General features: G+C 56.3%; 6 protein-coding genes and 1 long non-coding RNA gene across 18 annotated transcripts; 5 read left to right on the forward strand and 2 right to left on the reverse strand.

The window, feature by feature from the left end:
- Positions 1-14,966: 14,966 nt before the first annotated feature.
- ALOX12 (arachidonate 12-lipoxygenase, 12S type) lies at positions 14,967-26,842 on the forward strand. 8 transcript variants are annotated; one of them, XM_044248924.1, is made up of 15 exons: positions 15,142-15,203; positions 15,394-15,563; positions 15,664-15,865; positions 16,791-16,872; positions 16,975-17,097; positions 17,209-17,312; positions 17,563-17,723; positions 18,569-18,712; positions 19,500-19,709; positions 22,022-22,108; positions 22,316-22,485; positions 22,970-23,091; positions 25,232-25,332; positions 25,433-25,624; positions 25,746-26,842. In XM_044248924.1, exons 2-15 carry the CDS (start codon positions 15,444-15,446, stop codon positions 25,923-25,925), a joined length of 1,998 nt encoding a protein of 665 aa, XP_044104859.1. In that variant the 5' UTR covers positions 15,142-15,203; positions 15,394-15,443; the 3' UTR covers positions 25,926-26,842. The 8 variants fall into 8 exon arrangements, with proteins under 8 accessions (XP_044104863.1, XP_044104864.1, XP_044104865.1 ...); XM_044248927.1 differs by lacking the exon at positions 15,394-15,563 and having other exon boundaries at positions 14,969-15,203; positions 25,571-25,624; XM_044248926.1 differs by lacking the exon at positions 15,394-15,563 and having other exon boundaries at positions 14,969-15,203; positions 23,006-23,091.
- Positions 20,439-27,508, reverse strand: LOC122906680. Its single transcript, XR_006384587.1, has 4 exons — positions 27,106-27,508; positions 25,557-25,637; positions 25,121-25,387; positions 20,439-21,288 (listed from the first exon to the last, which is right to left on the reverse strand). It is a non-coding gene; the product is annotated as an uncharacterized LOC122906680 (long non-coding RNA).
- A 417-nt stretch (positions 27,509-27,925) lies between these two features.
- RNASEK (ribonuclease K) lies at positions 27,926-29,545 on the forward strand. The gene is made up of 3 exons (XM_044250576.1): positions 27,926-28,128; positions 28,755-28,831; positions 29,211-29,545. The coding sequence occupies exons 1-3, from the start codon at positions 28,051-28,053 to the stop codon at positions 29,350-29,352; spliced, it is 297 nt and encodes a 98-aa protein (XP_044106511.1). The 5' UTR covers positions 27,926-28,050; the 3' UTR covers positions 29,353-29,545.
- A 246-nt stretch (positions 29,546-29,791) lies between these two features.
- On the forward strand, positions 29,792-32,497 carry C5H17orf49 (chromosome 5 C17orf49 homolog). 4 transcript variants are annotated; one of them, XM_044248932.1, is made up of 6 exons: positions 29,795-29,907; positions 30,110-30,204; positions 30,701-30,802; positions 31,468-31,658; positions 31,870-31,974; positions 32,227-32,497. In XM_044248932.1, exons 1-6 carry the CDS (start codon positions 29,887-29,889, stop codon positions 32,289-32,291), a joined length of 579 nt encoding a protein of 192 aa, XP_044104867.1. In that variant the 5' UTR covers positions 29,795-29,886; the 3' UTR covers positions 32,292-32,497. The 4 variants fall into 4 exon arrangements, with proteins under 4 accessions (XP_044104870.1, XP_044104867.1, XP_044104869.1 ...); XM_044248933.1 differs by having other exon boundaries at positions 29,798-29,907; positions 32,231-32,497; XM_044248935.1 differs by lacking the exon at positions 31,870-31,974 and having other exon boundaries at positions 29,792-29,907.
- Positions 32,498-38,162: 5,665 nt separating this feature from the next.
- Positions 38,163-42,146, forward strand: BCL6B (BCL6B transcription repressor). The gene is made up of 9 exons (XM_044250578.1): positions 38,163-38,248; positions 38,725-38,915; positions 39,158-39,379; positions 39,490-39,837; positions 40,074-40,198; positions 40,967-41,131; positions 41,214-41,344; positions 41,462-41,599; positions 41,941-42,146. Exons 1-9 carry the CDS (start codon positions 38,246-38,248, stop codon positions 42,055-42,057), a joined length of 1,440 nt encoding a protein of 479 aa, XP_044106513.1. The 5' UTR covers positions 38,163-38,245; the 3' UTR covers positions 42,058-42,146.
- Positions 42,147-45,325: 3,179 nt separating this feature from the next.
- On the forward strand, positions 45,326-49,767 carry SLC16A13 (solute carrier family 16 member 13). Its single transcript, XM_044248936.1, has 4 exons — positions 45,326-46,895; positions 47,039-47,182; positions 47,798-48,535; positions 49,275-49,767. The coding sequence occupies exons 1-4, from the start codon at positions 46,697-46,699 to the stop codon at positions 49,469-49,471; spliced, it is 1,278 nt and encodes a 425-aa protein (XP_044104871.1). The 5' UTR covers positions 45,326-46,696; the 3' UTR covers positions 49,472-49,767.
- Positions 49,768-50,325: 558 nt separating this feature from the next.
- SLC16A11 (solute carrier family 16 member 11) lies at positions 50,326-52,473 on the reverse strand. Of its 2 annotated transcripts, XM_044250580.1 has the most exons (4): positions 52,266-52,473; positions 51,869-52,012; positions 50,919-51,686; positions 50,526-50,833 (listed from the first exon to the last, which is right to left on the reverse strand). In XM_044250580.1, exons 1-4 carry the CDS (start codon positions 52,465-52,467, stop codon positions 50,604-50,606), a joined length of 1,344 nt encoding a protein of 447 aa, XP_044106515.1. In that variant the 5' UTR covers positions 52,468-52,473; the 3' UTR covers positions 50,526-50,603. The 2 variants fall into 2 exon arrangements, with proteins under 2 accessions (XP_044106514.1, XP_044106515.1); XM_044250579.1 differs by having other exon boundaries at positions 50,326-51,686; positions 52,266-52,467.
- Between the last annotated feature and the right edge of the window lie 13,703 nt (positions 52,474-66,176).

Here is a 66,176-nt window from a genome sequence, read left to right on the forward strand (position 1 = left end):
TTTTAAAATTTAAAGTTTATTTTAAGAAAAGAAACAATTCTTGGGGTGCCTGGGTGGCTCAGTGGGTTAAGTCTCTGCCTTTGGCTCAGGTCATGATCCCAGGGTCCTGGGATCGAGCCCTGAATCAGGCTCTCTGCTCAGCAGGGAACCTGCTTCCTCCCCCGCCCCACCTGCCTCTCTGCCTACTTGTGATCTCTGTCTGTCAAATAAATGAATAAAATCTTTTTAAAAACAAAATAAAATAAATTTAAAAAGAAACAATTCCTTTGTGGGTTTTTTTTTAAAGATTTTATTTATTTTAGAGAGAGAGTTGGGAGAGAGGCAGAGGGAGAGGGTCTCAGGCAGACTGTGCACTGAGCAGAGCCTGATGTGGGGATGGGTCCCACATCCCTGACCTGACCTGACCAGTTCCCTGACCTGAGCTGAAACCAAGAGTCAGGTGCTTAACTGAATGTGCCACCCAGGCACCCCAAGAAATGATTCCTTTGTAAAATAAACCACTGAGTTGTCTTTTCATTGTTTGTTTTTTTTATGTTGGTGACACTGTGGCCTGAGCAGGAGTTATGACATTTCTGGAACACACATCAGTGGAACCTTAATAATGTCACTGACTTCACATGCCACTTTTCGATGCTAGGTGGAAACCACAACTACTCACAGATGGACGCTTTCAAGTGGATTTGTGGGAGGGAGATTTGGAAAACTGTACCCAAAATACACCCCCAAAAACATACTGGTTAGCAACTGCCACTGCTCACAAAAACACCTCCAGATGCCAGGAACAATGGAAAAGGCAACAAATGTTACTACAGAATTAACATAAAGGAGTTGGCCAGTGGACAGGTGCTCTCTTCCTAGAGACGTCTTTATCTGTGCAAAAATACAAACCGAATGGGAGAAGCCAGATCAAGGTGACCTACTTTATTTTTTTAAAGATTTTATTTATTTATTTGACAGACAGATATCACAAGTAGGCAGAGAGGCAGGCAGGGAGAGAGGAGGAAGCAGGCGCCCCACTGAGCAGAGAGTCCGATGTGGGGCTCGATCCCAGGACCCCGAGATCACAACCAGGGCGAAAGGCAGACACTTAGCCATCTGAGCCACCAAGGCGCCCCAAGGTGATCTACTTTAAATGACCTCCTCTAGGAGAGCAGATGGACACCCTTCCCAAGCTTGGGGGGGCAGGCAGCAGGACAAAACCTGACCCCCCAAAAAACAATTATTCGGGGGGAAAAAAACAACAACACAGGATTTCTCCTTCTGAATACATAAGGGAAAAAAAGTGAAAATTTAAGGCCAATCACTGGGCAAACAGTTTTCTCAAGCCCAAATGCACTGTCTTTTAAATGCCCCAACTCATCCAGAGAGGTTCTAGAAACATAAAAAAGCCAGCAGATGCCAAATTCCTGCCCCTGAGAGAAGTTCCCAAGCAACGAAGAGAAGAGAACCATCAGAAAAAGGACGACAGGAAGAGAGCAAGAAGTTCACTTCACGTCCAAACTCACACAGGCCCCCAGGCCGTCTGGGGAGAGTGCTGCTCAAAGGCTGCACATGGTTTTAAGTCCGATTTCTCGGACCCAGGACCCCTGTGCAGAAATTGACCCCTTGCATTATTCAGGATTCTTTGTTCACATGTAACAGAAAGTCAATTCAAAGTGGCTTTAAAAAAAGAAAAGAGATTTATTGGTTCCCATAATTTAGAAAGTCAGAAGTAGTCTGATCTCAGATGTGGGTGGATCAAAGGGTTCAAACAATATCATGAGGACTCAGTCTTTCTCGTCCGTGACCCAGCTCTGCTTTCCTCCACGTCAGCTTTCTTCTCTACAAGTCTCCCTCCGAGTGGAAGGCACTGTGGTCGGCTGGCCTGGAGTCTACAAGCTCTGTGGAAACATGAAGGCGTCATTCCTCCTATTTCCATCCAAATCTCAGAAGCCTCAATGGCTCCGAGGAGCCCATCCTGGGCCATGTGTCCCCATCTTGGCCAATCCCAGTCCCAGAGCACGGGACTATCACTGACTGGTGTTCAGTGACTCGGTTACCAGTAGACAAGGAGCCAAACCACTGGACACCCTGGGATCTGCCAGCCATCCACATTCCAGGAAAGGCAATAAGAGTCCAAAAACAAAACAAAAACAAGCAAACACACAAATCTCTGGCAGACAAGCGGGTTTCTGGATTTGTTCTCCTCAAGAAGAGAGTAACAAGCACTGACACGTTAAACTTCGTAAGCTTCTTTGAGGAGTCTGGAGTTATGGGTTCATATGTGGAAAAAGCATGCAGATGAACGTGTGGTCCAGGGTCTGGGAGGAACATCATCAAGGTGAGCACTATGGAACTGTTAACTAACATCGCAGAAGCGTCTAGAGAAGGAAGAAATAGCATACCCTAACAGATAGGGTGGAGGTGAAAAATAGTTTGATCCAAATATTTAAAGAAATGTATGTCAATTTTGTAACAAACTGGTGAAGCAGGATATATTAGTTGAACTGCCTTTGCTTCTTTGATTCATAGTTTGAGAATCATAAGACGGTTTCGAAATATCTTTTCAGTCCCCAGTACAAGGGGAGTTGGTTAGGAGGAAATATCACTGGCGATGACAAATTGGCAGGCTCAAAGAAATGGGGGTCTACCTGCTACACCAAATTCTAACCAGGGACACGACAGGAAATATATTATAGATAAATGAAAACCTATGCTCCAAAATTGGAGTGAATGGCTGGTGGGGAAGAGAGGGACAACTTGCTAAAACACGGAAGTCATGCTAGCCTGAGAGGGAAAAGCAGCCTAGAACATCAACAAGAATACAGAGAGAGCGTATAGTCCTTTCCCCGGGGAAGGAAACAAGACCGGTGCCCTAAAGTGTGGGAGGCACGTGGAAGCCGCCGTAGGGAAAATGGAGCAGTCACGCTCTGCACCTTGCCAGCAGCACATCCATCCACTTCAGCTTCCAGTGGAAACAAATACGGAGTGCCACCCTGACAGCAACACCAGCCCCTCCCCCAAGCTGGTCTGTGAAAACCAAGACAGCACGCAATGGAGCAGATGCCATCAACTGTGAAGAGGACTGCACAGAGAAAGAATTAGCAGGCAGATGAGAAGCTTCTAGCCTCAGAAGATACACACTCGAAAACCGGGAGAACTCGCTGAACTCTACCTCTGAAACTAATAATACCTTAAATGTCAATGAATTGACTTTAAAGAAAATAAAAATTATTTTTTAAAATTGGAAGAACTTAAACCCAATGAAATACAATTGATAAAGTGTCAGATTGGAACTTCAAGATAAGTGTAAATGGTATCTTCAGAGAAATACGGGTGGGTGGTGCAGTCACAAAGCAGGAACTGAAAACTACTAAATGGAGCAAGTTGCAGAGCTGGAAATTTAAAAATGTCATTGAGATTGCAAGTCAGTGGCAGAACGGACAGAGCTGAAGAATGGCTTTGTGAGTTGGAAGACTCAGTCAAGGAATTCTCTTAAAGTACAAAACACAGTAATATCACTTTTATTACAAAGTAAAGAAGAAATATTAAGGAACATGGAGAATAAATCCAGAAGTTCTAACATCCACCCAAAAGTTCAAGGAGTGGTGAGAAAAAAATGGAAGAGTGGCACTATTTTTTTAAAAAAAATGTTTTTGTAAGTAATCATGAAGGACAGGAGCTCTTCCCCCCTCTTTGCTCTCATTCCTTTCTCCACTAAAATGCTAGTTAAGGGACATTTTTAAAAGCATAATTATGGGATGCCTGGGTGACTCAGTTGGTTAAGCGGCCACCTTCGGCTCGGATCATGATCCCAGGGTCCTGGGATCAAGACCTGCATCGGGTTCTTTGCTTGGCGGGGAGCCTGATTCTCTCTCTCCCTTTGCTGCTGCTCTGCCTGCTTGCTCTCTCTCTCTCTCTCTCTGTCAAATAAATAAATAAAATCTTTTAAAATAAATAAATAAAAGCATAACTACAAAAGGAACAGGAGATTGCTGGTTTGCCAACTGTATGCAGAGGGGGCAGGGAGAGACGGAAAAAAGAGGCTGTTTACCCTAGATTGGTAGGTGGCAGTTTTAATAAGCAAGGGAACTTACTTACTGAGGCTTGTCTTGGGTGGCACCAAGATGAGCAGATCTCCACACCCGGCTGCCAAATCTTAAAAGTTTGTGAAGAAGCCATAAGTGGATACAGTCCCGTATACTCCCCAGAGGGTGTCAACAATACATTACTCTCTGTGTCCCTGAAAATGGCTCCCACCACAGGAGTGCTCGGGAGAATATTCATTCCAGGGGAGGTGGGAGGAGTCTCTGATTGCCTGAGTCCAGCTCTTGGGGGCACTGTGATCACATTCTCTCGATCACTTCTCCCAACAGAGATGATGCAAGGGTAGATAAGAGACGACATCTATGGCTTGGAAGCTGAAAGCACATGGACAGGTGGTAACCAGGTTGGCAGAATAGAGAAAGTTGAAAGTCAAATGCCTACCGGGTGAGGGTGAGCCCATCAGCACCGATCCCCCAGGAAGGCTCAGGAACTGGAATACCAAGGAACCTTGCCGTTATGAGTGTAGGTGAGCCTGAGCACAGCCAAAATGCCTGAAAATCTGCATGGGAAACAAGCAAATGGCCTCCATAGTCCTTCATCAGCCCCCTTGGGCAATTCTCTCTCCTTCTCCCCAAAAGAAGACTAGAAGTTTACCCTCTTATAGGACAACAGGACTCTGGACTCGGGACACCAGGTGGGTGTGCCCTACTGAAAACAGAAAATCTAAGAGAAAGCCAACATGCCAAACGGTGAGTTCCCCATCCTCTTTCTCCAAATGCTGCCAAGACTGCTGATGGCCAGGCTTCCACACCCCAAACAGGAAACTGGAACGCTGCTCTTTGGAGGAGCCAAGCATCCAACTAGTAAATGCCTAAAGATAATGATGCTGAGGTCCCACTCCAATGGCCAGGTCTCTGCTCCTTCCCTTGAAAGCCCCACAGTGGGCACACTGACTTTCTTAGTGGCTCAGACTTAAATGTGAAGAGAAAGCCAAGGATCACCAGACATTTAAAAAGAGAAAGGGACCCAAAAAACAGGAATAGTGCAGGAATAGAAGGGTTTTTTTTTTCCAACTATAATTACCGTGTTCAGAAATATTACTGACTTAGCATCCTTGAAACAAGAGGAGGGTGGGTTCTCTTAAAGTTTTATTTAAATTCCACTTAGTTAACATACAGTGTAATGCTAGTTCCAACTGCACAATATGATGATTCAGCACTTCTACACACCCCCCAGTGCTCATCACAAGTGCACTCCTTATTCTCCATCACCTATTTCACCCATCCCTCCCCCACCGCCCCCCGGTAACCGTCAGTTTATTCTCTACAGTTAAGAGTCTATTTCTTGGGGCTCCTGGGGGGCTCAGTTGTTAACCATCTGCTTTCAGCTCAGGTCATGATCCCAGGGTCCTGAGATTGAGTCCCACATCAGGCTCCCTGCTTGGCAGGAAGCCTGTTTCTCTCTCTCTCACTCCCCTTGCTTGTGTTCCCTCTCTCGCTGTGTTTCTCTGTGTCAAATAAATAAATAACATCTTTTTTTAAAAAGTCTGTTTCTTGGTTTGTCTCTCTTTCTTTCTTTTTCCCTTTGCTCCTTTGTTTTGTTTCTTCAGTTCTGCTATGAGTGGAATAAAGCGGCATTTGTCTTTCTCTGACTGACTGAATTAGCATAATACTCTCTAGCTTCATCCAGGTCTCTGTGAGATTTCATTGTTCTTAACGACTGAGTAATACTCTACTGTAGCTGTATCCTGCATCTTCTTTACCCACTCACCAGCTGCTGGGCACTTGGGCTGTTTCCGTAATGCGGCTATTGTAAGTAACACTGCCATAAGCATCAGGGAGCGTGTAGCCCTCAGAACCAGTATTTTGTACATTTGGGTAAACGCCCAGTAGTGTGATTGCTGGATCCTGAGGTAGCTCTGTTTCTAACTTTTTGAGGAGCCTCCACACTGTTTCCCACAGTCGCCGCGCCAGTGTGCACTCCCACCAACAGCGCACAAAGGTTCCTTTCTCTCCACAGCCCTGCTAACACCTGTTCTTCCTTGTGCTGTTGATCTCTTCTGTTCTGACAGGCGTGAGGTAACACGCATTGTGGTTTTTTTTTAAAGATTTTATTTATTTATTTGACAGAGAGAGATCACAAGTAGGAAGAGAGGCAGGCAGAGAGAGAGAGGAGGAAGCAGGCTCCCTGCTGAGCAGAGAGCCCGATGCGGGACTCGATCCCAGGACCCTGAGATCATGACCTGAGCCGAAGGCAGCGGCTTAACCCACTGAGCCACCCAGGTGCCTCCGCATTGTGGTTTTGATGTGCATCTCCTTCATGACGAGGGATGGTGAGCATTTCCTCATGTGTCTGTTGGCCCTCTGGATACCTCCTTTGGGAAAACGTCTTGTCATGTCTTCCGCCCATTTTCTAACTGGATTATCCATTTTTCGGTGTTGAGTTTTATACGTTCTTTATATACTTTGGATACTACCCTTTATCAGATGTGTCATTTATCAATATCTTCTCCCACTGCAGAGGTTGCCTCTTAATTGTGTTGTTTCCTTTGCTGTGCAGAAGATTTCATTCCCCAATGGTTTATTTTTGCTTTTGTTTCCCTCGCCTCAAGAGACACGTCTAGAAAGAAGTTGCTACAGCTGATTTCAAAAAATTACTGACTGTGTTCTCTTCTAGGAGTTTCATGGTTTCAGGTGTCACATTTGGTTTCAGGTGTCACATTTCTTTAATCCATGTTGAATATATTTTTAATGTATGGTGTAAGAAAGTAATCCGGTTTCATTCTTCTGCACGTTGCTGTCATGTTTGCCCAACATCATGTGTTGAAGAGACGGGCTTTTTCCCATTGGATATTCTTTCCTGCTTTGTCCAAGATTAGCTGATCATAGAGCTGTGGGTCCATTTCTGGGCTTTTTCTTTCTGCTCCATGGATCTGTGTGTGTATTTTTGTGCCAGGGCTGTACTGCTTTGACGACTACAGCTCTGTAGTAGAGCTTGAAGTCAGAACCATGATGCCACCAGTTTTGCTTTTCTTTCTCAAGGTTGCTTTGCCTAAGGGGTTTCTGGAGTTCCACACAAACTTTAGGATTGTTTTTCCTAGCTCTGCGAAAAATACTGACAGTATTTTGATAGGGGTTGCACTGAATCTGTAGATCGCTTTGCGTAGTACGGACATTTTAGCACTATTTGTTCTTCTAATCCATGAGCATGGGGTGTCTTTCCATGAAATTTCTTTCATCAGTGTTTAATGGTTTTCAGAGAATAAGTGTTTCACCTCTTTGGCTGGATTTATTTCTAGGTATCCCTGGTTTTGGTGGAGCAAAGTGCTTTTTAAAAGTAACAAAGAACAAGACAGAAAAGATTCAATAGGAAAAGCATTTTTAGTTTAATAGAAAAAGTGGAGATGAAGTTGAGGAGATCTCCAGGAGAGCCGTAAAAAAGAGCTAGAAATTAGAAAAGGCAATATGTGAACTATTTCCTTTTTCTTTTCTTTTTTCTTTTTTTTAAGATTTTATTTATTTATTTGTCAGAGAGATGGACAGAGCACAGGCAGGCAGAGTGACAGGTAGAGGCAGAGGGAGAAACAGGCTCCCTGTGGAGCAAGGAGTCCAATGTGGGACTCGATCCCAGGACCCTGAGATCATGACCTGAGCCAAAGGCAGTTGCTTAACAGACTGAGCTACCCAGGCACCCCTTCTTTTCTTTTTTTTAAGTAGGCACCACACCCACCCAGTGTGGAGCCCAATAGACGGACTATTAATTGGATGTTTAAGTCACTGTATTTGGAGATTTCTTTGTTATGGAAATTAGCCTATACTTACACTAACAAAAATACCTTCCAAAATCTAAGGAAGTTCATTTCCCATCCTGGTCTTGTCCTAGGCAAATTACCAAGCAAGTGTGAGTTGAATAAAGACATTTTCAAATACGCAAGATCTCAAAAAAATGTACCTCGTGAGCCCTCCTTCTCAGATTGCCCCTGATGCCAGATTCCGTGTGCACTGGCCGCCCAGTAAATAAATGTGTAAGGACTGTCTCACTAACCACGATTCTATATGTCACTGAGAAACCACCCTATCCAACACGGGCCCATGAATTCCAGAAAACATTTTTAATCAAATCATCTATACAGATAGTAGGCCTGCAGAAAAGTATTTCCTTGAGACCCTGCACCCTCCAGAGGCAGCCCTAATGGAGACTTTTAGAACATTGAGGTTGTAAGTAATCTTTGGGGAGGGATTCATGACAGGGATCAGGGCAGAAGGCGACTGAAGGGGTGAAGAGAATGGGTGCTGAGGCTGTCAATCATGCCATGACTGCTTCGGGCTGTTCCACCTGTTCGTTACATGTGTGGCTTTGAGGACATCCCTTCCCCAACTGAGCCTTACTTAGTACCTTCATTTACAAAAGAGGAGCAATGACATCGACTTCTCAGAGTCTTGTGGGACTGATTAAATGCATTCCTTTTCTTTTCTTTTAGTTTTTAAAGATTTTATTTATTTATAAGTAGGCAGAGAGAGAGAGAGAGGAGGAAGCAGACTCCCTGCCAAGCAGAGAGCCCGACTAGGGGCTCCATCCCCGGGATCATGACCCAAGCCGAAGGTAGAGGCTTTAACCCACTGAGTCAACCAGGCGCCCCTAGATGCATTCCTTTTCTTATGTTCTTCAAACACACACACACACACACACACACACACATACACACACACACCCTGATTGTAGCCAATTGTCTGGGGCCAGGAAGGGCAGGGCATGAATCTTAAGAGGGTCGGTCTCTGCACTCTTCAGTTTACAGACACTCATGGTAAAGACATCGATACCTGAGAATTCCATCTGGTGAGGTCATTTAGGTACGTGGAGAAAGTAGCAGATGGCCTGTTAGTTAGAAAACACCTTGAAGACACATTTTGGTTTCAGAAAGCCAGGAGGCAGAGCAGAGTCTGAAGAGGAGGTGAGACTATGAGAAATAAGTGTTTTACACAGTAAGAAAAATGGGGATTTTTCCCCAAGCACGCCATTGCGGAGGAGAGGGTGGAAGTGGGGAGAGGAGGTAAGAGAGCCTGTGAATAAACAGAAATAAGATCAAGTAAGAAAATTCCAGATTTTGTGGATTGGGTATGGGGATGCCAAGGATCAGGTCAAAGAGAAGTTTCTAGCGGAAGGAATGACTGCAAAAAGGGTTAAGAATTTAGATGGCTGATACGAAGCCTTACAGGTGATCCTGGCTTTATTTTAAATTTTGATATCATGTTCATCCCATATTTTTTCTTTGCATTCCTTTTGATCTTTTAAAATACTGTATCAAGAGGCACCTCAGTGGCTCAGTGGATTACACCTTTGCCTTCGGCTCAGGTCATGATCACAGGGTCCTGGGATTGAGCCCCGAATCGGGCTCTCTGCTCAGCAGGGAGCCTGCTTCACCCCCCCCGCCCCCGCCTCTCTGCCTACTGTGATCTCTCTCTCTGTGTCAAATAAGTAAATAAAATCTTTTTAAAAATAAAATAAAATAAAATACTGTGTCAAAATATACTATATCTTGATTACTGAGTTTTGGGAGGCCCCTGAAATGTTGTGCCCAAGGTGAGAGTCTCACTTGCCTCACTCTGGTCCCTGCCCTGGCTGTTACCTTTCGAACCTTCACTACCAGTCTTTTACATGGAAGGAACACCTGAAAGCCCAGGGACAGAGACCATCACGCAAGACATGAAAACTTTCTGGGAATCAGTGAGTAAGAAATTTGAATTATGTAGGATTACACGATAAACGTTAGAACCAAGAGAAAGGCAAGCAGTGGCTGGGATCCCAGAAAAGGAGTGGGATTTTCGTATCCCCCACGGCAGACCCCACACTCATTTGTCCTCTACCCTTTGTTTCTCTGAGACGGAGCGGAGGGTGCAACACACATGGGGGTGACCCTCCAGAGACGTCCTGAAAAGATCAGCCAGGAATCGGAGGTTGGTGTTCTAAGAAACTGGTGTTCTAAGAAAGTTGCAGTTAGGGGTGGAGAGAAGGCCCAGGATTAACTTCTCAACCTCTTTACAGAAATGCGGAGAAGAGCCAGCTTTGGACCAAGTAAATCCAAGCAGTTTAAGAGATGCCAGTCTCGTGAAAGTGGGCCCAGGAGACCTACCTTGACCCCATGTTTGCTTAAAATGCAAGTTGACAACATGTGAGAATGGGACCCGGTGCCCACGCCTGATTTTTACCACTGATGCAGGGGTGGGAAGAGCGAGGGAGGGGCTCATGTCAGCCTGTGACAGAGCCTCGGGATCCCTGTTCCAACGATTAACAATCTGGATGATTGAAACCTTTTCTCTTCCTTGTGTCTAGCAACCAAGCAGTGAGCACTGCTGAGGAAATCACAGCCCTGAGTCACGTTTCTCTACCTTCTCCATTACCACCCCCTTACAAAACCCAGAAAACATTGGTTTCTTCATTGCTCTCTGTCCCTACCGCTTGAAATGTTCATACTTTCACGTATCTGTTCACCCGTGTGGTCCTTTGGAGGGCCACAAACCACCATTAACATCTGAGACGTCACGTGGGTCCACGCCCGTGTCCTCTGTGCCTTGCCCGGATTTTATCTGCCCTCTCTGGGTCTTCCAGAGCAACGGTCAGATGAGCCACCATTGAACTCCAGAGGCTTCTATGAGCAACATGTCTTAAGCGAAAACTGCAAGCTGTAGGAAGTGTGGACAGTAGGGCAGAGATTTTCTGAACAACCCAAACCAAGCACCCCTCGAAGCATATTCATGATCGCAGATGATTTTCGAATGCACAGAAACCTGAGCAGACCCTTGGGGCTCACCGTGGGCATCCCTGCTGGGATTGGGGTAGTGAAATCAGTGGGAAAGGAGGCAGCTAAAGGGTAAAAATCTGCCAGCTTTTTTCCTCTCTGAATGGACACGGCTCCCTGAGAGGAAACCATCTTTGACTCTTCTCTGAGCCTAGAGCGTCCCTCTCTCTGGCCCCTTCTGAGGTCCCCCAAAGGCTTGTCCTTCCTGGCCACACCCTCCCCGTCTCCCATGCCACTCCAATCTCCCTTGGTCTGCAGAATGGGTAGGTGAGGAGGAGGGGGTGAATTTGCCTAAAGGGCCCAAGACACTACCTGAAAGAAAAGAGACTGAGATTCAGAATTTCTTTTACACGGTTCAATAGTACTCAAGTCCTCTGTGGAAGCCTGAGAAGGTTCTACCACAGATCCCCCAACAGGAAGGAACACAAGGGGTCCCAAAAGTGGCCACTCAAACGACCAGGCTCAATGCCAAGGCCTGACAGTTTCAGAGGCTAAAGCTGGACACGGCCTTGGCTCAGTCCCCTCACACCAGAGTCACTCTTGGGAATGGTGCCCAAGCCCGTGTGAACTAAGAGCTTGGAAAGCCTGAGCGTCTATCACTATCGGTGGCCTATGCGGGGATGCCTGCACCCGTTAGACGGTACAGGACAGAGTTTCTGCAGCTATAGCCCCGAATAAGGACAGAAGCGAGCGATGACACTGAGACAGAAGTGCCAGGCGTCTTACAAGGAGCGAGTCCTCAAGGGACTGACTGGAAAACGGGGAATCGTTTCTCCCCCACAGTCAGGTCCTATATCTGCACAGCCTAACGTGACATGGTTTATAACGTGACATGTCCGCATGTCCCAGTCACCCTCGAGGAACAAAGAGACATGTCTAGAGCCCTGTGCCGAGTACGAGCTCAGACACTGCTGTGCCAGGCGCAGTGGGGTTACCCTCTCGGGGGGCTGCAGCTGGGACCACACTGGCACACGAGAAAGGAAGGAGATGAAATCATTCCTCGGTTTAGAAAAACACTTGCACAAGCCTTTCTGGCCATAAAACCTCAGGGCCACCCCCCCACCCCCAGGCCCTGGCGGTGACCTAGTGAGGGAAGCTTTGATCAGGAAGTTGGCTGCCCTGCGAGGAGAGGTCACGGGAACGTGGGAGCCGCCTGGCTGGTGGCGTGGGGAATGGGGTCTGGGAGTCTGGAAGAGGGGGCGAGCTCAGCCTCGGGGTGCTCATGGGGCCGATGAGGCCTTCCTTCCCGCCGACGGCGAGGCAAGATCCAGCGTTTGGCCCTTCCAGCAGCATGCGGAACAGAATGGTCACATAAGGGAAAAAAAAATTAAGTAAGAGGTTTAATTCTCTGTATTGAAAACAAGAGACTGCTCCCCAGTGCCCTTGTCTGAGGACATTTACGTTACAAAACATGTCATTTGGGGCAGTTCAGCGCCTGCCTTGGGCTCAGGTTCCGCATTGGGCTCCCTGCTCGGCGGGGAGCCTGCTTCTCCTCTCCTCCTGCCCCTGCTCGTGTTCCCTCTCTCACAGTGTCTCTGTCAAATAAATAAAATATTTTTTAAAAAAGAAAACGTGCCATTTTACGCTCTTTCTCTGTCTCTTTGAAATGTGTGTGAATCTTTTTAGAAGCTAAACAAGCTTCTTGCCTGCTTTATGATCCAGGAATGTCTTTCCCAAGGGCCTGGGATCTACCTCTTTGAAATGTTCACATCAAAGGAGATAGTGCCCCTCTCTCCTACTTCTGTGGGAGCCCAGGAGCCTAACCCAGGGGGGCTCCATGCTCCAAGCTGCAAAACCGCCTGCCGTCATAAAGATACAAGAACTCTGGGGCGCCTGGGTGGCTCAGTGGGTTAATCCTCTGCCTTCACCTCAGGTCATGATCTCAGGGTTCTTGGATCGAGCCCCGAATCAGGCTCTCTGCTCAGCGGGGAGCCTGCTTCCCCCTCTCCCTCTGCCTGCCTCTCTGCCTACTTGTGATCTCTGTCTGTCAAATAAGTAAATAAAATCTTTAAAAAAAGATAAAGAACTCTGTGCTTCTCACAATCGAGCCTAGCAATCACACGGACGGTCATCCATTACCAGGTGATGGCAGGATGAACGGTGCAAAAGGTGCCATCAAGCCTCTGCCTTGAGGGCTGGTTCCTGGCTATCTTGAGGAGGTGGAATGGGCTGCACCTGCCTGTCCAGAGGGAAGGGGTAAGGTGTCTTTCTGTCTTTGTGGTCTCATCGTGGGTTACTTGGGAGGCACATCCCATACTGGTTTAATGCTTCTTCAGAAAGAAAACTGGTTTTCTCCGCTACCTTTGTTGGAGAGGTTTTTCGGGGCCAGGAATTGTATTCCCCCAACATAACTCAAGTGCTTAAAAAGGAAAAAGAAAAGAAGTGGGGAAAAGGTTCTAGAGGAGTATGACCCCTAGTGGGAGTCTAGGGTCTCTGGAGGGACCTGGAGAAACTGCGTGGTGGTAGGGCAGAGGAATTTCTAGAAGGGACGCAGACATTCAAGTGGAAATTGTTTCCCATGAGTAAATAACAGCATAATCACAGATAAAACACACTGGCTTCAGCTAAGTGTTTTAAACATACTAACTCACTTCGCATATGCACTAACTAGAATGATTCTCGATTATTCCTTCCCCCTCTGCCATGTGATCCTGCTGTGCGCTAGACAGGGCAGAAAAGGTGTCACAAAACAGTGGGGAAGCAGGTTCAGGGGTGGACTGATTTGGCAAAATCAAACAGCCTCTCGTATAGGCAAAAGCAACCTTTTGGGGTCTGTGTGGGAAAGGTCAGACACAGCTACTACATAGGGGGCAATGTGAGCCATTTTACTGGGTGAGCCCCCCAAACTGCGAGAACTGGCAGACACCCAGTTCTGAGCGCAGACGATGTAGGGAGGGGTCAGCCTGGAAGTAAGAAAGGGAATGGCAGCCTGGTAAGGACCAGACACTTCTGTGAGGTTGGGAGGCTGTCCTGTGGGCCGAGAAGCCCTCTTATCCCCAGTAACCACCATGCCATATCATTTTGAGGGTCAGGCTCAAGAAAGAAGCTTTAACTTGCCCTGCCCTAGCATCGCCAGGCATAACCTGGGAACCAAATGTTTCTAAGGGACCTGGAGCAGGGCCTAGACAGGGACCTGCCAGAGGCTTCCTCAGATTCCTGGGCAGGGGTGAGCGTGACAAAGCCTGAGTCTGGAATCGGCCTCCCAGAGCTTACAAAGTCCCTAACCAGCACTGGCCCCCAGTTTCCTGTCCTTAGAGCCCCGCAGGAAATATCTGGGGGGGGTGGGGATAAGGACAAGGAGGCTGATGAAAGAAGTGGGATTTAAGGCCCAGTGAAAGCCGTTTACATATAATTTTTCAGGAGAAAACAATTTGGGTAGGGGAAGAACTCATCAGGATCAGTGAGACAAATTAATCTCAAACCGCAGGGCACGGAGCTGCATTCACCTGGCAAGGACAAAGGTCATGGGAATCACCCTTGTATGCTGGGTTCCTACCTGACTCCATGCGGCAGGCACACTAACACATGAGTCCCTAATATTTTCTGCACCCACTGAACGTAGGACAAAAGGAGCTTTGACTGCCCTGTCAGGCCTCTCTGTTTCTGGTGTATCTAGGATGTGCGAAACTGGGCTGTGGGACAGAGGGGAGCAAGTCCCTGAGCTGCTACTTTTTCAGGCTCTAGGGAGCCCCTGGTCGTTTCCTGCAGGAATGGGCTCCAGTGAGGTAGAAATCAGGGACCAGAGGTCTTGAGGGAAGGGGAGGGGGATGCGGGTGGGTCTGCGGGAGCCCAGCACGGCCTTCCAGGGCAGCCTTCCCCAGGTGCCAGCCCAGAGAAGGGGAGACTTCCTCCCACTTTGGAAGACCCACTCACCCTCTCTTCCTCCCGCCTCCGTAGAGGCCAGGATCCTCCGCCTCACTCCCAATAACCCCGGGGCCACCGCGACCGGCGACCCCCGCCCCTGAGGTCGGGCGGGGCGCCTCCATCCTCTTGGCCCCGCCCAGGCCCAGACCCCTTTATCTTCCGGCAGCGACGCCCCACCCGGAGCCAGGCCCTGCCCCGCAGCCCTGCCGCCGCCGCAGGTTCGGGCTAGTCCCGGGCGGGGACAGGGCGTGAGGAGGGCGGGCATGCAGAGCATCTTTAAAGGCCCACGACTCCCCGGAGGCGCCTCGACACCGCCGGCGGCCCCGGGCGATCCCCACCAGGGCGCAGGACCGGGCTCCGCGCCCGAACTGCCGGGGGCGCCATGGGCCGCTACCGCATCCGCGTGGCCACCGGGGCCTGGCTCTTCTCCGGGTCTCACAACCGCGTGCAGCTGTGGCTGGTCGGGACGCGCGGGGAGGCGGAGCTGCAGCTGCGGCTGCGGCCGGCGCGGGGCCAGGTCAGCGGACGGGGAAGGGGCCCGCCGACCTTGGCCCGGCCTGGGACCGCGGCGGTGGGGCGGCGGGGTCGCGGGGGGCGGGGGGCGGACGAAGGACAGCCAGAGCGCGCCTGGGAGGACTTGCCGGGGCAGGGAGAGGATCCGGAGCCAGGGCCCGGGCTGGACTCGAGTCCCTCCTCCCTTCCGCCAGGGTCCTCGCAGCCTCCACGGCTTCCCCAAGTGACCCCAGGGCCAAGGTCGATGCGGGAGGAGCGGTCTGGTGAGAGGCTGCTCAGAGAGCGCTGCGCGGGGACAGCTCAGGGACGGACGGAGGTCGGGGACGTCGGACCCTGGGGCGCAGGTGTCTGGAGCAGGGAACAGGTGTTGTCTCTAGAGGCCTTGGGCAGCGGAGGCTCACGCACACCAAAACGGCCTCTCCGGGGCCCCTGGTGCTCAGTGTCCTGGGCTGTGGTCCCCACAGGAGGAGGAGTTTGATCGCGACATCCCCAAGGACTTGGGGCCCCTACAGTTTGTGAAGTTGTGCAAACACCACTCCCTGGTGGACGACGCGTGGTTCTGCGACCTCATCACGGTTCAGGGCCCGGGAACCTGCGAAGAGGCCGCCTTCCCCTGCTACCGCTGGGTGCAGGGCCAGGGTGTGCTGAGCCTGCCGGAGGGCACCGGTGAGGGCTTGGGGGGCAGACGGGCAGAAACACCAAGTGAAGTGGCCATCCGAGCTGGGCACAGTGGGTGCTGGGCACAGGAGGTTGGGACAAGACAGGGGTCAGGGAAACGTCACTCAGTACGGAAGTTACAGCCAGGATGAAGGGCTTCCAGGGAGGCTGGAAGGGAAGGTCGTGATCTGGAGACACCCTCTTCCAAGAAGGGGACGGGCCTGGGGTCGGAGCAGTAACGGAAAACAGAAGAGCAGAGTGGAAAGGAGATCCGTGTGTGGCCAGACTAATGGGGGTGTGTGTGGCTGGAATGGAATGGCGGCAGGTGCAGAAGGAGACAGGGACCCCTGGGCAGGTGGAGCTAAGGCAAGAAGATAAACGCTCTGAGCCATGAACCCAGAGCAGGTGTGGTTGGGGAAGCATGAAAGGAGACTGTGAGGGACAGGGAGCACCGCGACAGCAGGGCAGGGACCATAGGAATTTGTTAGTGTTGGAAACAGGAGATGAATCAGGAGACACACGAGGGCAAGGGCAGTAAGGATGGAAACGTGGAAGATACAGCTTTGACACAGGCAGGGACTGGCCCAGAGAGCAGGAGCAAGTCAACAAAGTCTGTGGTGGGAAGTCTAAGGAGAGTGACCCTGGGAAAGACAGCCGGCACAGCTGCTACACAGCAGCCTTCAAGGACAGTGGAAGGTGTGACAGGTGAGGCTGGAAACATGAAATCGAGCCAGGCAGTACGTGGTAGAAACAGGTGTGGTCCCATGGTGATTAAGACGTTCTCAGCCTGATGAAGGGTATGAATCCAACCATAGGTATAGATGATTAGGATCCGGTAGGGATAGACAAATCGAGGAAGAAAGGAGACATGCAGGGGAGAGCACAGGTCCACACAGAACCGTGCGGTCAATCATCTTAATGCCCGACCCCCCAGCACGCCTGCCAGGAGACAATGCCCTGGACGTGTTCCAGAATCATCGAGAGAAAGAACTGAAGGAAAGACAAAAGCTGTACTGGTGAGCACTGGCCCGTGAGCACCCCAAAGGTCCCCTCTTCCCTGGCCCTGCCCCCGTCACTGACCAACACACCCTCCCTGAAGCTTGGGCCCCATCTCCTAGCTGGGACACCTGGAAGGAGGGGCTACCCCTGACGATAGCGGCCGGGTGTCAAGACGATCTGCCTCCGAACATGAGATTCCACGAGGACAAGAGGCTAGACTTCGAGTGGGCGCTGAAGGCGGGGTGAGGAAAAGCCTGGGGCTCAGAGAGGAAGGGCCAGGAGACCCAGGAACGGGGGCGACGAGGGAGGGGCCGAGAGCTCGGCGATGGGTTCACGTCCCCATGCTTGTTTAGGGCGCTGGAGATGGTCCTCAAACGTGTTTACACCCTCCTGAGCCCCTGGAACCGCCTGGAGGATTTTGATCAGATCTTCTGGGGCCAGAAGAGTGCCCTGGCTGGTCAGTGGTTCCCCAAGATGATCCCTATAGACCCTGAGGGCCCCTTTGGATGACCCAACCGCCACACCCCAGAGTCCCCCATGATCCCTTCCCTTAGGAGACCTGAACATCTCACAGAGGCCTCCAGAATGAAAACCCAGGGGCTGGAGACTGGGTGGTGGTGTGCTGGGACCACTGGGGTAGGGCCTGGGGGAGAGGGACCTCTGGGCTGTGATAAGCACCTCCTCCTCCCCCCAACCTGACCCCACAGAGAAGGTTCACCAGTGCTGGCGGGATGATGAGCTTTTCGGCTACCAGTTTCTCAATGGGGCCAACCCCATGCTGCTGAGACGCTCCGCCTCCCTGCCCTCCCGGCTGGTGCTGCCCCCGGGGCTGGAGGCACTGGGGGCCCAGCTGGAGAGGGAACTCCAGGTACTGCCTCCCATCCTGCTGGTTCCCCTGGCCTTGCGAAGTGCTGAACGGGGTGGGGGGGGCACCAAAGATGAGTCAGGGGGAGGGAGACTGTGGGCACCCACCCTGCCTGGGTGCAGAGTCCCATGCTGGAAAAACCTACAGGTGACAAAGCGTGCAGGGGAAACTCTGAGGTGCCCCCAGGGTGGAGGGCAACGGTGTGGGTTCCCAGGGCACAGGTGGAGCCAGCGATGGTAACAGGGACAAGGGCATTCGCTGGCTGCTGTCCAGACTCCCGACCCAGCCACTCGGGCAGGCAGGGGAAGGTGAAGGAGGCGCTGCCGGAGGTGGAGAGCGGGGAGGTCTCTTGGAAGAGTGCTGGGTTCAGAGGAGAGGAGCCGGGTGTGAGCGTGCGCGAGCATGCGTGGGTGTGTGCTGGATTCCGCGACAGCAGACACTGGGGACCCTGGGGGTGGCCGGCAGCAGAGCAGAAGTTTGGACACGTGGGGAAAGAGCTCAGTTTGCTGAGCCAGGGGGTCGCTGGGGGCAAACACAGGGAGCAGCCACGGAGGGGTGATGGAGAGGGGGCTGGCCAGCGTGGCCGAAGGATGGCTTCCAGCACCCACACCGCGGACAGCACTGTGCACAGGCCGGGTCCTGACCCCGGGGCTGCTCCCGCACACGGGTCACTGTCCGTTCGCATCTATAAACGGAGAGGCACTGGCCTAGATGCTCCAGTCCCGCCAACAGGACACTGGTACCGACACGGGATGGCGGCCAGAAGCTACATCAACGTGTCCCCCTTGGTCCTGGCCCTGGAGGTGTGATTTCCACTCGAACCACGGGCACCTTCCTCCTCTCCCCAGAACGGTTCCCTGTTTGAGGCCGACTTCATCCTGCTGGATGGAATTCCAGCCAACGTGATCCGGGGTGAGAAGCAGTACGTGGCCGCCCCTCTTGTCCTGCTGAAGATGGAACCCGACGGGAAGCTGCTGCCCGTGGCCATCCAGGTGAGGCGCCCTGGGCGTGCCCCACCCCGCACCGCTCTCTGTTGGCCCCAACCTCTGCTCCTGGGGATGCAACCCCCACTCCTTGGCTCCCAAACGCTTCTCCTCACACAGTGAGACCTGTCTCCTGTCACTCCATTTGCCTGCAGTCTGCTTTCCCCTGACTCACCCAACTGGAAGTTCTTGTTCTGCTCAAGAGTCACAATGGCCTTTTGGATTCTCACCCTGGACCCGCTGGTTCTCAGACTTTAGAGGGCATCGCAGTCACTGGCGGGCCCATTAGCGTATGCGGCTGGGGCCAACCGCCCACAGCCGGACTTCCTGATTCCGTAGGTCTGGGCTGGGGACGGAGTGTGTGTATTTCTAACAAGCCTCTGAGTGATGCTGGTTTGGGAACATACTTTGAGAAACACCCTAATCCCCCTGGAGCCTTTCTGACTCCAAACACTCACCACTGGACGAACACCCTTTCTCCCGCGGTTCTCAACAGCTACAAGTACTGTCTGCTGTCTCACCTGTCCGGCTTCCCTTTCCCACTGGCCAGCCCCCCGCAGCATCTCCTCCCTGCAGCCCCCGCTTTGACGCTCCCGCCTTCACCCCCTCCATTCAGGCACTGGTGTGGCGACACCGCCAGCGAGAGGCAGGGCAGAAGATGGCCTCAGCCCTTCCCCTGGATTGTAACCCCTGGGGAGCAACCGTCTTCCTCACTCCCCCGCCATTCCCACTGACCCCCACCCACCCACCAAAGAAAAACAAAGTCTCCATAACAGGCTTGATTTCCTGTTTACAGATCCAGCCCCCCAGCCCCAGATCCCCGACCCCGCCGCTGTTCCTGCCCTCAGATCCCCCACTCGCCTGGCTCCTGGCAAAGACCTGGGTCCGAAATTCCGACTTCCAGCTCCACCAGCTCCAGTACCACCTCCTCAACACTCACCTGGTGGCCGAGGTCATCGCTGTGGCCACCATGAGGCACCTCCCGGGGCTGCACCCTGTCTTCAAGGTACGTGCTATGCTCTACCCTCTGTATCCCAGTTCAGACCCCAGGAACAGGAAACAGCCCGAGAGCCAACGACAGGGCGACCACAAAAATGTTTGTCAGTTTGTGAGAGCAAGAGGGGAGACGAGCTGGAAGACCGCCTACCCCCCAAATCCCCTTTCAGTTGCATCATTTAGGGTTCCTTGAGGACATCTTACTGAAGGAGCCCCCTGAAATTCTCAGAGAGCTGCCGACCTAGCAATGGGCCTATATTCTAACAGGGGTGTTGTTAGGAAAACAGCAACCTTGTTTCTGCCTTACGAGCCTCTCTGTGCAGCCAGGACATGTGACGCCCATGAGACCATCCAGAGACCGGTATCTGGAACTAAAAATTACAAGAGACAGCCCACAGACACCAGAGAACTGATGGGAGAATGTTCTACCCCAGCTAAGGAGTTTGCTAAGTAGGAACAGGTCAGAAGACACCCCAGGAGGCAGGTGGAAAAAGACACACGTTGGAAAGATGGTGATCTGGAAGAAAAGTAAAAAGAAACCAAGGACTTGGCTGGGGGTGGGGAGCCACAGTGTGCCGGGCACCAGACCGGAGAAAGAAAGGCCAGAGGACCGTGCTGTGGCAGCATCCAACAACCCACAAGCTGGGGGTGTGGTAAAAACCTAGAAATATTGAAATCTGATAAAAGAGTGAGCTCAGTATCCATTGCTAAGCAGAAGGCAACAAAATAAGACTCACAGTTGCGTAAAAATGTCCTCAACATCTTGCACAGGGACACGGCTAAGAAGGGACAAATCCAGTGGTAATTGCCAGAAACAACCCACCCGGGAGGAGAGCCAGTCTGGAAGCTTCCATTTTAGGTGCCAGGAGCGGAAATGTTGGCAAGATATGCACACAAGTTCCAGCCGCGGGGTTTCAGCTGGGGGCTTCCCGGCACTCCCGCCCCCAAGCCTGGCCACCGGTAGCCGTGGCCCCTCTGAGTCTAGAGTAGCACAGATCAGACGGATTTATGGCTCTCAGGGTGCTCCTGCGTCACAATCTTCTGGTCTTCAGGAACAGGTCAGGCTTCTATTCGGGCTCACGCTCCCCCATCACGAAGTCAGCCCTGTCCCCACCTATGTCAGCCTTGTCCCAGGGCAGACGGCTGGGCTGTGGTCAGTCCCACGGGAGAGCAAAGTCTGCTTGCTCACAAAGATTCCGTGCGCGGGCTGGCTCTGGCCTCAGATGCTGGGGTGCGCATCCAGAATCCTGACCTCCTGAATCCAGAATCCTGAGCACCACGGCAGGGTTGTGAAAGGACAGAAGGACAGAACACAGCCTCATGACACTGGCTAAAAGCTACGAAAGTCCTTCGTTCTTGCAAGGACCACTCCTGTCATTAGGGGCTGCTTGTCCTCAGGTAGCCGCTCTGCTCCCGTGGACTCTGGACTTTCTAGGACACTCGGCATCTCTCAGGAACTTTCTGGAAAGTTTCGGGCCAGTGCAAACTGCCTTCACATCTTGATCCTGGAGGCCCCGCTTGGGTCGTTCGCTGAGCGCAGCACCCACAGGTCTGACAGACAGCAGCACCGCTTGACGGCCGCACATACGCTGGGTGCAAATAAGACAAGGCAGTCGGGGGTCAAAGGCATTCCTGCAAGGACCAGACAGCCTTCTTCCGTAGCTAGCACGAGTGTTTGCTAAAGCTATACAACAGAGGGATCTGACCGCCCAGCTCGGGGTGGCGCGGGTCTGATGTCAGGCCCCCTGCGGGGTCAGCAGGAGGCTCAGTGCCCCCCACCCCGTAAGTGGCTCATGGCACCCACCCCGAAAAGGGGCCTCGCACTGCAGCCCCTGACAGGGAAGCAGCCAGAAGACAGCTTCAGCTGTGAGGACATGAAGGACAGAAACATAAAGTCCATCACGGGGGCTGGTTCTTGACACCAGCAGTCAAGGTGGGAACCGAGACAAATGGCAATGACTCTAGCACCAGGGGCTCCATGGGGGCCCGACGGCTGGAGCGCTGCAGCCCCCGAGATGGGAGGCCCTGTCATCACCCGCAGTCCACAGGATGGGAACTGACACAGATCAACACTCAGAGGGCCCGTGACCCTGAATGAGCACAGAAGCAAGTGCTTTAGTACAGCGTGATGGGCAGCAGGGGGCAGGGAGAGCAGGAGAGGGAGCGATGGGAGTGAGGGGAGCAGCAGAAAACCAGACCCACGGGGCAGGCAGGGCAGCGAGGAGAGCCTCCAGCAGGGAGAGGCCACGAGGCTGGGCCCCATGCCCCATGAGGCAGGACCCCGCGTGGCCTCCATAACCACCCCCACCCCCTCCACCCCAGCTCCTGATCCCGCACATCCGCTATACCTTGGAGATCAACACCCGGGCCAGATCCCAGCTCATCTCAGAAGGAGGGATATTTGATAAGGTGAGGAGGTAACAGGGCCTTGCGGGGGTGGGGCCACTTGTCACCCAGCTCTCTGTGACCTCCTGCCACTTTCAGGATCCCAGACCAACCCTGGGGAGTGTCCCTTCCCCCCCATGTCCGTCAATGAGCAACCCCACCTCGGAGCCCCTTGCTTGGCTCCGTCCTGTCGCTCAGGGCCTCCCCTCTCTGCCCTCTCTGCCGTCGCAGGCGGTGAGCACGGGTGGCGGGGGCCATGTGCACTTGCTGCGTCGGGCCATGGCTCAGCTGACCTACTGCTCCCTCTGTCCCCCCGACGACCTGGCTGACCGGGGCCTGCTGGGAATCCCAAGTGCCCTCTACGCCCATGACGCTTTACGGCTCTGGGGGATCATCGCCCGGTGGGTGACGGTGGGAGCGGGGCCAGGGAGGGGGAGAGCGGGGCTCCCACCTGACGTCAGCATGGGCCCAAACCCCACATGGAAGCAAGAAGGGCCCGACAGGAGGGGCAGGAATTCAGTCCTGGGCCGAGAAGGAAGAGTCAGGAGGCAGCAGGGAGGGTCTGAAGCCGGGGAGACTAAGACAGGAAGTACGGGGAGGGGAAGCCGCTGGTGGCTAAACCACAGGGTCCCAGGGCCTGGCTGGGGTCAGGGGAGTTTGTCAGGAAGAACACCTTTCAGCCATGCGGCCAAAATTCATAAAACAAGGCCTTAAAATGTTTCCTTCCTTTCTAAACCCATGTTTAGAAAGAGCTAAGGGATGTCCCCAAAGATGAGTCTAGTAAAATCTGTCCCCGGACACAGCAGGAGTCACCTGGGCCCAGGCCACAGGAAAGCAATAGAGGCTCTTCTCGCGGGAAGCTCACCTCCCTTCTCCCCCGGGCAGATACGTGGAAGGCATCGTCCGCCTCTTCTACCACAGGGACGACATTGTGAGAGGGGACCCGGAGCTGCAGGCCTGGTGTCGGGAAATCACCGAGGTGGGGCTGTGCCAGGCCCAGGACCGAGGTAGGACCCTTCCCCAGGGACTGGGGCCCTTGGGCCGCTCTGCCCCTCTGGGTTCAGGACCCCAACCCTGCATCCCACCTCCCTTCCAGCCATGTGCATAGCATCTCAATCCCATTCCCACCTGCTAAGACTCAAGCCACTTCTAGACACCCAGGGGCTGTCCTCCTCAGAGACCCTGGCCATCACCCTCTACTGCCATCCCCAAGCCCCAGGCGCATCGTGGGGCCCAAGCATGGGGCCCCATAAGACCAGAACCGCAGCCAGGGCGGGATCTTCCCAGGCCCTGCTGGGACCCCTGTTCTCCTCCTGGTTGTCTGTTTTCTCACGTGAGGACAGATACATGGGAAGAGCTCCCAGCAAGGCCCATGATGTCCCACGCTGCTTTCCCTCCCTGCCTCTCCCACCCGCCACTGTCCAGCACACACACATGTCCAGGGTGCACAGCGCATGTCCCACACTGCCCTAGTCCCATCCCGTCCCATCCCAACTTAGTACTATACAGGTTGGTGCCAACTGGGACCCCGCGCATGGCCCCTTGGGGCCACATTTCTGGGGCCAGTCCAGTTCCCCCTCCTCTCGGGTAGGATCCGGCTAGACCTAGGGCACCCCTACCTGCATTTTAACCTTTGGGGAAGGAACAGCCTTTCTCGAGTTCTTGCTAGGTTCATCTCCCCCTGTCTAACACACATGGGCCTACAGGGGCTGCTTTAGATCATTCTTGGGGTACATGCCAGCACCTCTGGCTCTCCGGGACAACTCCAGATGTTTACTGGGGAGAGCCAGGCCCCAGGGATGCGGCCAATGATAAACCAACACCTGCATTCACCCTTCCGGGCCCAAACTTTGTCTTGGACACCTCAGAACTGTCTCTCAGATCCCCCAGGCCCCCAGAAGACCCTTCCCCCTCTCTCCCCGCTCAGCTTCTCCCCAACCACTCTCTACGTTGGGAAAACAAAAATAAATATTCACATGTCAGCTTTAATCTCCACCAACTGCCTCTCATCCTCTCTTCCTCCACTCACCTCGGTTCTCATCACGCACTTTGCCTAATTTTCCCAGCAGCCTTTTTAGAGGAAATGTGCTAAAATTACAAACAGCTTGAGAGTAGCAGTCAGGAACCCGAGTTCAAGGTCAACCTCTGCCTTTTCCGGACCATGTGATCCTGACAAGTAGTTCTCTCTCTCTGGTCTTTGATTTTTTTTTTAACTGATAGAAAGGGAGTGATTATATTTGTTCCACTTAACTCATAGGCTTAGTGGCTCTAAGTCACCAACTCCACTGTAGAATCAGTGGCCTGAGATAACCTTTGTGGAAAGCCTCTCTTGGCTGTGACACTATAAATACATGACTTCTTCTGTTCCTCCCTTTATAACTCGGGCATTTACAATCCTCTATTGGGAAACAGGAGGAAACGTCCCTAAATTCCTAACCACTTTTTGAGGCAGAAGATATTCAACCACTCAGTGCTTTTTAGCCCCCGATAATAACAATTCCATAATAATTCCATAATAACAATAATCGTTATTTACCGAGCCTTTGTCACGTACAAGGTAATTTCAATATGTTATCACCCACATTTTATAAGCGAAAAAATGGAAATTCAGAGAGATTAAGTAATCAGCCTAAGACACCCAGATTATATTGCTTGAACCTGAAGTGAAACTCAGGTCTAATGCCAATGTATTTGAATAATTGAGTGAATAGACACCCATCAAAGCCAAAATACAGTGGACCCTCAAACAGTGTGGGGTGGGGTGGGGGGATTAGGGGCGCTGACCCTCCCCCGCACACGCCAAGCAGTCAAAAATCTGCCTATAACTTTCGACTCCCAAAAAACTTAACTACTAAGAGTCTACTGTTGACTGGAAGCCTTCCCAATGATGTAAAGAGTCTATTTACCCCGTCCTGTGTGCCGTATGCATTGTACGCTATATTCTGACAGTAAAGCGAACTAGAAAAGAAAAAACGTGAAGAAAACCATACAAAGGAGCAAATACATGTCTGTACCCACTATAAAAAAAATACATACCTAAATCGATCCACGCAGTTTGAGCGCGACTGGTGTAGACACCCCCAAGACGATCACCTGCATTTCTCTCCTCTCGCACTGGAGCCCCTCAATCCTGTTCCTCTCTGGCAGGTTTCCCCGTCTCCTTCCAGTCCCAGAAGCAACTCTGCCATTTCCTTACCATGTGTGTCTTCACATGCACTGCTCAGCACGGGGCCATCAACCAGGGCCAGGTATGAGAGCCGAAAGCCCAGGTCCCTGAAGGCAGGCGTCTGGACCTTGGGATTCCTAAGGGAGAGACAGGGGTTCAAAGCATAAGTCTCAGGATCCTAGGGTTGCAGTTTCTTCCCCCAGCTGGACTGGTATGCCTGGGTCCCTAACGCCCCATGCACAATGCGGATGCCCCCGCCCACCTCCAAGGAAGAAATAACGATGGCCACGGTGATGGCTTCACTACCTGATATCCGACAGGCCTGTCTTCAAATGACCATCACGTGGCATCTGGGTCGCCGCCAGCCAGACATGGTAAGAGGGGGCTCTGGGGAAAGGGAAATGACGGTTGGAAGGGAAACATCGGAACAGGGGCTAGGCCCTCCGTGCTTCTGCCTCTGGACTAGAAACTGATGCATCCTTTGTCCTTTCCTAGGTGCCTCTGGGGCATCACAAAGAAAAGTATTTCTCAAGTCCCAAGGCCAAGGCGGTATTAAACCAATTCCAAACAGATTTGGAAAACCTAGAAAGAGAGATCACGGCCCGGAATACGCGACTTGACCTGCCGTATGACTACCTGAAACCCAGCCGCATAGAGAACAGCGTCACTATCTGAGGCCTGTGGCATCCCCACCTCCAAGACTTCAGATCAGCTCCAGGACTAATGTTTCCAGTTTGAACGTCATGGTTTCCAGAGTCTCTGCAGCTAAAGCTCTATTTTCTCCCCCAACCAAATCCCCAACGTCGGTATCCGCCCCCCGCCCAGGGAGGGCAGCAAACCTTTAACATAAAGGCCAGATGATAAATATTTTAGGATTTGTGAGGCTGCATCATCTCTGTCCTAACTACTTAGCTTTCCCGACAGAGCACAGAAGCAGCCGCCAGATGATGTGGAAGTTAAGGAGCGTGACCGTGTTCCCATAAAAAATTACTTATGAACAGTGAAATATGTCACAAAATTCTCTTCTTCCTTTGCTTGGGTCCACCATTTAAATATGCAAAGAGGATCTGTGCTTTGCCAGATGGACAGGCACAGGCTGTGGGTTGGATCTGACCTTCAGGGGCCATCCTCGCACCGGGTAACCCCGCATTAGCCTGAGGCACTGACCCTACTTGCCAAACAGCCAGAGGATGCTCTGAGGGCGGATGGGGAAGATTTCCTGCATAATCAACTACCTCAACTAATTCTCCTTTCCCAGGAGCTAGATCCCCTACACCGGCGGCCAACCTAAAACTTCATGACTCTGTGCTTTGGCAACGTTCCCTCCACCCTGTTCCCCCTCTTCACGCACCTACCCCAAAAGTCCTCCAGTAAGAATGGTGTTCCTGGGGAGAACAAAAACCTGCCATCCCTGGATGGCTCCCTCCCCTCCCCCGGCAGCCTCGAGCTAAGGAGACCTGAGATTCCTGTCCCAGGGCCCCTCTCCCAGCCCCTGCAATAGTATTCCTGAGTCTCTATGTGTTTCCCTGGGTCCGAGTTTTCTGTCACAAGCTGTTTAAGAACAATAAGCATAAAATAAACAGGAAAAAATATTACAGAGTCATGTCCATTGCTGACCAGTGTGTCTTTGTGTGGTTCTGGGGTCTTGGGATCCAAATGACCCCTCTCGATTATGCTGCAATCGCTGTCCTCACTAGAACATGTACAGACAGCTCAGTGCAAAACTGCATTCTTTCAACACCCGATTTCCCTAAATGACCATCACAAAGCTGCCTCTCACCGCTAAAGCATACAAACATTTTCCCCCCAGAGGGTGACCTATTCATGTTTTTAAAAACTGTGTACCCTCCCTTACCCAAGGGAGGATATCCAAGGGAGGATAGGGTCGGTCTCCTTGGTGTACACGGGGAGGCAAAGAACACCGTTGCGTCCTCACTCCTCTGTCCAACACGACCGGCAGGACCGCTCTCCCTCACCACTGGTTCTCTGGCTCTGCTCCCCACCCCCCCGCACTCTTCTGAGCGCCCGCATTCTTCTGGACTCGGCCTCCAAGACCATGCAGCATTCTGTGCTCGGGAACAAAATGGCACTTCATGGGCACCCCCGGGGCGAGGGACCCGCAGCCACTTGAAGACGTCCTGACCACAGCGGGCCTCGGGAAGGGGCTCCTAAATCCTGTTCCGTGTCGGAACAGCTCTGCGCCAAGGCAGGGTGAGAAGATAGGAGACAGGGGAGTTCTTTCTCGCTGTCAGTCTCCGCGTCTCACTTACCACGACCCAGCACCCGAAACTAAGGCATCTGCGGGCAAACCCCGCGAGCTGCAAGCCTCTGCACCCAGCAGCCCATCGCCAGGGTAACCAGGCCGCCGAGCCCCTCCCTCCCCACGCCCGGCGCCTGCGGGCTCCTCGTCACGTGACTTGCCTGGATGGTCACGTGGCGCGCCGGGTCCTCCCATTCCAGCCTGAAAGGGGGGGACCAGAAACGGAGGGCGTTGCTACTGCAACACTGCGCCCCGGCTACAAGGGTTCTAAGGGGCTTCTGAGGGGCTGCTTCGGCCTCACACACCGCCTTTCCCTGCCGGAGATCAGGGAGGGCCCGGAGGCGCCCCGCGATCCCCCCGCGGCCCCCCCGGCGCGATGGTTGGGGCCTGAGGCCACGCCCCCTTGGCGGCGCTCCGGGCTGCCAGTCCTCCGCGGCGCGAGCCTCCGGGTCCAGCTCGCTCTTCTTGGGCGCGTCCGGGCCGTCCTCTCGCCGCCTTCCCGCTCCGCCCGCAGCTAGACGATCCCCGACCCCCTTCTTCATGGCGTCGCTTCTGTGCTGTGGGCCCAAGCTGGCCGCCTGCGGCATCGTCCTCAGCGCCTGGGGGGTGATCATGTTGGTGAGGGACCGCCCGGCGACGGCCGGACAGGGCCCGAGGGGCCCCGGTGTTGGAGGGCTGGAAGGCTGGGGGACTCCGGGCCTTAGAAGGCAGCAGGCAGGCCGGAGGGGGTGGTCGATGCGCCGCTGGAGAAGAAGACAGCTGAGATAGAGAAATGGGGAACTCGAGCGGGGCGGGGGTGGGGGGAGCCCTCGAGGTAAGAGGGAGAGGAGCTGGGCCCTTGAGAGATGCCTGCGCTGAGCGGAGGGCAGCGGGAATGGGGAGCGCTGCTTCCCGAAATGGGCAGCCGCGGCCTTGTTTCCCCGGGATGACCCACCCCGCTCTGGGAAGAAATAGTACGTGATTTCCACAACCCCTTTCTCCCTGTCCCATGATAACGCCGCCTGTGGAGAAGAGGACAGTCTGGCTTGCTCACTGTTCTGCCCTTGCACTGCCCCAGTCGTCTCTCCCGGCTCCCACCCAGTCCTGGTGACGGAGTCTGAGCCCCGTAACGGCCACCCCAGTCCCAGCGCGTTCCGGTGGCTCCCAGACCCGGGCGTTGTGGCAACATTAGAAGTGGGAGGGGCTTGGAGAGCGACCAGGTTGGGGGCTGGGGTTCAGGGAACCCGTTCGCTGCCTTTTTGCAGATCATGCTCGGAATCTTTTTCAATGTCCATTCGGCCGTGCTGATCGAGGACGTCCCTTTCACCGAGAAAGATTTTGAGTAAGTAGTCAGGTGGCAGAGGCGAGCCGGGGGCAGGGGGAGATGGCCGAGGCCCCGAGTCGTAGGCAGGAGCTGCTGGTGGCGGGGTGCCTGGGCCCCGAGGCTGGAGAACTGAGTGCGCCGAGCTTTTCCTCTTAGCGCGCTCGGAGTCAGCCCCCGCGGCCCTCCGCAGCCCAGGTGCGGCTGCTTCGGTATTTTACTCGACATCCCTAGGCCACAGTCCCCCTCTTGCCGGGGGCACGCGATCCTGGAACTCGCCCCGGAGGGTTGGAGGAAGCTTGAGTAACGCGAGTAAAAGCGCTTAGGCGGAGCCCGGCGCCCGGGAAAGGCCGGCCGCCACGAATACTGTTGACCCTTGTGTACCCCATGCCCGCCGCAGGAAGGACCCCCAGAAGATATATGACCTGTACGAGCGAGTCAGCTACAACTGCTTCATCGCCGCGGGCCTCTACCTCCTGCTCGGAGGCTTCTCTTTCTGCCAAGTCCGGCTCAACAAGCGCAAGGAGTACATGGTGCGCTAGCGCTTCCCCGGCCCCCCGTTCGCCCCCATCTATTTAAAGACTCTCTCCAGGGGCTCGTGCCCCCGCCTCCGCCCCCATGCCGGCGCCCCCGGCGGGACTGAAGCCCTCACTGGCCGGCGTCCGGGCCCCGCGCGGGGAGGCTGGGGTCGGCCGTCCCCGGTCCCTCCACAATAAAGCGGAACTGTCCTGCTGAGCTGTGTGTCTGTGCTTGGGGCCGGGGCGGGCGCGGCGCGGGCACCGGGGCGGGCGGGGGCGGGAGGGGAGCCGCGCGCCGCGAGCCGACCCGCCGGCGGAAGTGGAGAGAGGCCGGGCCGGAAGTGAGGCGGCGTCCGGCCCTCGGGCCTCGCTCGGCGGGCGCCGCCGGAGCCACCGCGGCGGGCGAGGCGGGGAGCGGCCGCCTGGGAGCCAATCGGCCGCGGGGAGGGGCGGGACTTCCTGCGCGGGGGGCCCCAGCGGCTCGGTCGCTCGGCTCCGTGGTCCCCGGCTCGGCGGCGGCGGCGGCGTCGTCTCCTCCGTGGGGAGGCGCGCGGGGCCATGACGTCAGCGTCCACCAAGGTTCGGCCTCGCTCGCGGACAGCGCTCCCTGGCGGCCGCGGGCGGGCGGCCCCATCCCCCTGCCGGCGGCGCCGGCTCTTCCGCCCGGGGCGGGGGGCGGGGGGCGGGGGCCAGGCGGGAGCCGCGCTGGGGTGGGGCCAGGGGCTCCGGGCGGGACGGCGCGGGGTGTGCGCGGCCCCCCGTGACGCCGCCCCGCCCCCAGGTCGGAGAGATCTTCTCGGCGGCGGGCGCCGCCTTCACGAAGCTCGGGGAGCTGACGATGCAGCTGCATCCCGTGGCCGACTCATCCCCCGCGGGGTACGTGAGCCGGGCGGGCGCGCCGACTCGGCCACCGGCGCGGACGCTCTGGGTAGGGACAGGTGGCGGAGTGCCCTGCGCCGGGCGCCGCGCTGAGCGGGCGCGGAGACGCGCGGGTCGCGGGAGGCACGGCGGGTACCCCCGCATTCTGCGGCTCCCGACCCGGGCCCTGCGGGCTGACCTGAGCGCCGCTCGCCGCGATCGCGGTTCTGAGAGCCCCGCGGATGGGGTTGCTTCCAGCGGGCCCCTCACGGCCGCGGCCGCCCGGGGCTCAGGCACAGGCAGGCTTTCCTTCGATCGTGGCTGTCGGGACAGGTGTGGTTGGGGTCCTCAGGATGCCCACAGGGCTTAAGGGGGAGGAAACCCTCTTTAGGGACCCACGGAAGGGACCCCAGGCACTGGGGGGAGGAGGCTGGCGGCTGTGGAATGCACTGCCTGTGGGCTGGCTGCACACCCCCCTCTTCCCACTTTCCTGTCCCCCTCTCCCCCCTGACAGTGCCAAGTGGACCGAGACGGAGATAGAGATGCTGAGGGCTGCCGTGAAGCGGTTTGGGGACGATCTTAATCACATCAGCTGTGTCATCAAGGAACGGACAGTGTGAGGGAGGGTGGCCGGCAGAGGAAGGGGGGTGGGCACCGTCTTCCTGCACACCCGTGGTCCATCGTCCTGAGAACCCCTTTCCAATTCAACGGCCTTTCCTGCCTCGCTGCTAGTTGTGTTAGCAAGAGCTCGAGGACTGAGAATAAAAGAGTGGGTCAGAAGTTACTGAAATGCTGTCCTAACCAGGACCTTACGAGAGTTTTATTTCGGGTTGCCTTGAGATGCCCAGCAGCCGAGTTTGGTGATGGGAGTCCCCTGGCAGTTTACACAGCTCCTTCGAGCTGCTGATGCGGTGTTTCTGGGGGTGCTGTGACACTGAACTAGCTGATTGGAGTCTACTCCTAAGTCTCAGTCTGCCTGCGGGTCACCAGAGCTCACCTGGTAGCCTTGCGTGCCCGCATATCTGTCCCACAAGAGAAGTAGGACGCGGGCCTTCCCCACTGCACGGTTGAGGTAGTCCACTCTTCACATCCTGTCTGCCCTGAGTGTGTGCGAAGCTTCAGGAGAACATGAGAACCCTACCAATGGCTGGCGCCCTAACCTTGGTGCTCACGAAGGGCTCCCCAGTATTCCTTCACAGTGGCCCGTTAGCCCTGCCCTTCCCCTCCCTTCTTCCCTCCCGCGCTCTGATGACTCCCTAACCTGCTCTCTCTTCTCTTCAGGGCCCAGATAAAAGCCACCGTGAAGCGCAAGGTTTACGAAGACTCCGGCATCCCTCTTCCAGCTGAGTCGCCCAAGAAAGGACCCAAGAAGGTGCCCTCCGGTGTCCTGTCACCTCCTCCAGCTGCCCCTCCGCCAAGCGGCTCCAGTGTCCCTGAGGCCGGGGGGCCCCCCGTAAAGAAACAGAAGGCCGGTGAGGGCTGCCGAGTGGCTACCTGGGGGATCAAGGTCCTGTCTGAGGTTCAGGGAGAGAACCGGGTGGGTCAGAGAAGGACCCATCTCTTTTCCTTTCCCTGTCAGGGTTCCCTGAGAGTGGGTCAGGTGGCTGAGGGAGGGGGAGCTGGGGGGCAGTCGGAGAACCTAGAACCTAGCTTATGCTGTGGCCCTCCGCCCCCGCTCCCCAGATGTGACACTCAGTGCTCTGAATGACTCGGATGCCAACAGCGACCTGGTGGATATTGAAGGGCTAGGAGAAACTCCTCCAGCCAAGAAACTCAACTTTGACCAGGGTAGGAGTCCTCCTCCTCCCACTCCCACACCAGCTGGAGGTGTGGGGGATGGTCTCCGCAGGAGCCCCCTCCCCCGGTACAGAGGCTTGGGAAGAGCAGGTTCCCTGGCACCCTGTGCAGGGCATTGGGTCAGCAAGGAGCCGGGGGCTTAGGGGAGGTGGGAGTGGTCTTGGAAGCAGGTGCTGGGGGGGGGTGTCTTGGAAGCGTACTTGGGGCTCGCTCCATCTCGGCCCATTTTGCTTCCTGTTCCAGACAGCCTGACCCTGGATTCTGGCCTTCTCATGACCTCTGCTGACCCTCCTTTACTCTCTCACTGAGCCTCCCACCTCTGACCCCTCTCACTGTTACCCCTGGACCTGTGGATCGCCTGGGACTCTGAGCAAGCCTGCACAAGAGGGACAGTCACAAGGCTGCTGGGGCCACACCGGCCACGCCGTTCTGTACGCGCATCTGTCCCCAAACCCCTCTGACCTCCACCTGATGGACTTTTTTATACAGAAAACAATAAAGATTGCCCTCTCCACCTGGTGCCTGCAGCGTCACATGATTGGGGCACGGTGGGCGAAGGCCTCCCTCCAGAGGCCCCGGGGCTTGGCCCCTCCCCGCAGGTCTCACCACCCTGCCTGGAGCAGCACAGCCCATATTGGCAGACTCTGTGCCCAGTGCCAATATTTCTGTGCTGCTAGAGCCAGGGGAGCTGGGTGTGGGCAACAAAGACTCCAGTCCACTCTCCAGAGGCCAAGCCTAATCCCAGGACCTCTGGCAGTCCATATTCCTGAAGCCCGCCCAGGGAGTTGAGTGGGGCCATTTCCAGTGCTCCCAGGACCACCCCTCCCGCCCCCCTAGCTCACAAGAAGGCCCAGATGTTTTCTGTGTCGCTTCTCCAGGGTGGCCTCCCAGGGCCAGGCCTCGGCGGTGCCTCCCCCACCCTCGCTCTAACACCACAGTGTGGTTTGGACGTGGCCACAGAGCCGTGCAAACCACAGTGTGCTGCTGGGGCGGGAGCAGGACTGGGGTGGCTCGAGAGGAAGGGAGCACAAGATGGTGCCGTGAAGACCCCCACCACCAGGAGCGGGGACCTAGAGAAGGCTCAGAAGGCATACACGGCCCCAAGAAGGGTTGCGGGGGTAATGAGGAACCGGGGCGAGAAGCTGGCAGGCCACAGGAGGGAGAGTGGCCTAAGGGCTGAGCCTGCCGTGGGATACGACTGGAACCACCTTCCCTCCGTAGCAACTCTGCTCAGGGGACCCCTCCGGTGGGGTCAGAGGCAGAGGAAACGGGATGACTGGGGGGGCCACACACTGCCTCCCGACTCAGCAAGGGCAGGGACCCAAGGCTTCCTGTGTCCGTTCCTCTCCTCCCTGGGTCAGAACCCAAGAGAAAGCAAGGAGAGACAGAAGGCCAAGGACAGCAGGGTTGGGAGTTGGCAGTCCAGAGGTGGTGGGGCCGGAACATGGTGGGGAGAGGGGGGCCGGAAGTCGCCCTGGGCCCTGGGCCTGCCACAAGATGGAGGCCAAAGGCAGGAAATGGAGGCCAGGGGGAAAGGGGAGCAGCAGGGCCCAGGAAGAGGGCTGTCTGGACCTGGGGGCCAGGTACTCAACCCCCAGCACTGTTCCCACTCCCCACCGCGCCCCAGGGCCCACACCCGACCCCCCACGACAACCCCCATCAGCCCATCCACCAGGCCCAGGAAGGCGGGCCCACCCCAGAAAGCCACGTTTAAGCTGAGACAAACATGGCTCTCCCCACCCCCACCCTAGGCCTTCCCTCAGCCTTTTCCTCCTGACCAGAACATGATTTTTAAAAGCACCCCACAGAAAGCAAACTCCAAGGGCCAAAATCCCTTCCACAAATCAAAATAACACCTTCTACAAACCTAAAGTTTTCCTCCTACCTCCCATGCCGCCCTGTACCACCCCCCGGCCGACACACCCCCCAAAACTCTTAGCAATCAGAAAGATCTAAGATGGTGGGTGTAAGCAGTCTTTTTAGGCCCCGGGGGACACCGGACCCCCTCCCTCGAAACCCCTGTCTGTCCTGCCCCAAAGCCTGCCAAGGCCTCCTGCTCCTGACTCCAACCTCCACAGCCCCCCCAAACTCAGCAGCTGCCCCCAGCTCCCAATCTCGGCAGAGCCTTTGTGGGGGTGAGACAGAGATGAAACACTGTGCTAACGGCTGGGGACATTGGGGGGGGCTTCTGATCTCAGCCTTTGGTTTCTATCTGGGGGACTGCGTTTCGGGGCATAAGGGAAAGCCTCTCCGATCATCCCCCCAGTTCCAAGACTGACAAAGCCCAACCCCACCCCAGCACGCACCTCCAAGCCTCCCCCCCAACCGCCACGTCTCTCCTGAAAACAGGGGACACTTTCCTCCCCACTTACCTCAGCTACTCTCCCCTGAGATCCTGGTCCCTATTTTGAAGGGAGCAAAATTTGGGGTGCATCCCTCACATTTGGGGTGCAGGAGAAAGGAGCCGCCCCAGTCGCATCGCTGGCCTCCTTCCTCTCGGCTGGCTCAGGGAGTAGGGAGTGCCCTAGGGAGGGGGGACCCCCACAAGAGAGCTCAGAAGGGGGTTCCTCCATTCCCAGTCAGAATTGGGGACACCCCCCCCAAACCCGTCCCAGCCCATCCGTCTCCAACTCGGCGGGAGAGGCAGCTGCAATGCCCCAGTCAGATTCCCCCAACACTACATTCCTCACCCCATCTAGAGGGGTCCCGGGGGCCCCAAAAAATCCCAAAAAAATCTAGGATGTTGGCAGGACGGTCCTGGACTAGCACCCCAAATTTGGGGTCCTCAGATACCCCCGTTTTTTCAGGAAAATTCCGTCTTTCACCTGCCTCCCGCCAGCCCTGCTCTGTCCCGATGCCAATTTTGGAAGTCACTCCCTCCTTCCTCCTCCCCGTCTCTCCAGGCCCCCCCGCTCGGGGGCGAGGGTCCAGGAAACCTGGCTTCCAGACCGGGGGGCACTCCTCGAAGGGCCAAGGGCCAGGAGGTCAAGCTCATAGCCCCAGTCTTAGGGAAGCAGGAAAGCCCGATCCTCCCCTCCCCTCCCCCCTGGCTGGTCTCCGTGGTGGTTTAAGGAAAGCCTGGAGGATTGGAATCTGCCATTGCTGTTGCACAGGCAGGTTTTTTGCCTTGGGTTGGGGGGGTGGGCGGTGGGAGGGAGGGAGGGGAGGAGAGTCGGAGAGAGCAGGGACCCAGGCGTGCAGAGCTGGCCTGGCTTACCCCCTCGCCCCTACTGCCGTGGAGCACCCCTCCCCCCACCCACCTCACCCGCATTCCCAGTTCTCCGTCTGCTTTCTGTTTGGGGCTCTTATCCTGGAAACTCAGGGTACAAGAATCACCTCCTCGCACCCCCGCCACCACCTCTCCTTGCCAAAGTTCCAACAGCACTGTCCTAGTCAGGGGTGTTCCCGTTACCACGGGCTACCCCATCCCCCCCCACCTTCCCAGAAAGTGAGGTGTGCTCCCTTAAGAAATTGGGGTTCAGAGTCTGAAACTGCCTTCTCTCTGTCACATCTATCCAGGTCACATAGAAATAAGAGGAGATACACTACCCACTACCTTTCCAAATTTCTCCCTTCAAGTCCTGGGCATAATTGGGGGTTCAGTAAAGAAAGAGAATTCTAGAATCTGGGGTGAGAGGGAGTAGCTATAAGCAAAGGACATCCCAAACCAGCTTCATGCTCCAAATTAAGTGAACCCCCAAATCAGGCTCACCTTACGACCCATCCCTCGGCTTCATCAAACACATCCAAAAAGTGACAAAACACCCCCAAATAATGACACCCCAAAACTTTAGTCTCCTACCCTGCACCCTCACCTTGTTTCTCCCCCTGGGAAAAGCTTCGTGGCTATCTATGTATACACAGGCCACTCTGCCTTCAAAGTAAGTTTCCACAACATTCAAGTACCAAGGTCTGTTTCCCCTCAATGACCCACAATACTACACAAGGCCTTCAAACCCGCTCCCAGTTTCCTATTACATTCCACCTCAAGCTAATAAAAAACTCCAGATTGAATTTCATGTTCCCCCTAATCTAACCCCAGCCTTGAAACGTACATGGCTTCCCAAAACAAACTGTACCCCAAAATCAGCATGACTACTCTACTTGAAATCAGATTGTCCATACACACCAATGACTATCAATCCAGAACACAAAACCCTCATCGACCTCCCAAAGCATGCCTAGCAGGTTGTCCTGACATTCCAAGATGACAATCTCCAGATTATGGGGGTCAGGGTCCCCAAAACTAACGCAGCTTCAAAATCAGCTCCCTGCCTCAAACGTACCACTGGAGCTCAGGCTCAGGCCTTCTGAGTGCAGCCCCCAGTGCCCAGAACGACACAACTAACTCAACACCCCATAAAAAACATACACTCCACAGCAGACCAGGTAACCCAAAATCAACTCCACCCTGATACCAAAGGGAACCCCAGGTCGGACTCCCACCTCCAGACTCAGCAGAGGCCACAGTAACCCTCACATACAAAAGCCACAGCACGGTCCTGAATCCCGAGGGGTCCCGGACTCCCAATTTCTCCGCAGTTCTTTCCTGCACCCAAATAAAGACACCCTCGGGTCAGATAAAGACACCGCAGGCCCGTAGGCAGCTCCATGGATAATGGCCAGTCATTCCCGGGCACCTGTGTACTCTCTTGAACCCAATGCAAGTCCTGCTTCGCAGCTAGAACTCAGCTCTGCACCCCTCCTCCAAATAAACATCGCGTCCCCCCAACCTCTCCCCAAACAAAATATGAGGGTGGGACCCGTGCGCATCTCTCAGATCAGGAACCTCCAATTAGGGTTATCGGTGATTGGGCCCCTCCTGCCCTCTCTCTCTCCTTTTACCCCCGAGGCCCTCCCTGTTTTTCCTTCTCTCTGTCCACCCCACCCAACCCTCAGTTTAATGTTCGCTAAAAATTCACCTCTACCGACAGATAACAGGGTCTAGCTTCATGAGAAAAGAGAACCCTGAGCTCCCAGGGCTCAGACCCCACTCCTGGTCCCACCACTTCCCTTGCTCCCAGAGCCCACGGATTTCTCACCCCAGATTAGGAACCCCAGCCTCGGAGGGAAGTCCCCTCTGTCGCCTAGCTCTCCCTTCCTCCGCCCAGCCTTCGTCCCCCCCACCCCACCCCCGAGGAGACAGAGGGACAAAATCAACCAGCGCAAAGGGGAGGAGGACGAAGGCGTCCGCCTCTGAGACCGAATGGATCTTGCGCCCCGGTCCGAGTGGACCCCAGCCGGGTGGAGACGGCGAGGCGAGGCTAGTGCTCGTCCGCCCCCTCGTGGAAGGAGTCGAGCATTGCGGGGGGGTTTGCCTACTTGCCGCGCTGGACCGGGGCGTCCCGCCAGCCTCCGAGCGTAGCCGACGGGCGGGTGCCCGAGGCCCTTAGTGAGCTGGGACTGGGGGAGCGCGAGCGGGCTTTGGGCGGGAGTCTGTGTCTCCGGATCCCTACAAGGGTTCAGAAGGGAGTCGGGAGCGAGAGTCCGGACGCCCAGGTCTCCTGAGCGTCTCTCGGCCCCCACCCGGGGCTTTCCCCACCTCCTCGAGGGGAAGCAGCTGGCGGAGCCGTCCGGTCGCAGGACAATGGAAGGAAACGAACTAGAAATCATATCCGTCCCCTCCCCGCCCCGCCCGATCAGAGCCCCCCTTTCTGCAGCCCCTGCTAGAGGACCCTGTCATTCGCACAGCGCCCTCCCGCTGTCTGGGACCCCACTCCAGTGCGCCGGGGCCTCCCCAAACCGGGTGCCCCGTTGGGTTCCCCTTTATCTCCCCTGACACCGTCCGTGGGAAGGGGGAATTCCGCTGTATTCACTCTCCAGTTGACAGGCACCCCCCTTTCAAAAGCCAAAACACGGATTTTCGCTGCCTCAGGCCCCTCGACGACCCGGGTCGCCCCTATTTCCAATATCGCTATCCCCAGCCTCCTCCCCAATGCCAGTGTCCCCTCGCCGGTCCCACTTTCAGTGGCCCGAGACCCCTTACGTTACGACCACCCAGGGTTTCTGAGGTCCCGCCCTCTGGCGGGAGACCCCGCCCCGGGCTCGCCATCTGGAGAGCGAGGGAGGAAGGAAGGATACAGACCCAGGCGTTCACCCCACCTCCACCCCCGCCCCCGCCATCCCGGCCAGATAAAGGAGCCGACGCCAGGAGGGGAGCGAGACCCCGCCCCCGAGAAGAGCGGCCGCAGCCCCTGCGGGACGGGGGTAAGAACGACGGACCGAGGGAGCCGGACTCCTGGGTTCCCGAAAAGGGTTGCTGATGGTAGGAAGACTGAGGCCCGGTGCTTGGGCTGAACTAGGGGTCCGGGACCAGACAGGAGTGGAATTCCGTGCTTCAGAGAGGGTGCCTGGGTGGGATTTGGAGGGGTGAGGACGCGGGCCGCCTGGGGTACCCGGGCAGGTCGGACAACTGAGATTGAGGCGCGCGGTGAGGCCGAGGGGAGCGGGGTGCTGCTGCGGCACGAGCAGTTCAGCCGAGGGCGCCGCGGGCCGGACTGCCCACGCGGGCCGTCGACGCCGCGGCGTGGGAACACCCACCCCGCGCGGGCACCGTGGAGTCTAGCCGGGAGGCGAGCGCTGGTGGGCGGGGGGCGGAAAGCACTAGACAGACCCCACGAGGCTGCGCGAGCCGGGCGGGGGGACTCGGCCCGGGCTGCACGTCGGTCAGAGGGGCGAACTGCGGAGGGAAGGTGTCTGAGCACCGCCCGGGTCGCTGAGCCCTTTCCCGGGCACCTGCAGGCCTGCGTCGCCATGGGTTCCACCAGTGCCCCGGAGCGCGCGCTGGGCTACGTGCGCGAGTTCACCCGCCACTCCTCCGACGTGCTGGGCAACCTGAACGAGCTGCGCCTGCGCGGGATCCTCACCGACGTCACTCTGCTGGTCGGCGGGCAGCCCCTGCGAGCTCACAAGGCGGTTCTTATCGCCTGCAGGTTCGAGGAGGGGCTCCAGGGGCGTGGGGCGGGACCAATGGGAAAGGGGTGGTGTCATAAGGTCCTCGGGAGGGGATCCGGGAGGGAATCCGGAGCCAAGCCTTCTGGAAGCAGGAGGCTGAGCGTCGAGTGGAGCGCGTCGGGGAACTGGGGGGATAATGGGGAGGAGGTGGAGTTTCCTCATGTTGCGTGTGTCGGTGGATTCCCCAGGCCCTGACGTAGCCTATCTGCCTTCTCTGCAGTGGCTTCTTCTATTCGATTTTCCGAGGCCGCGCAGGTGTGGGGGTGGACGTGCTCTCCCTGCCCGGGGGCCCCGAAGCCGGAGGCTTCGCTCCTCTCTTGGATTTCATGTACACGTCACGCCTACGCCTCTCTCCTGCCACTGCACCGGCCGTCCTCGCGGCCGCCACCTACTTACAGATGGAACACGTGGTCCAGGCCTGCCACCGTTTCATCCAGGCCAGGTGAGGGGGCCCCCGCTCAGTGTCCTCTGTTGAGTGAGGTGGCATCCCAGGTGTCACGGGTAGAGGTCAAGATCAGGAAGGAGCACTAATATCCATCACACTTTTCCCAGCTATGAACCTTTGGGCATCTCCTTGCGGCCTTTGGAGGCGGAACCCCCGAGGCCCCCAACGGCCCCTCCACCAGGCAGCCCCAGGCGCTCTGAAGGGCATCCAGACCCACCTACCGAGTCTCGCAGCTGCAGTCAAAGGCCCCCCAGCCCAGGCAGCCCAGACCCCAAGGCCTGCAACTGGAAAAAGTACAAGTTCATCGTGCTAAACTCTCAGGCCGCCCAAGCAGGGAGCCTGGCGGGGGAGAGGAGTGCTGGTCAACTGTGCCCCCAAGCCAGGCTCCCCAGCGGCGATGAGGCTTCCAGCGGCAGCGGCAGTGAAGAAGGACCCATTCCCGGTCCCCAGAGCAGGTACAGACCCTGGAACCTCAAGAATTGGCAGGGGCTGGCCTCAGCTGGGAGGTCAGGAGCCGGGAGGGAGGGGGTGGGACTTCCAAAGCACCACCGGTTCTGGCTCTCTGGTCAGTGTTGGCTAACCTCCAGAGGGTAAGCCAGCCTCTGGCTCCGAATTCTCCAGGCCAGAACGCCTTCCCACCCCCCAATAAAATCTCTCCTAATCCTTTTCTCTGGGCTTGCCACCTGCCTAGGCTCTCTCCATCTGCTGTCACGGGACACTTCAAATGTGGGGCTCCAGTCAATAGCCCCCACCTCCTCACAGCCCTGGCTCAAGAGACCCCTGCATCGCAGTCTGGGCAGGCTTGTCCGCCACCAGGTCAGAGCCCTTCCTTTTACCACTGCCCTTGGCTTTTCTCCTCAGGCTGCTCAAGGCCAGTTCGGGCCAAAAGGAAAGGCTGGTCCCAATTACTACAAACTGGAATCACCTCTGGAGCTCTTAACAACCCCATTGCCCAGGTCACACCCCACAGATCAGAGTATCTGGACGTGGGAGCCAGGAATCGGTATTTCTTTTAAAGTTTCCAATGAGCTGCCAAGTTTGGGAACTTCCGGCCTATTCCCATCAGGGCTGAGTGGTGGGCCCAGGCTTGGCAGGGCCTCTCCGGCAAGCTGTCGAGCAGAGCAGTGGTCCAAGAGAGGAGAGAGAACAGAATCTTAACCCAGCACCTGGGACCTCTATCTACCACCACCACTATTTTTATTTTTAAGATTTTGTTTATTTATTTGATAAAAGTAGGTAGAGAGGCAGGCAGAGAGAGGAAGGGAAGCAGGCTCCCTGCTGACCAGAGAGCCCGATGCGGGGCTCAATCCCAGGACTCTGGGATCATGACCTGAGCGGAAAGCAGAGGCTTTAACCCACTGAGCCACCCAGGCACCCCCACCACCACTATTGAAGAGATTAGCAGAGTAGTCTGAAGTCAGACAGACACGAAGTCAAATCCTGGCTTGGCCTCTTATGAACCATGGGACCTTGAGTAAGTCGAATGAGCTCCAGAGCCTTAGCAGTAAGTTGGGGGGAAAGAAAACCCACTAGGAGTGTGGCTTGAGGACTCACTGGAATTGTCATTACCCACGCCCCTCCCAGGAAGTGAACCGTTCAGCTGCCAGAACTGTGAGGCAGTGGCTGGGTGCTCGTCGGGGCTGGACCCCTTGGCTCCCGGGGATGAGGACAAGCCCTACAAATGTCAGCTCTGCCGGTCTGCCTTCCGCTACAAAGGCAACCTGGCCAGTCATCGCACGGTGCACACAGGTAAGGGAGGAGAGGGTCCCGGCCCTCGTGCTGCGGGCGTCCTAAGGCTGAGTCCCTGATCTCCAGGCTTCCCTGCCCTCAGGGGAGAAGCCCTACCACTGTTCCATCTGCGGAGCCCGCTTTAACCGGCCGGCCAACCTGAAGACGCACAGCCGCATCCATTCGGGAGAGAAGCCCTACAAGTGTGAGACCTGCGGCTCGCGCTTCGTGCAGGTGCGGGGCGCGTCTGGGAGCCAGCTCCGGGCAGATCTGCTAGAGGGCGGGGCTCACCGTCGGGGACTGGGGGTCTGCCTCTCCGACGCGCGGTCTGAGGTCCCCCTGCCTTCCCAGGTAGCGCATCTGCGCGCGCACGTGCTGATCCACACCGGGGAGAAGCCCTATCCTTGCCCAACCTGCGGCACTCGCTTCCGCCACCTACAAACCCTTAAGAGCCACGTTCGCATCCACACGGGGGAAAAGCCCTACCACGTGAGTGCGGGACCTGGCCTGGCGCTTACCTGGGGGCGGGGCTCTGGGAGGAGCGGGCCTGGGGCTCTTGGAGCTCTCCGAAGTGGGCGGAGTCCTGGAAGATAAGGGGCGGGGCCGGGGCTGGGAAGCGCACGCGCGTAGAAGTTAGGCTCAGGACTGGGCGCCGTCCGGGGGGCGGAGCTAGGAATGGAGGGACGGGGCCTGGCCCTGCGGCCCCAGCGGAGGACCTAGGGAGACGCGAGGACCGAGGAGCCTCTCTCCCGCGGAGAGCTCTACTGGACTGCTGTCCCTCCGGGGTGGTTGGGGAGGGGGCGGGAGCTGACCCGGCTGTCCCCCTACAGTGCGACCCCTGCGGCCTGCATTTCCGGCACAAGAGTCAGCTGCGCCTGCATCTGCGCCAGAAGCATGGAGCGGCGACCAACACCAAAGTGCACTACCACATTCTGGGGGGGCCCTAGCTGCGCGCGCCGGCCGGATCCCACGAGCTTCCCGGACACCCGGAGAGCTGCGGGCTTGGGCGTGGGGGGCGTGCGAGGCCCCTCGGGTGTCAGAAACGGCCAGCACCTTGAATTCTCGCTGGGGAGAGCAGGGGTGGCAGGTCCGCGCTTGATCTGCCTCCGTTTTGCTGGTCAAAACCTCTTCCCCACAATCCAAGCTGTTTCCGAGGAGACAGCCAGATGGGGAGCTGCGGGTGGCGGGGCGGGCGGGGGGGGGGGGGGGGGGGGAGGGTGGAAGGCTGGAGGGACGGTCCTCCACCTACAGCGCCCCTCTCCTTTGGTTTCTCTGTAAATATAATTTATTGAGGCCTGTGGGTGGGACCAGGGCCTTCATTCCATGGCATTTCCTACATCCCCCTTCCAGAAGTGTGATCCAAGGTGGCCTGAAGCACAAGTGTGTGGGGTCACAGCTCTGCTGGCAGAGATGAGCACTTGGCTGTCTCCTTTGGCTTGACCGTTTCATGTGTTTGCTTGTCGTAACTTCATCTTCAGAGTTGTTTTTCCTGTCTGTGTGCTTGTCCGTGCATTGGGAATGGAGAAAGGGTCTCTCTGTGTCCTGTCCCTCCCAGTCCTAGGTCTGGAACCTTATTTGTTCTAGGGCAGCTCTGGGGACATGTGGGGTTGTGGAATTGGGTCAGGAACCCTCTTTGGTATTTTGGGTATTATAGGTTCTCTAGCGGGCTAGAACTGCATATAGACTCCCCTCTAGTTCCAAGACTTAGAGGACCATTTTTTGTTTTTGTTTTTGTTTTTGTCTTTGTTTGGTGAGCCGGAAATGGAGGTCTGGTCACCTCGGTATGGCTCCACTGTGTCGATCGGCCATGCGCTGGGCTTTAGTTGAGCCCAGAATCCTCCCCCTGGGGCCTGTTCTCAGCACTGGGTTGATCCCTTCCTTATCAGAGATGACACAGCCTTTTCTGATTCTGCCCAGACTCAAAGAATGCTATGACCTATGGGAGAATTATTAAACTCTATCTTGACTAAGAGATAAAGAGCCATGACCAGTCCTTAACTGTAGAGGTGTCTGGGTTCCAATGTTCCTTGGGGTTCTCTCTACCTGAGACAAGTTCCTTCTTCGTTTAGTGGGTTTTTGGACATCATCTGGCAAGTGTCCAGATTTCAGAAATTTCTTTCCCTCTAGAAGTTACAGGCACCTGGTATCTTTCTTACCTTAGAAAAGCTAGGTCTGTGACCTGGCCTTCCTGTCACTGCATTCCTTTCTGGAACTGGTGAATGCACTAGAACCTTCCACAGGGAGAGAAAAGGGGCTGAGTTCCTTTCTGGATTTGCTGTAGTTTGTGATTATGATTGGGATTACTGCTGGGATTAGAGATTTACAAGATTTAGAAAGTAATTGACTGGTGGTCCTTCTAGTTGACCAAGTATGTCTGGGTAGGATTAAGAGGTTGGTTGAGGGGCACAGTCTCCATTGTAGGTCAGGTAAGTAGAAAGTTGGGAATGGGGTTGCCTCTTAACTAGATGGAATGTCTGGAATGTGAGATGAAGCCTTCATTTACAGTCCTTCCCCTGCTGTCTTGGGACCTGTTTGATTGTGGGGTATGGATGGAGGGTAAGGGGCACTTTGAAATTTGCGAGGTGGGCTTCCATGAGCTGGGTCAGGACTAATCGCCGCCACTTAGGACCAGCGAGAAAGCAACTTTTCTTTATCATTCCCTCTTCCTCCCCACTGCAGAAAGGAAGCAGGGAGAGATCACAACAGAGAGATATTAGAAGGAACCACGATTGATTTTTTTTTTTTCCCCTAGTTGGATGGGCAGGTGGAGGTCACTTGTAGGGGTGGAAATGTTAGATCTTGCAAGATTCGAATCTTGGAATAAAGATGACTCTCTGTGCTGCCTACTGTGTCCCGGGTTCTTGCCTGGGAGGATCTGGGAATGGGGTGAAATGTGGCGGGGGGGGGGTGGTTTCTTCCCTCCTAGATTCCGTCTCCTGTTCTGTGCCCATTCGACCGCCCCATCCCATCAGACGCTTCAAATGGCCCTTGTTCTCCCCTGCCCTGCCCTTGCCTTCCAGCTCATTGTGTAGGAACCAGTGACTTCATGAAGTTTCTCCGGAGCCACCTGCATCCTGCGGCTCTGAAGTCACTTCCTGCCCGAGGTGTGGAGGCAGCAGGGAGAAACCAGGAAGTCACTAATAATACCAGGAGCCTGGGGGATGCATCCGTGCAGGGATCTGAATGCTTGGGACCCCCCCCCCCAACACCACCACCAGCGCCCCCCAAGGAAAATGGACAGGACTTGGGTCCCCTGAGGACAGAAGAGCATGCAGATGGCAGGGAGAAGGTGAAGCCTGTGGTCAGGCCCCTCTGCCCCTCCCCCAGCAATGGGGCCTTGGGATCTACCCAGCACCCAGGCGGTGCTTCTCTCCCACACTTTCCCTGTCCCATTGTGTCCTGGGTGTGCATCTCTGTTCAGCTGGGGGGCAGAGGGTCACAATTCTGTTAAGTTCCCTCCCTTTTCGGACTTAAAATTCCTCATCTGGGGAATAAGTCCATTAACATGGTCTTCAGTTCCTGCCCACATTTACAGTGTGGGGTTTTGTTTCTCCATCTTAAAACTCATGACCTAGATTAGAGCTATTCCTAAGTAAAACATAAAACAAAAAGCCTACACTAAAACCTCCCTCCCCACCTGGACCCCGGCCACTTCAGCTTATGCCCCGTTGAAAATGAAATCAGCCAATATTACTTAGCCTGCAGTACCTATCAGGTCCTAAACTTAAGCATTCTTGTGCATGGCCTTTCGAATTCCGCTCCCCTGATAACCCTCAAGAGTAGGTACCATTATTATCCCCAATTTACAGTCGGGAAAACCAACTGAGAGGCTCGACATCTTGGTGATCCTATGTCCTCTGTGTACTTAGTGTCCCTGTATACAGCCACATCGATGGCCTCGTCTTGGCCTATTTCCCACCACCCAAAATGTTGACCCCACTTAACAAAGTTTGGGGGGGCTATGATAATTTTTATTTCCTGCATATAAAATTAAAATTACAGGGCTCAATATGCTTTTTAAAAATTACACAGCCCAGGGGTGCCCAGGTGGCTCAGTTGGTTACGCCCGGGAGATGTCATCTCAGCTCTGGTCATGATCTCAGGATGGTGAGAGAGAGAGAGCCCCATGTCAGGCTCTACACTCTGCAAAGAGCCTGCTTAAGACTCTCTGCTCCCAGATGCCCTCCCCAGACCCCCCCCACCTTCGCGTGTACATGCACCCTCTCTATAAACGGACAAAAAACAGCCTCTCATGTGTCACTTGTCTGGATATGAGCCCTTGAGCCCAAGTTGCAAGGTCCAAGTCCTGGGGGGCAGGAATTAGAAGGAAGAAACAAAGCCAAGCCATTAGTGTTATGTAAAGTGGAGAGACTGGATACTGGTTGAATAGGAGGGGCTGACCGCCCCGTGATAAGAGCTTCCCTCTTTCGACAACCCCATCACGAGATCAGAACCTGCTGTTAGGAAATAGTTTTACCAGAGGGCAGAGGAAAAGCTTTCAACCCCACTGAGGAGGGGGTGTAGGTGGTGCTGGGAGGCCCTGAGTGCATCCACGGCCGCCCTTCCTCTCCCGAGTTATTTTTGGTCTCTGTGACTTGTAGATTTCCTGTTAGCGAGGACAGAAGCAACAGGAACCGAGTTGCCACTGCAGACACAAGTGCCCGCAGTCCAACAGTCCGTTTCCCCAATCTCTTCCTCGGCCCCGGTGCCCCTCGGGGATCCGGGCATCAGGGTTCTAGTGTGCACGGGCGCTGGGACAGGTATTTCGTTTGAGTCTCAGGGCAGAACCCCTACACTCACCCCGACCTGACCTTGCCACTGGGCCCCTCATTCAGCAAGTTAGTGTCCTCCTTTCCTGAACCTGTTCCCCCCCCAACCCCCATGAGCTCCCTCCGTGAGGGTCTTGGCGCGGGATCCTGGACCAATGGGCTGGTGGGGTGGACGGGAGGTGCAACAGCCTCCGAGCAGGTCCCTCAGTTACGCGGGGCCCATCGAGTCGACCTTCCGAGGGCCCCCTCCAGACGCATGCGCCCCACTCACTGTCCGGGTCCAGAACCGAGCTCTAAGCCCCGCCCTGCCCTCCTGGCTCCACCTCCCCGGCTCCGGGGTCCCGCTTCCCCGCTGGCCAGCGGTGAACAGGCATGACAGCTGGGACCCGCAGGTTGCTGATGACCTCAGGGATCGCAGCGATAAGGCGGAGGGATAACCCGCACGGAGGCTGGCGCGCTGCAGAGCCGGCGCCGAACCCCAGGGCCGCCTCCGGACTCCAGGCTGAACGTCGGGGCCCCGCCCGGGCCCGTGCAGCCCAGGCCTTGACCAGCTGCGCTCGGCCCACGGAGCCCCGCCCCCGGGAGCCGCAGGCGCGGAGGCCGCCCGCTCTCCCCACCTAGGCTGCCGGGCCGGGGGAGAGGCTTAGGCGTCCACCGCAGCCTCCCTGCCTCCGGGGCTCGTCGGTGCCTTCCTCTGCAGCCGCAGCAGCCTGGCCTCCGGCGCGCGGCTGGGCGGCCCGGAGAGTAGAGGTGGGGGGTCCCGCGCCCTGCTCCCAACCGGGCTGCGCGGAGTGTCGGCAGCCCCGTGCCCTCGCCGATGGCGCCCAGGGCCGAACCCCCCGACGGGGGCTGGGGGTGGATGGTGGTGCTCTCCGCGTTCTTCCAGTCGGCGCTGGTGTTCGGGGTGCTCCGCTCCTTCGGCGTCTTCTTCGTGGAGCTGGTGGCAGCGTTTGAAGAGCAGGCGGCGCGTGTCTCCTGGGTCGCCTCCATAGGGATCGCCGTGCAGCAGTTCGGGAGTGAGTGCCGCGCCCGGGTCCGCCTTGCTCCGTGGGACCGGGAGGGGGATGCCGGCACGCTGGGGAGGAAAGGGCGGGGCTGGGGAGGCTACTGGCCGAGGACCGCGGAGAGATCCTCGCACGACTGTCTTCCTCTTTCTCAGGTCCCGTGGGCAGTGCCCTGAGCACGAAGTACGGGCCCAGGCCCGTGGTGATGGTGGGGGGCATCTTGGCTGCGTCGGGGATGCTGCTCGCCTCCCTTGCTACCTCCTTGACCCACCTGTACCTCAGTATCGGGCTGCTCTCAGGTGAGACCCTGGACAAGGGCAGGAGAGGCCAGCTGCCTCCCGACTTTCACCTTCTTCCTGCCAGCTCCGAGCGGCTAAGGAGGAGCCGATGGAAGGTTTTGGCGAGCGCCTGTGCCCGGAAGGGAAGGACGTCTTGAGAGCATTGACTAAAGTGATCAGCATGTGCAGGGATATTGAGAAATTCAGAGATGTTGAGGCCAGAATTTGCAAGCCTGGGGCTGTTGGGGCTGGAGTGTCTGAGGAAGAATGACCATGAAGTTGTGCTAGGCACTGTGGCTGCAGAGTAGAAGCCATAATCCTAGTTTACAAACAAAGAAAGGTTCTCGAAGCTTGTGTAACTTGGCAGACGGAGATCACACAGCCAGAAGTGGTATAGCCCGAGGTATAGATCAGAAGTTGGGATCTAGTTACTGTACATGCAGTATTTCTAAGCCTCCACAGTCCCATCGGGTGTCTTACGCCTGTCTTGCAGAAGAGGAGACCAAGGCTGGGAGAGGAAATAAAATACACAGGGTCGTACTGCTCGAAAACCAGGCCTGTGCTACCGTGGTGGGATTACCCAGTGCCCCGGGAGCCCTAAGAGTCCCCCAACCCCTCTCTCTTCCTTTTTGACAGGCTCTGGCTGGGCCTTGACCTTCACTCCGACCCTGGCTTGCCTGTCCCGTTACTTCTCTCGACGTCGATCCCTGGCCACAGGGCTGGCACTGACCGGTGTGGGCCTCTCTTCCTTTGCCTTTGCCCCACTTTTCCAGTGGCTGGTCAGCCGCTATGCCTGGAGGGGGGCCCTACTTCTGGTGTCTGCCCTGTCCTTGCACCTGGTGGCCTGTGGTGCTCTCCTCCGCCCGCTCTCCCTGAGGGAGGACCCTATTGTGGGCGGCCCGGCGGCCCAGCTCACCTCCCTGCTGCATCACGGCCCCTTCCTCCGCTATACGGCTGCCATCACACTCATCAACACTGGCTACTTCATTCCCTATGTGCACCTGCTGGCCCACCTCCAGGACCTGGGTTGGGACCCACTATCTGCTGCCTTCCTACTCTCAGTGGTGGCTGTCTCTGACCTCGTGGGACGTGTGGTTTCTGGGTGGCTAGGAGATGCGGTCCCAGGACCCGTGGCACGACTGCTGATGCTCTGGACTGCCCTGACGGGGGTGTCCCTGGCCCTGTTCCCTGTGGCTCGTGCTCCCACGGCCCTAATGACTCTGGCCGTGGCCTACGGCTTCACATCAGGGGCCCTGACCCCGGTGGCTTTCTCCGTGTTGCCTGAACTGGTGGGGACTGGAAGGATATACTGTGCCCTGGGACTGGTGCAGATGGTCGAGAGCATTGGGGGGCTGCTGGGGGCTCCTCTGTCAGGTAAGGAGGATCGGGTTTCCTGGGGTGGGCAGGTATGCATCATAGCCATGTCATGCAGTTTGGGGAGGGGACTAGTGACGTTATAATGTGCATGAATATTGCCCTTGGGGATGGCACAGAACACGGCCTCCATGGCCAATCCGAGCAGCCCCAAAGTGGGTCCAGGGACAAGGAAATAGGGGCCGTGGAAAGACTCTGAGGAGCTATGAGGGCCCCATGGCCGGGTATCTACAGATACCTGGTGCTCAGAGGTATCTGTACCTTGGGTGCTCAGAGGACCTGGCTGGACCCAGCCAGACGTTGCCTGCAGGTGTCTGGCTCTTCCCTTAGCCTACTGGGCCCCCCGCCAGCTGTCTGAGCTGTTGGGTCAAAGTTCTCCATGGCCCAGATGCCAAAACCTTCAGACCCTTAACTTTCTCCTCTTAACTATTAACTGAAAGTGTAGACAGGAGGGCTACAGTTACTTGAAAGAAAGGCGCAGGTGCACTGGCCCCATCTGGATACCCAAGTCTCCGCTGGCTGGCTTGGAGGCCCTTCCTGAAGGCAGGAAAGAGGTTGAAATTTCCCTACAAAAATGACATGTAGAAACCTTGGGACACCAGAGTTCTCAAGCTCATCCCGTTCTGTCTAAGTGAGTTCGAACTCTTCCGAGATGACGGGCTCAGGACTACGCTCTTCCCTTCATAAGTGTCAGGAAGTGGGGCACCCACGATGTGTTCTTTTTCTCTCTTGGACCTAGGTTACCTCCGGGATGTGACAGGCAACTACACAGTTTCTTTCGTGGTGGCCGGGGCCTGCCTTCTGGCAGGAAGTGGCATCCTCATCACTCTGCCTCACTTCTGCTCCCCGGCCTCTGCCTCCAAGCCCCGGGACCTTGTCACAGAGGCAGTGGACACCACAGTCTCTCAGACCAGGGACGTGCTGGGAAGGGACTGAACTGCACAAAGGGGCTGTCAGACCGAGAGGCCAGAGCTCGGCAGCTCCAGATTCTCCTCCTCTGGCCCATCCTGGTGCCCACAGAACCACAGTGCCTTAAGCATCTTGATCAGCTCCCCCACAGGGCAGGCCTGGGCTGGGCGGTGATCCTGCCTGTGTGCGCCAACCCCCTAGTATTTTGCTGAGGACTCTTATCTCTTCTTTGCTCCCACAACCTTTATGGAAGGATCCAGGAGCTCGGCCTTCTCCCTGGGGGCTGTGAATCAGCTGTGACAACTAAAGGCCAAGAGACTTAATGTGTTTTACATGTAATCTCTAGTGTCGCCCACCAGCTTCCTTCTCTGCGGGCAGGTGCTTGGGAAAGGGGGATGCCCTTTTGAGATAAAACAATAAGGAAACGGGGTGATCATCAGAACCTCAAAAAGACTTGGGGCCTGTGTGCTTGGGTTGGCCGAGTGGGCTCGTGGCTAAGAAGTGGAGGGAAGGTCCCCACTTTAACCCTGGACTCTGCTGTCTGGACCACACCCCCTCCGTCTGGCCCGCAGACCTCCCCTTTCCTACTGTCTCCCGAGACTTAGAGGACAGTGGTGAGGACACAGGGGTGGGAGGGTGGCTTGGGAGAAGGAGCTGCTACAGCAAGAGCTGAAGTCCGGTCCAGCATTTTCCTCGGGCTGGGGGAAGGAGCCTGAAATGCAGGGAGGGGTTAGCTGGGGGGTCCGGATGGGGCAGATGGCCCTCTCCCTCCTGAGCCCTCACCCCAACACACTGAAGCTGACAGGTAGGCAACTTCTCCGAGCATCCTTGTGTTTTTATTGTTTTTTGAGAGAGAGAAAAAAAGAGTGACAGTGGAAGAGGGGCAGAGGGAGAGAGAGAGAGAGAAAATCTTAAGCACACCGCATGCCCAGTAGGGAGCCCACTCAAGGGTTTAATCTCAGGACCCTGAGATCATGACCCTGAGATCATGACCTGAGTGACGTCAAGAGTCAGAGGTTTAACTGATGGAGCCCCCCAGGGGCCCCCTTGAATATCTTAAGTAGAAGGAATGTTTTCATCCTCCCAGATTGGCTAACAGTTGGAACTTGCAAGAAACTGGATAGAAATTCTTTGCTGGGGGTGGGGCTCGAACTCGTGGTCAACAAGCAGTGTCTAGAGCGGACTGGGGGCCTCCAGGGGAAAGCAGGGCGACTTGAGGAGCTGGAAGCAGCTCCCCTCTCTCGGGGGGAGGCGTGGCCGGCCGGGAGGCTGGCCGGCAGGAGGGCAGCGCCCCGGGCAGCCCCAAGTAGATGAAGCTGCCGGAGAGGATAAAAGAGCCGCAGGCGAGGAAGGAGGCGGTGAAATCTCCCGTCTCGTCCCTTAGGAAGCCTGTGAGATAGGGGAAAGGAATTTAGGGGCCTGGGATCCCGGGCAGAGGACGGTTGCGAGCAGATCTGTTCGCTCGGGCCCTTACCTGACAGCGGAGGGCCCAGAAGCCCCCCGAGGCTCATCAGCATCATCACCAGCCCCGTGGCCTGGACCACGCCTCCGACGCCCACCAGCCCCGGGAGCACCCCGAACACCAAGGGCGCGTAACTTCCTGCGCTGAGCCCGTAGGCCCCGGCCGCGGCCAGCAGGGCCCCTTCGCAGCCCTCCAGGCTGCCCACCAAGGGCACCAGCCCCACGGCCAGCAGCCCCAGCCCGGTCAGGGCCCCGAACACCGCCAGCAGCCGCGAGAGGGACACCCATCCCTGGTCCGCCAGCCACCCGCTGATGAGCCGCGCGCCCGCATCCCCCACCGCAGCCACCGCCACCACCAGCGCCGCCCCATACCCGCCCAGGCCCAGGTCTAAAGCGTGAGGGGCCAAGTGCACGTAGGGGACGAAGTAGCCGCCCCCGACCAGGGCTGTGCCCAGGGCGAACACCAAGAAGGCCCGGCGCGCGAAGAGGTCCAGGCCGAGGGCGGCTAAGGGCCCGCGGGGTGGGGCCGGGGGGTCGTCAGGGAGCACCAGGGGTCTCAGGAGGGCGCCACAGGGGGCGAGGTGGAGGGTGACGGCGCCGAGGAGGAGGAGGGCGCCCCGCCAGCCGAAAGAATCAAGGAGGAGCTGCAGGGTGGGCGCCAGCAGCAGCGAGGAGGCCCCGTTGCCCGTGAGGGCCAGCCCCACGGCCAGGACTCGACGGCGGGAGAAGTAACGGGACAGGGTCCCGAGCGCCGGGGCGAACACCAGCGCCCAGCCGGAGCCTGCGGACGGACGGGACCGGATGAGGACCGGGATCCAAGACATGGGCTCCGGCAATCCCGGCCCCGCCCCTCCGGAGGCCCCGCCCGTCGCGTGAGGCCCCGCCCCTCGGGCCTCCAGCCCCCAAGAAGCGCGCACCTCTTCAGCATCACCCCTTGGGGACCCGGTACCCCTCTCCCCTCACCGGCAAGGAAGCCCAGGCCCAGGTAGAGGTGCAGCAGACTGCGGGCGAACGCCGAGAAGACAAAGCCCAGCGAGGTGAGGACGCCCCCGACCATCACCACCGGGCGCGCCCCCCAGCGGGTGCTCAGGGCGCTGCCCACTGGGCCTGGAAGGGGGCGGAGTCAACGGAAGACACGCCTCTGCGCCCCAAACTTGACCCAACACTTCTCCTTGGAGGCTGGCCAGGCCTAAAACGTCTCCCCCAACCTAAGAGCTCCTCCCCTTGACCTCGAGAACCTCCGTTTTCTGGGACTCGGTCCCACCGGGCGCCCTTTCCCAGGGAGTCCGGTCATCAGGTGGGTCATCCATCTCCGCCAATCCACCCCAGTTCCCGCCTCCCGCCTCGGGGCCCCCCTCACTGGCTGCCTGCTGCACCGCCAGGGCCAGGGCGCTGACCCACGCGGTGTCCTGAGTGCTTCGGTCAAAGTGCTCCGCGAGGTCAGGGAGGGCAAGGCCCAGCGAGCGTAACAGCCCGTAGGAGAGCCCATTCACCGCGAAGGCTGCGGCCGCCACCACCCAGCCCCAGCCCCCGTCCGGGGGTCCGGCCGGCTTGGGAGTCATCGCTGTCTGGGGAAGGAGGAACACACCACGTCTGTGCCTCCTCTAGGGTCCTGGGCATCCCTGAGATCCGGGTTCCGGTGGCTGGCCCGGGGTGGGCACGTCCCCGGGGCACGGTAGGGCGGGGCGGAAGGAGGGGGAGCTAGGCCTAGGGATACATCTCCAGGGTGCGCGCGAGCTCCTGGGCCCGGGTGACAGCCGGATCTCCCGGGCCTGGGACTCCCCCTCCCACACGCATCCCTTCCCCCTTACCCGACCTCTCCGGGCGGTGGGGGGAGGGGAAGGACGAAAAGCAGCTGGGCCAGGTGTCCTCCCCGCTTGCTGCGCGGGCGGGGCCCCCGAGGGGAGTGAGCGCCGAGATGGAGCCCCACCTGGACCGGCTCTCTAGGTAAACAGAGATCGCCACTGGGGGCCTGAGCCACCTGGGACGCGGGGGTGCGGAGGGCGGGGAGCTGACACAGTCAGCCAATCGGCCGAGCCGCGGGTGAGGCCAGACTCTGAGTCCCACGGGGATTGAATTATATATATATACACACACACACACACACAGCCCCCGCGGAGGGAGCGGCGGCGGGGGGTGGTGAATGCAAGCGGCCCCTCCCGGCTCAAGAGCACGCACCTGCCGCCTGCTGCTCGCGGAGGAGACGCGGGGATCGCAATCCCCAGGAAACCCAGGGCCCGGAGGTAACAGTTGGAAAGAGGGGTGACCCCCCCCAAAGCCTGCCGCGAGGAATACTTTTGTTCTCAATGGAACTTTGCTGGGGGACCAGGTCATTCTCGGGTATCGAATCGCTGACCTCCACCCCGGGCTTGTTCCTTGCTCAGCAATAACCGGCCGTCCAGGGCGGACGGGGAAGAAGAGGGCTCCCTCCGTATGAGGAGCTGGGATGTGCCGGGCATCAACCCACGTCACCTGTTCCTGCCCACGAGGAACCGCTCAAGAAGGTGTCCTGCCCGTTTTCCAGATGAAGTCACTAGGAATAGAGATGTTAGATGCCTTGTCACCAAAGCACCGAGGTTAAAGATGGTGAGGACATACGAATTTGGGTCTGTCCCTCTGCGGAAGGTACAGGGAGACCAGACCCAGCACGGAAACAGAATGCCCCCCCACCCCCAGAGGGAATGGCCTGGGCACAGTGTGATACCTCACTGGCCTGGAAAAATCCCTGGGATCGGAATCGCTGAACACTTAAATTCAGGGTTGTAGAACAAGGTGGAAAATCCGGGACCTGCACCCAGGCAGTGGCTTCTTGAAGAAGTTGATTTGAAAGCACCGTTTCTACGTTCGGGAGGCTTTACTTGAGCTGTTTGAGTAAGAGTGTTTCAGGTTCAGTGATGACACGGTATCAGAGAATTTGACGGTGTGTGGCTGGGAGCCACACGGTGGCAGTGTTTCCTCATCCTTGAGAGCGCGTCTGCGAATCGGAGGAAAACAGCCCATTTCTCTCCTTTGTCGATTAGGCCTTTCACCACGGAAGGAACACTCCCTCCCCATTACACACACACACACACACACGTCTCTGTTCCGAGCCCTTCTGCCAGCCTCAGCCAAAAGCACCTCTCCTGCTCCAAGGACATGCCTAGCTTTTTCTCACTCCTAAATTTGTGCATCTGCCGTCCCCTCTCCCTGCAATGTCCTGGATGGGGAACAGGTGTCCTTGAAGGTAGCCGGTTCTGCCAAGGACGCCCTAGGAGAGTGGTCTCACTGGTTTCCCCCGCCTGGGCTGCTGTTGTGGGAGACACCCGGCAGGGGAAGCCGGCCAGTTCTCAGCCACCGGGCGTGGAGAAGGAAGCCTACTTCCTGAGCTGGCAGCTGAGAACTCTGAAGCGAGTAGGCCCCCTCCTTACCCCCGACCCCCAAACAGATCACACCCACAGCCAAAGAGGAGACTGGACCCCCTGTGTCTGGGAGTTGTACAAAGTAACGCTAGGCAGTTTCTTATGAACCCAGAGGGCATCCCAGAGCCTGGGACTGGGATGGTTGGTCGTCAAAGGGCACGGTACTCCTATGCCTCGTGCTTCGTGCTCAGCCAAAAGGATCATTACGGCGCCAACACAGCAGTGAGGCAGGGAGAACGCGCTCCTGAGCTCGACCGTCTGGGTTTCACTCCCAGCTGTCACTTACCCTCCGTAGGGTTGTGAGCAAGTTACGTGCCTCACCTTCCTCATCTCTGAAATGGGCTCATAACAGCAGCACCACAAATGCGGGACCTAGCACAGGGCCTGCAATGTGGTGTGTGTCGCTACCTTTTCTGGAATTGTTGGACGACCCGGCTGGACCCTCCAGCGCCCCATCCTCCCCCCACCTGGCCACTTCGATTACTGCCTTGAAGGCAAAGAACCACGTGGGTCTAGTGAGTTCCCAGTAGAACGACAGGGGTTATGAGATGTGACTGGCGGCAAAAAGAGGTGGAGTTAATTTTGTTTTCTTCTTTATGACGAGTGGCTTTCTGAGCGTTTTCCAAAGTTGGTGAGAAAATGCTAGCGTCCCTATCTGGGCTCCAAAAACAAAAAAGAAAGGCGTCAGAATAAGTTTTGTTCATTTGCTCCTTCAAACAAAGTATTTTTAGATGCCTCACCATTGCTGGAAGCTATGCCCAGGGCTGAGGAAATAAGTATGAATGATCTGCCTCTCCCCTCTGAGCCCCCACCATCAGATTAGGGGAAAGGTGAAATGCAGAGAGCCCCACACGAGGACGGGGACAGACACCGCTGCATGGAGGAGCTGACTCATTCCGCTCGGGCCTGCTGGGAAGGCTTCAGAGAAGAGGAGCCCTTTACGTGGGGTCTTGAAGGATGAGTAGGAGTTTGCCAGATGGTTGCGTGGGCAGGGGCATTCCAGGCAAAGGGAGAAGCTTATGGAAAATCACAAAGGCACCAACCAGCTTGACATACTCTTTATTGTTTGGGGTGCTATGAAGAGCAACTCTGTGGGGACGAGAGAGGGTATAGGAGGGTGGCATAGGGCAGAGGATCCCGTCGTCACGGGTGTTGAAGGCCAGGCTAAGGAATTTAGATGTTTCTCCAGAGCCTGATGGTTCTCAAAAATTTCCACTGATGTAGCGTTCACTAGTATTCCATAGTATTTGATGCTGAACACAGAGGGGAAGGATTCACACCGGTCAGCATGGGGCAGGGGCAGGGCGGCAGGAGAGTCTGGGGTTAGAGAGTTTTTCTCGATGTGAGAAATTTCTTTGAAACATCTTGTTTTACATTGAAAATTCATCTGGAAGTTTTCATCCTACTTCATTCTACTTTCTAACTTTTTTTTTTAAGTTTAATTTATTTACATAATCTCTATATCCAACACGGGGCTCAAACTCATGACATGGAGATGGTGAGTCTCACGCGCTTCCCGCCAGAGCCAAGGGGGCGCCCCTCTACTTCATGATCTTTGACACGTAGGAAAATAATGTTTTAAATAACTACATAAATTATTTCCATTTTTCTGCCCAGGTCCCCACTGGCGGTGGGGGGTGGAACTCCCCTGCAGGAAGTCATGCCCCATCCCTACCCACTGGCCCCCTCACCCCTCTGGGAGCCCTCTCAGCCTGCAGGGACACCATCCGTCTTTGCCTTCCGTCCCTTGTCCCCATGTAGCACTGGAGGTGGGAACTTGCAGAACTGATCTCTGGGCAAAACTGGCTGAGACAGAATTGAGCTGGAGATTGGCAGACTGAGCAGACTGAGGGTCTGTGCTCCAGGGATGGGCCGGGATCCTATGGAACTGTTCAGAGGCCCTGGACTGCTAGTGGCTACCCACCGGGAGAAAGCTCCAGAAGCAGATGCTGGACCAGCTCAGGTCTTTAGGGAGATCAAAAGAGAGGTCAAACTCTGTCCATAGTTTGTTTTGGGGACCTGGGGATGTGCGAGTGTGTCGCTGTCCGTGAGCTCTAAAATTGCTTTGGGACTTTTTCTTGGGAGCCCCTGCAGGAGGTCCTCAGCGGAGGAGGCCCGGCCATTCCTGGGGCCCACCTGCTAGGGGGTGGGAGGTGTACCCTCTGTAGAAGGTAGGTGGGAGGGAAGGGGAGAGGCAAGGAAAAATGGCTCTACTTGAGGTACACAAAAATAGGAGGCTTTCCAGAGTTTGGCCCAGCTGACCTTGGGCTTCTATGTGCCCAGTTAAGGGGCCTCTTAGCCCTCACCCCAAAGTCTCCTCCTTCTTCAGCTCACCCAGAGACAAGGCTTTGGGCAGTCAGCAGAGACCTCCAGGGCCAGACCCTGGAAGAGTGGAAGGAAACAGGGCACAAAGGTCGGATGTGTGCTGTAGGGCCCAGGAAGCAGAGATGCTGAGATGCTCTGGGAGGGGGAGGGGATGGGGACGAGGCTTCGGGGGAAAGGAACCCACTCAGGGCAGTGGGGCTCACTGCGTGCAGGGAACAAGTCTGCCTGGGTGACCACATAGGAATGAAGATCTGAGCTGGGTCCCCTGAACAGTGGGGACTGGGACAGGGTGAGGAGTTTGCTGAGTCTGCAGCTGGGGGAACCTGGTGATGGGATCACAGGGCTGAGGCTAGAGCCGGGCTGGAGCCAGGACCTGGGTGGGGCTGCACCAGCCTGGGAGTCCGACCCCACTCCTTACTCCACACTTACTCCCTCTACCAAGTTTGCCTCCCGTGCCTCTTCCAGGCCCCCTGCCACCACCCCCACCTCCCAAGACCCCTCCCCAAGGTCTGCATTCTGTGGCTGCTGGAACTCTCCCGACAGTCCAGTTTCCAAGGATGAGGATCAGGATGGTGGGAGCCCCCAGTGAAAGGCTCTGGGCCTGGGCCGTGTGCCTAAATATCCAAACGTGTCTGATCTGGCATCTTCTGGAGGCTTTGGCTAACGTCTGTGTCAAAATTCTGAATTACAGGCTGTGGGCACCAACTGTGACTTACTGAGGGACAGAAATGATGGATTCCAGGATGCTAGGCAGTGTCAGAATTACCCAGAGGTTTGCAGAACTGGGTTTGGTAGAATGTGGGCCTGCCACTGTTGTCCCCAGCAGACGCTAGATGTCCCTTCCAGCTCGCTGCCACCACTGCGCCTGGAAATGGAGGCTCGGCATGTTCTCTGCCCCAACCCCCACGATCTCCAGATTCAAGGCCAGGGTCGGGGTTCCTGACCGCCTGAACCCCAGGCAGGCACTCTCATCCTGACTGGAAGGGACACCGGGGCAGAGCACCTGGGCTTTCAGCGTCCACAGATGGCTGGATTCTTCCTCCATCAAAAGGAGCCAGGGACATGTCAATCATATCTCAACAAAACACGGAACAAGTGTAGGTTCGCCTGCATTCTGTTTCCTCCCATTGTTCTGGACACACGCAGCCACCGCTGCATCTCCCCCCATCCAGTGTCTTCTCCAGCTCCCTGTGGGCCTCCTGACTTGATTTGAGAAGGGGGGATTGCACGAGAAAGGGCAGGGGTGAGGCCTGTCATTTCTCCTCTGCCATAACCCAACCTCTTAGCTACCCCTGCATTTGCTGGGCCCATTGTCTGCCTTCCCAGCCCCAGCCTGGGACCTCACCCTGGTCTCAGAGGACCCAGCCTCTTAGGGGACTCAGCTGACAACACCTGGACCTGCCCTCGGGCTGTCGGGACCCCAAATTCTGCTTCCCAGCTGAGCACTGGCAAGTGGGACCAAAGCCAAGGTGGGAGGAGACACAGAGTCAAAGAACAGGTTTTCCCGCCCCCAGGGATGTAATTTAGACTTCCCGGATTGTGTCCTGTGTCGGGTGGAGTCTAGAAGACCAAGTAAGGGCGAGGGAACCTGCTTTCTTCCCCCCTGGAAGAGCTCCTTGCGGGCACACTGGGAGGGGTAGGTGGGCAAGTCCAGACACTGCTGGGAGGGTATGCGGCCCCCAGAGTTCCAGAAGCCACATGACCTCTTAAGTGTCTGTGCACAGGGTGGGAAAGACCTCCAAAAGAGCTCAGATGGTCGGCTCCAATCTCTGCCCCTCCCACACTCCACAGTCCTTGCCTCTGCAAACCCCTTTCCAGCATCTCCCTCCTCCCAAAGCATTTTCAGTCCGAGCAGTCAGTCTCTCTCCCTAAGGGTCCCTTCCCTCTATCCTATCAGGCAACCAGCTTTACCCAATTTTCTTCCCTGAGCCTCAAGTCTGGTCTTATCTCTCTTGATTTACAATCAGAACCTCTGCAAGTGGGATGGATCCTAGCTTAAAGCACTTTTGTGAGTCTAATAGCTTCTGTCTATTTGAAGGTGCTGGCGGCTGGCCCAGAGGAAGGTCACACCTGAATGGGCCAACAGAGGTGAAGGGGGGTCTGGCCAGCCAGCTGTCTAGCAGAGACACCCTGATTTATGGGTTATGTCCCTACCCGCTCCTGGACCCAGATATCTGGGAGGCGGAAAGTTGGTGCTGAGAGCTGAGGGGCAGAGGTTCTGGGGGACAGTGGCCAGCGGCTGCTGAGAGCAGTGAGCAGCAGTGTGGGCTAAGACTGGGGCCCAAGCTCCATGGTACGTAAAGCCTGCTATTCTTGGGTGGCTCATGGCTTCTGGGTTTATTTTCATGTCATCCTTGAGGAGAGCTGATTTATCCCCTGAGTATACAGGGCTTAGGGCTAGAAGCTTTCCAAGTGTTTACAGATAGCTTACAGACCTAAGAAAAGTTTATTGAGTCTAAAACACAAAAAGAAGGGACTCCTGGGGGGCTCAGTTGGTGAAGCGTCTGCCTTGGGCTCAGGTCATGATCCCGGGATCCCAAAATGGAGCCAGGAGTCGGGCTCCCTGCTCAGCGGGGAGTGTGCTTCTCCCTCTTCCTCTGCTCTCTCTCTCTCACTCAAAGAAAGAAAGAAAAACATTTAAAAATAAATAAAACACAAAAAGAAAACTATAAGCACCCAAACTGATAAATGTTTAAATAAATGTGTGCAAAACATCACATTAGTCAATCACCTTCTTTGCTAAATTTCGTATTCCTAAAATTTCACAACTCTGGAAAACAATTTGTGGATAGGTTTTATTCACGTCCTAGAAGTTCCTAAATATTCATGGGTTCAATCAGTTCCTTGTAGGCAATTTATTTTTAAGATTTTATTTATTTATTTGAGAGAGAGCACAAGTAGGCAGAGCAGCAGGCAGAGAGAGAGGAGGAAGCAGGCTCCCTGCTAAGCAGAGAGCCTGATGCAGGGCTCAATCCCAGGACCCTGGAATCATGACCTGACCCGAAGGCAGAGGCTTTAACCCACTGAGCCACCCAGGTGCCCCCCTTGTAGGCAACTCTAAAAAAAAAAAAAGAAAATCCTTTCAAAAATCTTAACAGCCAAAAAAAAAAAAAAAAAATCTTAACAGCAAACGTATTTTGTAGGGAACATAAGTGTATGTTAGCACACAGGATTCTGACAGGGACCAGGGACCCTATAACCAGACTGCCCAGGTTTAAATTCTGGCTTTGCCACCTTCCAGCTGTATGACCTAGAACAAATTATTTCACCCACCTGTGCAAATAGCTACCTCCTCCCTAAAACAGGTGGTGGTAAAACAGCACCTACTTCGGAAAAGAAAAGGTGCCAGTGACGCTGATGGTGACAGCCAGGGCAGCTCCTGGTTGCTACCAGCACAACTTCATGGGACTGTTGTGGAAATTCAGTGGGTTAATATCTGTAAAGCATCTGGAACAATTCCAAGTAAGACGGAAGCTCTATTTAAATTGTTTGTTTAAAAAAGCAAACAAATGTGGGAGAGCTGTGGATTTCTCCCTGTTTGCTTATGTCTTTAAGAAAATTCCGTCCCAGAGGCGCCTGGGTGGCTCAGTGGGTTGAGTGTCTGACTCTTGGATCTTGGGAGTCATGGGATTAAGCCCCTCATCGGGCTCCACAATGAGCAGTCTGCTTGGGACCCTCTCTTTCCCCCAAATAAATTTATAAATCATCTTTAAAATATGAATAAGAAAAGGGAAACTTAAAATTACTAGAAAGATTTCCAGCAGAGAGCTCCCACAGCAGGAGCAAGCGTCCCCCACTCTGGGCATAACAGTGAGGCTGAGACCTGAGCTGGTCCCCCGCAAGGACTACGTGTGTGGACGGTGGGTCACCAAGCGGGTGTGGATCTGGCCATGGTGGGTGGCTTCCCCTCAGAGGAGTGCAAGAGATGGGTTGAGTCCTCCCAGATCCCAAACAGATCAGGAATTTGATTCATTGCCTGCCTTACCATAATTCTACAAAATGCACCATGTGGATGTGACCGTGTTGATACGGACAGCTTCCAAGGGCCAGGCCAGGAAATGGGGTGACTCTCAAGCAGGAAGACCCAGAGGGCATGTAACCCAGTCCTTCTTTGGCTTCACTGAATGTGATGGAGCAGACCTTACCTCGAAGAAAACAGACATCCTGAGAATCCAGGAAAAACCCTTTAGAGCAGTGGTGGAATGAGGACAGGGAAGGCAGGAGGGGGTTAATCCCAGCCCCTGCGGTTAATATAGACCTGCTGGGCTCTCAGGACGGGCTGTGACTGGTGGTCGGTGAGGGACGCTGGGACTGGTCCCATGGGCCCTGATGGCCGGCTCCCTCCCACTCCCCGCTGCCCACCCCCCCAACGCCGGCTCCGCAGGGCCCAGGGAAGCTGCGGCAGAGCAGAGCCGGACAGACGTGCTGCCCACGGAGGACAACCAGACGCGGCCTAGTGTCACACACATCCGGTCCTCTCCGCCTTTCGGGGCGGCGCGACTCCCCTCCCGGCCGCGCGGTCAAGGCGCGAAGCCAGAGGGTCGCGCACGGACTCCCGACCTGGGTCACTGCAGGAATCCGCGGCCGCGCCCCGGAGGGCAGGTGGTGTCGGACCCCGATTCTCGGGCGCAGCCTGCGGAAGGCGGTGGAGCCGGAGATGCGCCCGCGGACCCGGCTCACCGGACGGTCTCGCTCTCGCCTCGCAGCCGCTCCATCCCGCGGCAACGCCCGACCCCGCAACCGAACAGCACTCGGAAGAGCCGCGGCCAGAGCGGCCGGGTCGGGCCCCTCGAACACCCGCAATCCCAGTAACTGGGGCACCGCCGGTCGTCCCCCCGGGCCCGCGGCCTCGGCCAGTAGAAGCCGGCGCGACGCCCGCAGCCCCTGCCCCGCGCCGTCTCCCTCTTCCCACCCGGAAGACAAACTTTCACACAACCCCCCGCCCAGTGCCAGACCCTCGCGTACCATTGGCTAGAATGGAGTACCGTGTCTACGCCTGAGCCAATCACCGGCAAAAGAGAGTGGGCGTGTCCTGCTATGTTTAAACCAATCCTAATGGCGCTTCGCTGGGGAGGGGGCGGGGCTGGCCCGGTCCTGCGTCCCTGAGCACGCGGGAAGAGGCTGCGGGGCATGCCGGGCTGCCGGGCTCCCGGGCTGGGCGGGTGAGCGAGCCGCGTGGAGGACTGCGAGGCCCGCAGGCGCCAGCGTCCCTTTCCGGCCTGTCTCCGCTTCAGCCGCTTCCCAGCTGTGGGTAGGCTGTTGGTCTCTAGGGCGACCAAGGAGCGACAGATCCCCAGAAGGGGACCGCTGTGTGCCGGAAGCTGCAGCCTCCAGTCCGGGGCCGGTGGGGCAGCGGGGCCCGGAGGCCAGCAGGGCCCGGAGGCCAGCGGGGCCGGCTCCCTCCACAGCCCGGACGGGACACCCCCACCCTGGCCTCTTCCTGGCCCCCGTGCTTTGCGGACGGTTCTTGCCGGGCTGCCTGGGTGGCCTCTGGCGTCCTCCCCTCTGTGTCTGCGTCTGTCCTCCCCCGGGGACCACGGCCATCCTGGATCAAGCTACCGCGACCCCATCATACTGACTGCATCCGCAGCCGCCCTGTTCCCAAATAAGGCCGCAGCACGGGTGCCGGGGGGCTGGGACTTCAACACCTCCTGGGAGGACACAGTTCAGCCCTGAACGGGTGTGTGGGGCACCCTGGTCCCAGGATGGCCTTTCTGCATCACCCAATCCACAGGTTTCCTGCAGCTTTTAACCAGACAGTCCTTCTAAGTAGGGTTGCCACGCGGGTTCCAACTAATCCAAAGATACAAGGGCCACACCCTGTTCCACAGTCTCATCCCCTCCTCACCTAAGCCTCCTTGTTTCCAGAAACAACTTAGAAAAGCCGGCAGGATCACCGACGAGCAGTTCTATCTTTCTCAAACCCAAGTCCTTTATCAGAAGAGGGTCTCAGGTAGCTCCGAATGCAGAGGGTTTATTTGCAAAATCAGAGAGCCAGCACGGGACAGCTCTTAAAATTAGGGAACAGTCTTCTCTCAATCTCTCTGTCTCTTTTTTAAAAATTTTATTTATTTATTTATTTATTTGGGAGACAGAGACAGGCTCCCCACTGAGCAGGGAGCCCAGAGTGGGACTCGATCCCAGCACCCTGAGAGCATGGCCTGAGCCAAAATCAGACGCTAAGCCAACTGAGCCACTCAGACGTCCCAGGAGCAGTCTTCTTTTGAAATATATTCTTGCCACTCAGAAGAAAGTTCAGGGTGCTGATTGTTATTGTTTTGCTTTGTGAAAACGTAGCTTTAACATAACACTTTTTTTTAAAGATTTTTATTTATTTATTTGACAGAGATCACAGGTAGACAGAGAGGCAGGCAGAGAGAGAGGAGGAAGCAGGCTCCCTGCTGAGCAGAGAGCCCGACGTGGAACTCGATCCCAGGACCCTGGGATCATGACCTGAGCCGAAGGCAGAGACTTTAACCCACTGAGCCACCCAGGTGCCCCAACATAACACTTTTTTGTTCAGTCTTTGAGCTTTCTGATGCATCAGCTGTCCCAGATTAGTTGAGCTTCTCCTAGTCCCTACCCTGCCTTCTGGACATTAATATTCTTAATATCCAGACCCTGTCACCAATCACACACACTCATCTAATCAAGCCCACCCCCAGGATGCCGACTTTTCGGAGCTGGGGCAGCCTCCTCTTTGTGGCCCCCATGACTCTGCCTCCCGCAACCAGGCTGTACTTGATTTTGTCTTTGTTGTTGATGTGTCTGTGTGTGTGTGTGTATGACAGTTACAGCATGACCTGATGCACTCATTCCAGACCTGGAGAGCTTGTAAGAACTGGTGAAAATTTCTAATTAGTAATTTCAATATCATATATTTATTGTTCTTAATTTAAAAAAATACACTTTAGTGGAACCTGGGTGGTTCAGTCCATTGACTATCTGCCTTCGGCTCAGGTCATGATCTTGGGGTCCTGGGATCAAGCCCTGTATTGGGCTCCCTGCTCAGTGGGGAGCTGCCTCTCCCCCTGCCCCTCCCCTAGCTTGTGTGCTCTCTCTCTCAATCTCAAACAAATAAACAAAATTTAGAAAGCACATGTTACGCAGTTAGAAAATCCAAGATATTAAATGAAACTTCTGCAAGCAGGCTATACCATTTGGAGCAGTTGATGAGGCCTCTCTGTCCCCAACATCAAGCCCCACTTAGCTACTGTCCTGCCCATCCCCCAGGCAGCAGTGACCGCTCCCCACGGTCTCTCCCTCCTGAGTTGGGCAGATATGCACATAAACCAAGACAAAATTTCAGCTGGATTTCTGAATGTATTTGCAAAACTCACGATGGAAGCCACATTGTGAAGGGTAAGGTGACTAAATTTGTAAGAGGCAGGCTGTGGAGGAGAGAAAAGCTGTTTCGATTTCCAGCACTTTGACTTTCAGGATGAGCAGACCACAACGGCAGTGACACGGGCCCCAGGGCTGACTGTGTCCAGAGAGAATGCCGGGACAGAGCCAGCCCCCTGGGGCTTGGACATATGTGGTGCCACCCAGGGAGGGGGACCTGCAGAGGAAGCGGGGAGTCATTGCTGTGGGTCCTGTCCCAGGGATGCGAGCTCAGACCATTGATGGGGTCGGATTTCTGGGGACGGGAAGACTGAATGTGCATTGGGTTGGTGGTTCAGCAGATCAGAGAGAATCTGTGCTTATCAGATGAGGGGCTGGCAAAGGACCTCAGAAGGAAACGCTCCCCCTCACAGAGGGCCCCCCCAAAGTAGATGTGGCAGACGGTGTGTGCGGGCAAAGGGAGCTCAGGACAAACCCTGAGTCTCCCATCAGGACAGTTATCTAAAGATTTCTGCGTCCTTAAAGGAATGTGTGGGAGGCTAAGAGTGGCCAGCAGACCCAGGGGCCATAGGCTTTGGAGCTGGGAGAAAGCAGGGTAGTGGGTGTGGACCAGCAGCCCAGGAACCTTGGCAGATCCCAGGGTGGGGTGTGGGCGCCTCAGCAGACCCCAGTGAGGACACTGTGAAGCCCCGCTCTGACAAGATAGGGCCCCTGGACCCATGGGGTGGAGAAGAGGGAAGGGAGAGAACCCAGAGTTCACCAAGCCGGAAAAGGAGGGAAGGCCACAAGTGACCGGGGTGTGAGAACGGCCAGGTGACCGTCCCAGATCAGGGCCATGGCTGCTTGAAGAGAAGGCAGTCAAATCCCCTTATAGGGTTGGATCACACCATCTGCTTCTTCAGGCGCCCTATCCTGGGTCCTGCAGTCTGTGTGGGCGGGAGTGGGGCAGGCAGGTGTGGGGGCAGATGGGGCCGCTCCCCTCCCCCCACCTCCATCTCCACAGGTGGCTGACACTTGGCACCACCCTCTGGGGCCGCTTCCTCTCCTTTCCCCCTTTCCCAGCTCCCTGATTCCTCCTTTTGGGCCCCCCAGGGAGAAGGAGCAGGACTGGAAGGGGCCAGAGGCCATCTACCCTTCCTCCGCCTTCTGCCTTTCCTGACCCTGAAGTCCCCGGACTGTGATGGCTCCAGATAAGTTTGCCCAGGTCCAGGGGAGCCGCTCACCTTCCTCTCGCCAGTGCAAGTGCTTATTATAGAGCTTGTTTGTGACCGTGACGCCTGCCTCAGGGTTCTGCCTGGCACAGCCACCTCCCAGGCAGTGCACAAGATCCACAAGCCCTCACGGACACCCCAACAGACTAGCAGGACATGGCAGGAAGACCCCCCCCCCATCACAGCCAGTGACCTATGGGCTGGCTGTGCTGAGGGTTTGTAAAGAAAAGGATGAATGAATATCCTGAGGGTTTCCCAGTCTGGACACCTAATGCCCTAGGGGGACCAAGACGGGGGAGGGTGGGAGGGACCAACCCTCCAGGAGCCGAGGCCCCTGCCCCTGCTTGGGCTCCTTGGCGACAGGCTCACTGGCAAGGGCTGTCAATTCTTTGAGTTGAGCAATGAGCAATGAGCTCTGGTTACAGCTTGGCTGCAATGCTGTGTGATCTCTGGAGAGTTGGTTAGCCTCTCTGAGCCTAGGCATCCTCTTCTCAGAAAGGGGAATGATCAACCTTGAATGCACACATCTCTCCTGTGTCTGGCCAGATCTCCTCCTGCCTCTCCTCCTTCCACCCCTCTTCAAAACCCGCTCATCTTTTGGGGGGCCTGTTTGGCTCCGTTGTTGAGCGCCTGACTCTTGATTTCTGCTCATGTCATGCTCTCAGGGTCCTGAGATCGAGCCCTCTGTAGGGCTCTGCACTCATCATGGAATATCATAGGGCTTAAGACTCTCTCTCCCTCTCCGTCTGCCCCTCCCCGCTAAAATAAAGAAATAAGGCTTAAAAAGTAATAAAATCTGCTCAGATTTCAGATATCACTTAACATTGATTCTTCAATGTAGGCTGCTTCTTCCTCCACTCCTCCCTCTGCTCATGCTCTCGCTCTCTTTCTCTCCAATAAATAAACAAAATCTTCAAAAAAAAACACAAAAGAATAACCTAGTTATTTTTAAGATAAAGAAAACTCAGCTGTACACACGCACCAGCTCCTAGA

This window comes from Neovison vison, chromosome 5 (genome assembly GCF_020171115.1).
Source record: "Neovison vison isolate M4711 chromosome 5, ASM_NN_V1, whole genome shotgun sequence".
NCBI lineage: Eukaryota > Metazoa > Chordata > Mammalia > Carnivora > Mustelidae > Neogale > Neogale vison.

What these genes read in the sequence shown, in the direction of transcription:
- SLC16A11 (XM_044250579.1), bottom strand. Translation starts at nt 52,467, where the DNA reads ATGACTCCCAAGCCGGCCGGACCCCCGGACGGGGGCTGGGGCTGGGTG. An exon ending in GGCGGTGCAGCAGGCAGCCA is followed by an intron (nt 52,013 to 52,265) that starts GTGAGGGGGGCC and finishes GCCCCCTTCCAG; the next exon opens with GCCCAGTGGGCAGCGCCCTG. An exon ending in GGGCCTGGGCTTCCTTGCCG is followed by an intron (nt 51,687 to 51,868) that starts GTGAGGGGAGAG and finishes GTCCGTCCGCAG; the next exon opens with GCTCCGGCTGGGCGCTGGTG.
- SLC16A13 (XM_044248936.1), top strand. Translation starts at nt 46,697, where the DNA reads ATGGCGCCCAGGGCCGAACCCCCCGACGGGGGCTGGGGGTGGATGGTG. An exon ending in CGCCGTGCAGCAGTTCGGGA is followed by an intron (nt 46,896 to 47,038) that starts GTGAGTGCCGCG and finishes CCTCTTTCTCAG; the next exon opens with GTCCCGTGGGCAGTGCCCTG. An exon ending in GCTGGGGGCTCCTCTGTCAG is followed by an intron (nt 48,536 to 49,274) that starts GTAAGGAGGATC and finishes TCTTGGACCTAG; the next exon opens with GTTACCTCCGGGATGTGACA.
- C5H17orf49 (XM_044248932.1), top strand. Translation starts at nt 29,887, where the DNA reads ATGACGTCAGCGTCCACCAAG. An exon ending in TGACGTCAGCGTCCACCAAG is followed by an intron (nt 29,908 to 30,109) that starts GTTCGGCCTCGC and finishes CCCCGCCCCCAG; the next exon opens with GTCGGAGAGATCTTCTCGGC. An exon ending in GCCGACTCATCCCCCGCGGG is followed by an intron (nt 30,205 to 30,700) that starts GTACGTGAGCCG and finishes CCCCCCTGACAG; the next exon opens with TGCCAAGTGGACCGAGACGG.
- RNASEK (XM_044250576.1), top strand. Translation starts at nt 28,051, where the DNA reads ATGGCGTCGCTTCTGTGCTGTGGGCCCAAGCTGGCCGCCTGCGGCATC. An exon ending in CCTGGGGGGTGATCATGTTG is followed by an intron (nt 28,129 to 28,754) that starts GTGAGGGACCGC and finishes GCCTTTTTGCAG; the next exon opens with ATCATGCTCGGAATCTTTTT. An exon ending in TTCACCGAGAAAGATTTTGA is followed by an intron (nt 28,832 to 29,210) that starts GTAAGTAGTCAG and finishes TGCCCGCCGCAG; the next exon opens with GAAGGACCCCCAGAAGATAT.
- ALOX12 (XM_044248923.1), top strand. Translation starts at nt 15,069, where the DNA reads ATGGGCCGCTACCGCATCCGCGTGGCCACCGGGGCCTGGCTCTTCTCC. An exon ending in TGCTGCCCGTGGCCATCCAG is followed by an intron (nt 18,713 to 19,499) that starts GTGAGGCGCCCT and finishes TCCTGTTTACAG; the next exon opens with ATCCAGCCCCCCAGCCCCAG. An exon ending in GTGCCAGGCCCAGGACCGAG is followed by an intron (nt 23,092 to 25,231) that starts GTAGGACCCTTC and finishes CCTCTCTGGCAG; the next exon opens with GTTTCCCCGTCTCCTTCCAG.
- BCL6B (XM_044250578.1), top strand. An exon ending in GCGGCTCGCGCTTCGTGCAG is followed by an intron (nt 41,345 to 41,461) that starts GTGCGGGGCGCG and finishes CTGCCTTCCCAG; the next exon opens with GTAGCGCATCTGCGCGCGCA. An exon ending in CGGGGGAAAAGCCCTACCAC is followed by an intron (nt 41,600 to 41,940) that starts GTGAGTGCGGGA and finishes GTCCCCCTACAG; the next exon opens with TGCGACCCCTGCGGCCTGCA.